Source organism: Mustela putorius, unplaced genomic scaffold (assembly GCF_011764305.1).
Source record: "Mustela putorius furo isolate JIRA1106 unplaced genomic scaffold, ASM1176430v1.1 tig00000281_pilon_pilon_pilon, whole genome shotgun sequence".
NCBI classification, from domain to species: domain Eukaryota; kingdom Metazoa; phylum Chordata; class Mammalia; order Carnivora; family Mustelidae; genus Mustela; species Mustela putorius.
This window is the reverse complement of record NW_025421343.1, coordinates 19,838,345-19,910,433: the sequence shown is the minus strand read 5'-3', so window position 1 is coordinate 19,910,433 and position 72,089 is coordinate 19,838,345. Positions and strand designations below refer to the sequence as shown.

Sequence of the window (72,089 nt, the reverse complement as noted above, 5' to 3'; positions counted from 1 at the left end):
ACAATGAGTATCATAAATGTGAGTCAGACAACATGACTTTTGACTCCGCTACTACCTAGCTGAACTGAGTTCTATTCACTTTTTTAAAAAAATTATGCATATTTCTGTCATTTTGTTATCCATTAATTTTTAATCTCTTTTTAATCCTCCATCCTCATAAATAATCACTTGGGGTCAAATCTCTCTCTCATGTTTGAACCTTCTAGCAGCAAATTTTTAATCACTTATATAAAAGCCAGACAACTTTACATTGTTTTCTATAAAGTCTATTAGAGTGCCATGAAAAGTTTCATAGTGTTTGGCTGAATGTGGGGCACATAATATTTTTCTTTTCTTTTTAAAATTTATTTATTTATTTATTTATTTGAGAGAGGGAGAGAGCCCATGAGCAGCAGGGAGGAGCAGAGAAAGGAGAGGGAACACAGACCCCTGCTGAGCATGGAGCTAGGAGCAGGCCTGGATCCCAGGACCCTGAGATCACGACCTGAGCTGAAACCAGGAGTCCGATGTTCAAAAGACTGAGCCACCCAGGTGCCCCATAATATTTTTCTTTTAAGAATATCAGCCGGGGCACCTGGGTGGCTCAGTGGGTTAAGCCTCTGCCTTCGGCTGGGGTCATGATCCAGGGTCCTGGGATGGAGTCCCACTCGGGCTCTCTGCTCTGTGGGGAGCCTGCTTTCTCCTCTCTCTCTCTGCCTGCCTCTCTGTCCACTAAATAAAATCTAAAAAAAAAAAAAAAAAAAAAAAAAAGAATATCAGCGGAGGACCACCTGGGTGATTCAGTCAGTTGGGCATCCGCCTTCAGCTCAGGTCATGATCCTGGGGTCCTGGGGTCAAGGCTCCCATCTGGTTCCCTGCTCCGTGGAAAGCCTGCTTCTCCCTCTCCCGCAACTGTTCCCCTGCTTGTGCACGTGAGCTCTCTCTCTCTCTCTCTCTCTCGCTCTCGCTCTCGCGCAGGCTGGCTCTCTCTGTCAAATAATAAATAAATAAAATATTTTTTAAAAAAGAATATCAACCGATATTCTGTATTGTCGTTTACTTGTTTTTGTTGACTACACTTAATTGTTTGCTGCTTATTCACCTTTTTCCCCTGTTAAACAATTGTGTGCTTTTTTGTGTGCATAAGTGACGTTCCTCTTATGGCCCCAAATAGCTTCTTTAGCTAAAGATGATCTTCAAGGTACAGAATTAACCTAATACTGTGTTAGAAACTAGGTTGTAAGAACCAGTTCCTACAATTGCTTTTTCCAACAGAAAGGATTTGGGTGTTAAATGAAGTATTACATTTTTCTGCCATGTTCATCCAGGATTTGCAATCATTCATTTGGTTGGAACATGAATTTTAAAGAAACATTCTCCTGCTGTGAGGGGGGGAGCATTTTCCAGACTCAGATTCCCACAAGCACAGCAAACCCCTCATGATGTCTGCTTTCCATATCATCATTCTCCTTCCATTGGAGAAATTTCTCAAATGTAATTTTCTTTGTGCCTCCTAGGCAGGCACAAGTTGCATCTCTAGCTTCTGAGTTGTAAATTTGATGTGAATCATTCCCTTTTACATTCTCATTGTTTAGATCACAAATTAAAATCTTCAGCAACTAAATAATTTGTAAGGTCCTGTGTAAAAGTGTAACATGAAATGGGCCAACCAAAACCTACTCACTTTTATCATTTCTGCAGTTTTTAAAGGCTTAAGCAAATCACTTCTTTGGCGATTCTTTTCAGCTTCTGACTTTTACCCTCCTATTTTATCACAACATTGACTGTATTTAGTCTCAATGATAAAAAGAAGAATATAAAATATAATTCCATGCCCACAGTAAACACTCCACAGCTTTTCATTTTTTGTTTAACATTTGGTTACATGCTTAGGGACAAACTTATTTTACATTAATAAAAGCATACCTCTTTCTTTACGCTTAAGATATGATATATATTGATAACAGGTAATTCCAATCCAAAAAAATTATTGAGGGAGCATATTAAAGCATTTTAAATTTGCATAATAAAGTCAATCATTTTTATCTAGCAAATGTATTGGGCCAACCTGCCTCAGAATTGTTACAATTGTAAACTTCAGCATTAAGCAGCTATACATGCTGGACTCAGGGTCAAAAAATACCATGCAAATAAAATGTCACATTTGCATGTATAAAAACCTAAATGCAGTATTGTGATTTATAATAAGAAATACATATTTGCTTTGTCCCAGTTCCTGGCACAGAGATCTTAAAACCTTTGGAACTTCCTAAGTGGTAAGTGCAATTAAAGTGTCTAGATATTCTTTTAACAAACCCCTTTTAATCACACCAGAGTTTATATTAATGACATGGCTTTTAAAAAGCACCTAAGGGGACCAACTATATGATTGGAGAGTTGGACCTTTCAGTCTCATCCCCCTGACTTCTGGGCGTGAGGAGAGAGGCTGAAGATTGAGTTCAATCACCAATGGCTAATGATAATCAATTTTACCTATGTAATGAAGCCACCATAAAAACCCAAAAGGACAGGATTTGGAGAGCTTCAGTTGGTGAACATGTGGAGATTCGGGCATAGTAGCATTCTTGAAGAAGATGTGGAAGCTCTGTCCCCTTTCCCACATACCTTACCCTATGCATCTCTTCCATGTAGCTGTTCCTGAATTAAAATTTGTTTTATTTGAGAGAGAGAGAATGACTGAGAGAGAGCAAGGACACAAGCAGGGCCAGAGGGAGAGGGAGAAGCAGGCTCCCGCTGAGCAGGGAGCCTGATGCTGGACTCAATCCCAGGACCCTAGGATCATGACCTGAATGGAAGGCAGACACTTCACCAACTGAACCACTCAGGTGCCCCCTGAATTATATCCTTTTCTAATAAGCCACAAATCTAGAAAGTAAAATGCTTCTTTGAGTTCTATGAGCCACTCCCACAAATTAATCAAACCCAAAGAGTGGGTCACTAGAATCTGTATCTATAGCTAGCAGGTCAGAAGCCCATAGGTTACTATCACCTTCACCATGCAGGTGACAACCTGTCACAACTGCAACTGGAGCCTGAAGTGGGGGAGAGTGACAGTCTGTGGGACTGAGCCCTTAATCTGTGGGATCTGATTGTGTCTCCAGGTAGATAGTGTCAGGAGTGAGTTGAATTGTAGAATACCCATCTGTCATCAGAGGAAAAAATCCACACATTAGAGTTGGGAATGGAATTAAACTGGGTAATGTGGCACCATATTTCTGATGTGGTACACCAATGTCCGGATGCCCTCTATAGACTGGCACTCAAACTGGCCCAGATGCCAGCCCCTCACCCCGCCCCTGCATCTGGTTTGTCTTATGGCTCCTATCGTCTGCATCCACAGTCCACCACCCTGTGCCGGGCCTGGAGCACATCAGCACCCTCCAACAGCCCATGCCCTTCTGGGACCCATCACGAAACCACTGTTTCTAGTGCCTCCCATCTGGGTGTGGCGTGGTGGGGTATTGGTCTTCCCAGACCTACTCTGAAACCACTGAGAACATAACCCTTCCAGCTCTGCCGTATCAAAATACCTCCAACTCACCTTCATGAAAAGCCAGACTTGTTCCCTCAGCAACCCACGTGTCGCAGAGCTGGGATCTGCCTCCACAAGACACCAAATAGATCAGTCTCATCCATTCAGCGAAAGGAAAACCAGTCAAACCAGTTGTTTGGCCTCATGTGGACCATGCACGAATACGCTAGGAAACAGATGGCAACCAAAAGCAAGGGAGTCAGCACGTTTGCACAAGCGGTCGGTCCTGCTCTGGGCCTGTCATCTGTGGAGGCCCAGGGCAGGTGAAAGTTCTGGGTAGTCTGACCAGTTTCCCCCATCAAAGTTATCATGGTTTTCAACCAAAGAAGCCCTTCAGAATTGTGAGGACACTCCTATGGTAATGAAAGTCTCTCTCTGTGTGATCACCTAAGAAACAAGGCTCAGTTCCTTCACTTTTGTCTAAGATTTAGTCTAGAAGCAGATTTTCATTTGGTATTTTATGACAAAAGGATACTAAATAAAAGCATGTTTTCTGATACACCAATATCTAAACCCAGAACAGCTGAAGCATTATCTTAGACAAACGGTTCCCCTACTTTCTAACTACTGAAAGGCAGTTTTAATTCCTGCAGTCACTTTTTCTTTTTAAAGATTTGTTTGTTAATTTATTTATTTGAGAGAGAGAGTATGGGCACGCATGCAAGCAAAGGGAGGGAGAGACAGAATCTGAAGCAGACGCCCCACTGAGCATGGAGCCCCAGGCAGGGCTCCAGTCCCACAACCTTGAGATCATGACCTGAACCAAAATCTAGTCAATGCTTAATCAACAGAGCCACCCAGGTGCCGCTAATTCTTATGGTCTTACTGTCCACTGGTGGCCTTAGTCCTTGTCCTTCTCTCTACTTCCCTGGCTTGGTACCAGATCACTCTTCCAAATAATAGATCTGGGTGATAAATTTTTATGTTGTTTCTTTGAAAAATAATTACATTTCCCCTTATTGTGTGTGTGTATATGTGTGTGTGTATACACACATACATACATACATATAAGATTTGAGTACAACTTGTCAATATTTCCTACTGAATTGTCATTCTTGCATATTGGGTTTTTTTTTTTTTGAATAGTTATATTCCAAGAGGAAATACTATCCTAAGCATAAATTTACCTTACACCTAATTTATTCCTCTCACTTTTATATTACAGTGTTTTGAATAAGTGACTGTTAATTTTCTTCTTTAAAAAAAACTGTATCTAGCTTGAGTATTGTCTTCTAAATCTCTATATTCTAACCACATCTAAATGTCTACAATATGTATATTTCCTCTCTGGTTTTTGAGTGTCTCTTTGATAAAGAAAACCTTACCAGAAATATAAAGTAATGCGACCACAATTTTTGAACCTGATGATTTGGAGCTAGCATGAAATGGTCACCCAAGCAGACTGTACAGATTGGGCCTTAATCGTCTCATAATTAAAGTGGTCAGATTCATTGTAATTTAGAGACAATCTCTAAGGTCCTCTCCTGATCAAGCTTCATTTATGCTTAGTCACTCTCACTGGGCAAAGGCAGCAGGAATGGGCCTGCAAAGTGGACACCAGACAGGTCCTTGAGCTGAGAACTAAGGTTCTTGCTTACAAATACAGCAAAGAGAAAGCTGTCCGGCCCAGGAGGGTGACCAGCCAGGGAAGGAACTGCCCCCCGCATCTATCCATTCCTCACAGCCACAAATGCTACCACATGTGCACAAATCACACACACACACACACACACACACACACACATAGTACACCCTACCCCTGAACACCACACTCCCCATGCACATGCAACCCCCTCACACACTCTATACAGACAACACACACACCCAATAAGCACACACACAAAGATCTGCCTGTGACCCCTCCTCCTTAGATTCCAATCTCAAGTCTGGATTTGGATTTTTTTTTTTAAATTTAAAGACGTCATAAACAGCATTTATTACGTTGGTATATCATACCGGGCTTGTTGTTGTTCCTTCACAGTTACGTGGCTTTTTGTCTTCCTTCCTTCCACCTCCCACGGTCTGGCTACACAGGGCATCCTCGAACCATTACCTTACAGCAGCACTATGTTTATTCCCCATCTTTTTTTTTTTTTTTTTTTTTTTTTTTTTTTTTTTTTAAAGATTTATTTATTTGACAGACAGAGACCACAAGCAGGCAGAGAGGCAGGCAGAGAGAGAGAGGAGGAAGCAGGCTCCCTGCCGAGCAGAGAGCCCGATGCGGGGCTCGATCCCAAGACCCTGGGATCATGACCCGAGCCGAGCCGAAAGCAGAGGCCTCAACCCACTGAGCCACCCAGGCGCCCTGTTTATTCCCCATCTTTAACATCATTCATTCACAGGGTCAAAGTTCTGGTCCACAAACCCTTCCCTCTAGGAAGTTCAGTGCTTGTGAAAGACTTCGTAGTACACCAGGCCACCTGAATGTATGTAAGGATGGCCAGCTCCAGTAAGATGACGAGGGAAAGTAGCAGCTTGTTGGTTGTCACTTTTCTGGACATTGAACGGAGAATCTTTCGACTTTTGCTCAAGTTTTCACTTGTGTTTACCAGCCTATTCTTAGTATGTTCCAACTGCTCACGTTGTTTCCTCCAGCTCTTCTATGATTTCTGAGCCAGTCTGGTCAGTCTCTGTAGCTTTGGATTTGTGGATTTGGAAATCGACAAATGAGTAAGAAAACAGAAATGGGCTTTGGATGGGGGTCCCTCGGGATCTCATAAGATGTCTTTTTAGGCCAGGGCTGGTTTTCTGCTGTGCAAGGGGAGGGAGGGCTGGATAGAACCTGGGGATGGAGGCCTCACAGAGGAAGGTTCTAGAAAGGAAAGAAACCAAGGAGCGGGAGTCAAGGTGGGGAGGACGGCAGAGGGTGAGAGCCGGAAAGTACACCCAGGACCCCAGGGGACAGAAGGGTCTTCTGTGTTTTGCTCTAGACTAGGATGCCCTTTACCCAAACTCAGAGAGCCCCCCTGAACCCAAAGAGATGTTGCTGTCTGGACTGGACAGAGCTGACCATGGTTGTGTGGGTGGGCACGGGCTCTGTGTGCAAGGATGGAAGGAGCTAGCTCAGCCCCAGCCCGGCGGCCATAGCCACAAACATCCCACAAATGACTGTTTCAATGAGAGCTTCTTAACACTTGGGCCCTCAAACCTTAAGAAATTCTCCACCCTGCAATTTCTAAAAGTAGATCTCATTCGGGCATTTTATAGAGGGTCGAGGAGTTCTGCCACCTCCATCAGAGACGTGAAGCTTTTTTTCTTTCCTCTTCCTTTTGAAATGATATCCAAACCCCAGTGGTTTCATTGCCTGGGAGAAGGCAATGCCACATGCAACATCTGTAAGCAGTTAATTTTCCAAATGGGAGACGGTCACTGCAGATGCAGACTTTTTCAAAATAAACACTAGAAAAATATGACACGGGCAAAAATGAAAGGCCAGAGTCCATGGGAGTGGGTGGGAGGGAGCTGGTGCCAGGACACGATCCAGTTTGCCTCGATCCAAACCGCTTCCTGGCCCGCCTGGCTGCACAAAGGCAAAAGAATTGGAAGGAGAGAACTGCAGGACAGAGAGGGGCCTTTTGGTGGGTGGGGGGGGGGGGATGTATTCCAGCCCTTGTAGGGATTGGGAAATTAAAGCCTGGGGCAGGAAGTGAGTGCTTATCTGTGTTGAGATTGGAACCCAGGCCAAGAGCTTTTTGCTCCCTGATAAGCCTCGTTTCTACTGGAATATTTCAGCTTTTTCTGTTTGGGGAAAATAAAAGACCTCTCACTTTGAATGGTTGCCTTTAACCCCTCCTTGGGGCCCATTTGGGATGTTGGGGGACTCTCATCCTGGCCTTCTAAGAAGGAGTGCTTCCTCCCCACCTCTCTCTCTCTCTCTCTCTCTCTCTCTCACACACACACACACACACACACACACACACTCACCACACATGCCTCACTGCGGTGAGAAGCAAGCACCCTGCAAAGACCAAGATGGAGGCCTAAGAACGGCACGGTGGGCAGCTACTTCTTACCCACCTGATGGAAGGAAGCAGCTAAGCTTGCGGACCAGGTGCCCTGAGAAACAAGAGCCAGGTGACTGTGACCAGCAGCTAGTCAGGAGGAATCTGACGCAGGGCAGTCTGGAGATCCAACTCCACACACATCCCATCAAAGCCGCCCCTCTCTTCCCCCAACAAGAAGACCGTATCCCCGACTGAGAGTAAAAGGAGGCACAGAGGAGATCCCCTGCGTGGAGACTGGCACAAACTAGACATCACAGTTGTTTAGGATTAGAGTTAAATGTAGGAAATTTGAGAGGCCAATCGCACATGGAAGGAAATGTCCTGTTCTAGCCCAGGTGACCACCTGCATTGTGCTAACTTGTCACGCTCTATCAGTGGTTAAACCCTCATTGCTAGTTTATCCATTTTGCCCCTACAGGATGGTTTTTGGCAGTGAGGTTTCAGAAGACAAAAGTTGAGTTCAAAAGAAATAGCGTAGAGAATACAGAAAAAGAAAAGGATAGAAGGAAAGAATTGTGGACAGTGGGGGCTGGGGGAGTAGCGTTCCAAGACCTGGGGGGGGAAAGGGAAGCCGGGAAAGTGGAAACTGGGGAGGAGATCCCGGACACGCTGGCCACCAGGGGGCGCTGCTGTCCCATCAAAGGCCCCGGGGCAGGCTAGAGACTCCGGGACTTTTTTCTGAAACTCAAGCGGCTTTTGCTCCCTCTGGGATTCCACTCTAACACGGAGACTCTTCCTTAAGGCTTTGAGGTCTCCCTTCTTCGTCCCCTGGAAGTTGTCTCAGAGGACTCGAGGGACCTGACCCTGTGAACCTTCTGGAGTGAGCAACAATAGCCTGGCCAGTCTGCCATGGGACTGATGGAGACACGGTGGTGGGGGAGGGGCGGTTGAAGTGAATCCCAGATTTGCACCCCAGTTTTGTTCCTCATATTTAAGGCCAGGCTCCCGTGGGGTGGGAGTAGGAAGACTCCTCTGCCCACAGTCTCTGAGGGGGTTAGCACAGGCGGAAGACCTGGCTGGCAGCGGAGGTCCAACTTGAACACGCTGGAGCTCTGCTTTCCCAGCATTTCCAGGAAGGAGGTGGGCATCCTGGTTCTCCCAATCAAACAGCAAATTCAGAGGGGACAGAAAGGGTTACCTAGAATGTCAGGAGTCCACCTACAGGAAACCCTGGAGGAGAGGCTGAGGGACAGCCTGGGCCAAGGAGCACAGAATCAAGTCCGGGCGTGGCGTGTTCCTAGGGCCATTTGCAGCAACCCCTGTTCCCCTCTGTCTGAGGCCCAGCACCTGTCGTCTAGAATCAGCCTTTACTCGCCTGTGGGCAGACACCCTGACAAATTCTATACCCCCCTTGGCTTCTCCATTTCAGTTCTGCTCCTCAAACACCAAAAGCTTCCATCACTACAACCTTCCTCATCTTACCTCTTCCAAGATTACGGCTTAGCACGTATTAGTTACAGCTCAAGCCCAATGATGTCTCTCAAGACGGTTTTAGGGAGACCTGTGTCTTCCAAGACTAAATCGCCTCTCAGGATGATTTCTCCAAAAACTCAGACATTCTTTCAAAAGGCATGTATTGGTCTGCTCTTGATTTTCCAGGGACCTGAGAGAGGCAGGCTTAAGGAACCAAGTGTGCTGGGACTCTGGGCTGCTTGTTCAGCCTCGGGAGACACTCTGAGGGGGCACTAAGCCAGGCCAGGCCAGCTCAGTCAGGTATGATTCTTGCAGGTGACAATGATGGGCCTGATGAGAGGAGATACTGGCAGAGTCCAGGCACCAGTGGGATCCCAGGCTGTCCATCCCCAGCAGGACCCCACCCAGCGTGCTGCTGAGCCCTGGGAAGGCCCCAAACCTTAAGGAAGAGGGAGCAGGGTCTGGAATACGAGACAAGACTTCAGTCAGATTGTGGATTTGGGAAGCTGCTGCTGACGCCTGGGGGATGGGGGTGCAGAGGAAATTCTGAAAGTTGTGTGTGTGGGCTGCCCGGGTTCCCGGCTGACTCTGACACACCCAGTCCTCATTTGGATTTGAGCAAAGGAGACTGAGAGCAGGAGGAAGGCACCCAGGAGCCTGCAAGTCGTGCCTAAGCCTCTGGATCCCACATCTGAAGAACACTACTTACTATCAGCTTTGAGCGGTGGTAGCACCGTCGCCTCTGAGGTTTAACCAAGGCACGATTGTTACTGATTGAAACCATGAGACCAAATTCCAGCCCCCTCATCCCTCCAGTGGCAGGCTGAGGCTCCACATCCATTTCCTGCCTTGGTCAGAATTGGCTGCAGAATGGGACATGCCCAACGGTGGCTCCTGCCAGGAGTGGCTAAGGAGGAGAAAAGCAGAGACAGAGGGGGAGGCCAAGGGGAATGAAGCATGGACCTGGGGGGCTGGTGCCCCTCCTGCCCCATCCAGGCACATGGCAAGGGAGGGCTGGGAGCTCACCGACATGAGCCCGTCTTGTGGTGGGGATGCTCTGCAGACACCCCAGCTGCCATTCCTCCCAGGTAGAGGGGCTGCTCGTTCACAGCCATTCCCCTGACTCCTGAAGATGGCTGGCTCCGAAACTCACACAAAATCGAAGATACACAGGGTATAATTAGAGGGATCCTAGCAAATGTCAGGTTTCGCCAAAGCCGTCATATTTTGCCATAAGGGCTCAGAGAGGTTAAGCAATGTCACAGAGCTGGATCGAGACAGCGATTCTTGACACCTCACTTCTTTTCTGATGCCAGAATCTTGTAGAAGGTCTCTAAAAGAGGTCAAGAAATAAATGGCTCTGATCAAAGTATTAAAACATCAGCTTCAAAATGATGACAGGTGAATAGTCAATGTGGCCATTTGCAAATACACACACACCACCTTACCGGTTCGCTTAGTGCAGTCCTGAGGGCCAGGCCTCCCAGACAGCCATTGCGCACACCTTTCCCATTTCCTCCTCAGTCCCCTCCTCTGGGAAATACAGCCAAGTCCCCGCCGCAGAAGGATGCCACGTGGTTGCCATGCAGTAATGTCGCACCAGTCCTGAAACCGCTTCTTCGACTTAGGGTCCAGAACAAGGAAGCAGACGAGACCCCCCTGAACAGCCGGTGTAGACACCGCAAAATCCAGGTTCCAAAGCTGATGCCCTGGGCTCACTGACAGCCCCCTCAAACTCATTCAGATCTTTTTCACTCTTGCTTTTTAAATTGTTCTGACAAGCTTGCCTGCCAGGATTTTGTTTGTTTGGGTTTGGTTTTGTCATTATTATTATTACTTTTTTTTTTTTTTTAATCCATGGACTCTTAGAAACAGCCAACAAATTAGAAGGAAGGCGCTAGCAAGACTGCTAGCAAGAAGCACACTGAGAATCGCAGAAGTGATTATTATCTGTGAGACGGAGGGTAGCCAGAACACATGCGCAGGAGGCCCCAAAGCATAAGTCATTTTAGCATGGGACTAAATTGCCACATAAATTTCAGAAGATTTGAAGGTATTACTGTCTGCCTGGGTCATTAAAAAAGCAGCTTTTCCACCCATCTTTCGATTCTAAGAATAATGGCCCAGCCTCACCAGTTCAAAGGATTTTTGCTCCTGGAAGTCCATACATCGTGTGACGCCAGGAATGAGACCCCATTTCTTGGGAACCAAGCCTCTGTGTTAGCATTTCCCCTCCAGACGCACTCCCACACACCCGACAGATGTAGTCAGCATTCCCCCCCCCCCCCCCCCCTGCAACACATAAGAATAGGACAGAAAATTAGCACAAGGACTCTTCAGAGACGGTGCACAGAAACAGCGCATGCAGGATATTGGAGCAAAGTCTAAAACACTTGAGAACAAACCGTTTCCAAGCTCCCATAAGCAGTTTGGAAGCTTCTATTTATCTGCAAATAACTGACATGCTCCAGATAATCTTTCTTCTCTGTTTATGAAAAGAGGCTCTAAGAGCCCCTTGAGGCCACTGTTGAATGATTGAATGAACGGATGGATGGGGGGTAAGTAAATAAACCTGGTCACATAGCTAGAGTTACTTGAAAATAACAAATCCTCTGTCTTTAAATACAGCCCAATGTGGACAGATTCCCACTGTTTCACACATTTCTCCCCAAGATCTGCTTCAGTAAGACCTGACTGTGTTCTTATTTTAGATCATTTTTGCTGCTTATATTCTAGAATAACCTCCAACATGCAGAGGAAAAGTCAAGAATCCATCCATTTAGGTTCCTAACATCCAGATGGCTGGCATCAGCAGAGGTAAAGATTATTGTGTATGCATTCATTCAACAAATATTTATTAAGTGTCTGCTCCATGCCTGGCTTTTCGCTAGGCCCTGAAAACCTCAAACTGAGCAAGATTGATCATTCAGTCAGCTTCACAAAACCACATCGTCTTGAAGCAGATGGAAGAAAGCAACCGTGCGTAGAACCTGCTCTGTGCCTAGCGCTGTCTGGGGCACCTTCAGATGATACCACCTTCTCTTCCATGACCACCCTTGAAAGGAGGTATAACCATCAACAGGTGAAGAAACCGAAACTCAGAGAGGTCACGTCACTTGTTCAAGCCACACAGCTCCCAAGCACAAGAACGGCAGCCCATTGCTCTGCACAGTCCAATGAAGGGGTCTGTAGTGGGAGGCAGAGACCAGAGTAGACCGATTCTGCCTCCCTTGGCTGTATCCCTTCAGGAAAGTGACAAGCTCTTCTAAGTCTTAGTTTTCTCATCTGTCTAATGGGACCACAATGCCTCTCTCAGAACTCAGCTGTGGGAAGCAAAGGACTTAATAGATGTGGGATCTCCTGGCTTAGGATTCGACACACATAGGTACTCAGCAAATGCTTATTACATGGGTGGGTCCCGTCTCCAAACCCTCGATCACTCTCACCTCCCGCCCTCCACATCAGTGTCCACTGCGAGCAAGCTCCCCACTCACTCCCAGAAGTGGGCAGCTCATGACTTCCTGAAGCACCCCGTTCTGGGGTCAGAGGGCCTCCCTCCTCCACATCCCCATGTGCGTAGACCACAGCAAGTGTGGAGAAGACAGAAGAAATGGGCCTCCCCCAGGAGGAGACAAGGTCTGTCTATAGGAAGCATTAGAGAAGGCTCAAGGGGCATCATCTTCGAGAACAGGAACGGGAGATGGTGGGGACGAGGCAGACTTTCTCTTCCTTCTTCATCTTTACTCTGTCCATCCCCAGGAGGAGCTGATCTGACTCCCAGGCCAGGCTTCCTGGATGAGGGTGGCCAGGCCTCCCCCTTTACCCTGATGCTCCTAAAACTGACACTTCCTTTTCTCCATTCCCTTCCCCTCCTGCCCAGTCCCAGTCCCCTTTTGAGCTATTTTCTCATGTGACTCCTAACCCCGCCAGGTATCTCCTGGCCTTGTGAGAGACCGGTCTTACTTTAATGTTTTAAATCTAAACCACCATGGGAAAAAAATAATAATAATAATTTAAAAAGACGATTTTGTAACTATGTTAAATCAGAGTCAGAGAGAGCAACATCCCACACCCTACACAGCCCACCACTCTATTTATCCTGGAAGTGTGAGGTGTTAAAAGTTCAACCTCTTGAATCTGGCCTTTCAGATTCTATTCCAGCTCCACTGCTTGTAACTGCTGAACTTGGGTAAGTGAGCTAACCCTTTTCAGGCTTGATTTTCTCATCTGTACACTAATCTCCCCTTAAGGGGTTGTAGTACAGAATAGAGGTCAGTAAACCATGGCCCGTAGGCCAAATCTGGCTCACTACCTGTTTTTATGAAGCCTTATGAGCTAAGAATGGTTTTTACATTTTAAATGGTTGGAAAAAATCAAAAAAAGATTTTGTGATACATGAAGATTATATGAAATTCAAATTTCAGGGTCCATAAAGTTTTATTGGAACATAGCCACAAACAGTTGTTTACATATCGTCTATGGGTGCTTTTCTGCTAAACAACAAAGCTGAATAATTGCAACAGAGACATGATAACCCATGAGCCCAAAATATTTACTCTCTGGCTCGTACAGAAAATGTTTGCCCATCCCTGGTCAAAAGAAAACAAAGAAATGCCTGAACGTGCCTGTAATAGTAAATGCCAAAAAAAAAAAAAAAAGCTATCACTTTCTCACATTACCATCTAGCCCCCACTTGCCTTTGGAGATACATTCCCAAGTGATTCCAAAGGTTTTCTGCATTATTTTTTAAATAGCTGCATAATATACATTGCCTGGTAGAACATATACGGTAGCATCTAGTTCTGACTGGCATTATGAACACGGAAGGCATTGTCCTGACCTCACAGAAAGACAATGGGAGAGAGGTCCCATGCTCTCAAATGTCATCCTCTGGACTTATCCTTATTGGAATACACAGTGGAAGGCTTAAAATAGAAGCAAACAATAACAGTCTCCAGATTTCTTTGTATCAGAGAACATTGAAGGGAGAAAGCACCTTAGAAACTCTCAGATGCAATTGCCGCTGCTTATAAATGAGGACTCTGAGTCTGGACAAAGTTAAGGGTCTTAGCCTAGAGCAATCACCTCTCTAGGGCCACCCCCACCCCCATCTTGGTGCCCTTCCTGAGTCATGCTGTCCTCTGCCCTTCTTTCTGTTGTGTGGGCTTTCTTTCCCTTTGACCTTATATTCTTGGCTCAGATGACAGGTCCTGACTATTACATGATATGACCTTGAAAAACAATTTATGTGCAGGTCCTAGTTTATTAGATGTTAATAATCTAAAAAGGAGGGCACCTGGGTGGCTCAATCAGTTAAGCGTCAGACTCTTGATTTCAGCTCGGGTCATCATCTCAGGGTCCTGAGATCAAGCCCCAGGTCAGGCTCCGTGCTCAGTGTGGTGTCTGCTTGTCCCTCTCCCTCTGCTCCTTCCCACACTCTGTCTCATTCCTCTGTCAAGTAAAGAAATAAAATCTTAAAAAGAAAAAAAATCCTAAAAGCAAATCCAATCCATTTAAATAATTTTTTTTAATTGAGGTAGGTAAAATTGCTATATAACATTATATTAGTTTCAGGTGTACAACAGAATGATTTAATGTTTGTATGATTTATGAAATGAGCATCACAAGTCTTGTTAATATCCATCATCATACATGGTTATACATTTTTTTTTCTTGAGCATTATAATTAATTCTCTTATCAATTCTCAAACATGAAATATAGTTTTATTAACTAAAGTCACCATGCTGTACATTATGTCCCCAGGACTTATTTATTTTATAACAGGAAGTTTGTATCTTTTGACCCTCTTCACCCATTTTACCCACCCCCCCCAACCCTCCCCCAAATCCATTTTTAAAACAGAGGGGCATCTACCCAGCCCAGGCTTGATATCCATTCCCGAGCAAATACAGGCTCCTTAATGCCCCTAATCAAGATCTGTCTGTGTTTAACCAACCTTCTCACAGGGTCCTGGCATCAGCTTTACTCCACCAACCTGCCAAGACTCCAGAACAGGTGAGAAAAATGAGAAGGCCCCTCCCAGGACGGTGGGATTTGGCCCTCACAGCCTGCCATTCACCCAGCAGGACAGAAAAGGCATTCACTTTCCTCCTCCGTGTCATGATACCAACCGAAATTACCTTTAAATGAGGAAGAAAGTCATTATTTAATCAATAGGATTGCGTCAATTGAGGAAAATTTGTCTCCAATGTAAACAAGCGGAACGTCTTTGCGCTCTATAAAAACAAGGTTAAATTACTTGCAGATCCGGCGACGAGAGACATGTAGGAAGTGAACCTGAAGCCTGACACATTCAAGGTCTGGGAACCGAAAATAATAGGAATTGTTCTGATTTTTCCAGTGGAATCAAGCAAGAGATGGGCCCGCCTCTTTGCAGAACCAAGGATTCCTATGCCTTACCCTTTCTTTTGAGGAGGAGGAGAGGAAAGATCATGACCAAAAGAGATGAGAACAAACCAAGGTTAAATGAAAGGTGTGCAGCCTCTCCTTCGGGAGCTGGCCACTGTCACCGGCCTAGAAGGGGTAGGTGCTGGGGAGAGAGTGGCATTAAAATGAGTCATGATCGCGTCCGTCCAGTGCTTTCCTGCTCCCAAGCCCTTTCTTTGTTCCATGGATTCCATTCAGCAGAGCCCATCGAGAACAAATTATTATAATGGTGGCTACTGTGTACTGAGGGTCTGTGCCAAGCATGCTGAGCCCTACATGTGCTTTGTGCTCCTCAATATTCGCAAAGCCTTAGAAGGTAGCTGCTGTGGTCATACCCATTTCACAGATGAGGAAGAGAGTAGGAACGGTTGGAGAATGGCGGGGGCAGTTCTGCTTGGTTCTGGGGCCTGCTGTCCTAACTGCCCAGTCTCCAGACTCTGTCCCCTTGCTGGGTGCTCATCCCTGTGCTGTCACGGCGATCCCTGCAAACCAGACCTGTTCTCTGGTAGTCCCCACAGCCACTGAGAAAGGGAGACAGAGCATTTACCCTTGCTCAGGGAGGGCCTCAGCTTGTTCTCCATCTCTGGCTGGGCAGCCTCCTGCCGGCTTCTCCTCCAGTCCTCCTTCCTCCGTCTGTGTTGCCTCCTTTGACCACCTCAGAAGGAGTCTCTTAGTGGCCAGAGTGATTTCTGTCAAGGTTAAAGGCAGATGGTGAGGGCTAAGTTCCTTGGTCCCCGATAGAACTTCTTAGTGAGAATATGACCTTCAGGGATCTCACACAGACTCAGGAAATTATGCTAGCAGCTAAGAGAAAGTCACTGATGTGCTCTCTTCAGACCACAGGGAGCCGTAACCAAATAAACCTTAGCTCTGGACTTCTGTAAAGCCAGATTCCATCATTTTTGTGGTAAATTCTGGCTAATGGTTATTCCTCCTGCGTCTCCTTGTATCCTCCTACCCACCCCTCGGTCCGCTCCAATTCTGAAGAGTCTCAACGTGTGCTTCATAACCGACCTTCCTCCCATGACTGTATCCCGTACGTGTCCATCAGGAACATACAGTCACCCCATGCCTAGGCCCTGGATCAACCTGACAGGGATCTGATGTGGCCTAGGCTAAAGGGCCTCTTGGCCTCCTCTGGTGAGACTGTGTTGTGCTGGCTCCCTCGCCAAGAGAGCTAGAGGCTGGCTTGTTGAGAAGAGTTTCACATAAGAAAAAAAGAAAGAGAAAGAGAGAAAGAGAAAGAACGAAAGAAAGAAAGGAAAGAAAAGAAGGAAGAAAAAAAAAGGAAGAACAGAAAAGTGAAATGAAGTGAAATGAAACGTATTTGACCTGGGAAGAATTCGAAGGCCTCTCAAGCTGCCAAAGTGACGAATTAGACAGGGAGGCAGAGCAAATGTGAACTCCTGGGGAGTCGGTCAGGAGGGGCCCAAAGGGATGAGGTGAGGCCGAGGTGGTGGGAGGAATGGAGACAGGATGATTTATCCGGGCTGGGCTGGGAGACCCGTCCGAGCGCTCGGCAGAGTGAGACACAGTCCCCCCTTTGTGCCCCATTTATCGAACTCATCAATTTTATGGCCACATTACCTTCCGAGTGGGCAGGAAAGCAGATATGGGTGCCATCACAGGCCTGCCTGTGGTTTGCACAGCATAATGACAGATGCCAGAAACACAGGGGAGGGGAGAGGGCCCTTCGGAGACCACAAAAGAGCCTTTATAATTATGCCTCTTCCTCTCTCGGGAGCCTGCCTCTCGCTCTCCCTCTCCCTCCCTGCCAAGGTGCCAGGCTGGCTGCAGGGGTGCCGTCCTCCCGGATGCGTGGGGCAGCTGCCTCGCACGCGTCTATTAATAACCGTGCATGGACTTGAAGGCAGCTATTCCAGCCCGCCTCTCTTCTCCGGGCTAAATAGCGGCAATCCCTTTAACCTTTCTTCATGGGCCCGATTTTCCATCCCTTTAATCATCCCTGTCACTTTCTGCTGCATGGCCTCCACTCTCACCACATCCCTCCCCCAGGGTGGAGGCTCAAGCCAGCTGGGATAACGGGCCTCCTGCCTCACGAGCTACCCCTTCCCCTCCACGCACTCCAGCCCCCCAGGCCGAGTTACTGCCATTCGGGACACAACCGGAGAGCTTCCCTCCCCACGTGGATGTTCCCCCTTGACCAGAACGTCACTAACGTCCAAGGGTCTCCTCTGAGGGGTCCCCACAGGTCCCTTCCCCTCCGTTCCACTGCCCCATCTCCACCCTGTCTAGACCCCCGCCTATCCTGTGGACCCTGAGAACAGTCCCCCAACCCCCCCCAACACCCCCACCAGCTTCCCTGCCTCCATTTGGCCCCCCTCCCTGCCAAGACCATTAAATGCCCACTTTAGAAGTAATTTTTTTAAATCACATGTCATTTTTATCATGTCCCTCCCCTAATCTAGAGCCCTTGGTAGTTAGCTCCCTGTTGCTTTTTAATAGAGCAAATGCAGACATTTGCCAGATTCTGGGTCCAGAGTTCTCTCCCCACCCCCTTTTGGCCTCTGTAGAGATCCTCATTCAGAAAGCTTTCCCTAGTCAGTCTTCTCACTCTGCCTACACCTTTGCCAGCCAGCCATCCCCACAACATCTTGTTAGATGCTGTTTTGAGTGTATTGATAAATATATATATATATATATATGGCCTAGGGCTCTTTGACAGAAAACAACAGAAGCCAACTCTCACTGGTTTAAGGAACAGAAAAGGCTAGTTTGAAAATGATGGCAAAGTTGACAGAGTTAAAGACAAGGCTGGACCACAGGCCTAGGAAACGACAGAACCGGGGAGCTCTGAGGTCTTTTCAGAACACTGTCGTCAGGTAATCAGCTCCAACTATCTTTTGTCCTTATTTATCTTTGCTTCACATTCAGAGTTTCAGGACTTAGGATCTAGACAAGCTTTGTGGCCAGGGGTGGGGGGTCCAATGATTGGCTACCCCCAAGATCCACACAGGATGGGGAGAGTTGTCAGATTTCTCAAATAAAAATATAAAATGCCCGGCTAGGTTTGCATTTCAGATGAACAATGCATAATTGTTGTTATAAATGCAGTATTCCCTGAATTTGTCTTCCCATTCTTGCCCCCCACCAGTCCCGCTCTGCAGCTCCCAGGAAGATAGGCATCCCCTCCGACCTGTGCCCACCTCCCCTCTAACCGCCACAGTACCCGCTTGTACGTCACCCCTAACACATTTCTTCAGCCCATCCTCGGGGTGGCTGTGGATTTTACTTCTTTTCCTTTAGTCTTTGTAACCCAGCTGACATCACCTCCAAACTATACATTAACTGAGACAAATAAAAAGGCTAATGTACCCTTTGGCAATCATTATTATTTATTTCCTCTTTACCTCTATTGAGGAAAAAAACAACTTTCTTGGCTGTCTCTCTTTTGTCAAATGCTTTGAAAACAGTCCAAATGATATTGAGCATTCTTCATAACTTTTTACAGCTTCCCACGCATTTCCACACTCATGATTTTAGTCAGTGTCATAATCGTAATTAGTGAGCTAAGTGGCCAGTTGGCCCCAGGAATACGGTCTCCCATTTCTCAGATGAGAAATTAAAACTCTGAAATGTACATTATAAAAACAAGTATGGATTCCAAGTTGTGTGATCCGAGGCTTAGAACGACATGTTCCTTCCTTGACATCAGGGGTTAGCAAACTTTTTCCTGTAAAGGAGCAGATAGTAAATATGTCAGGCTTGTACACCATACGATCTCTCTCACAACCACTCAGCTCTGCCACTGTAACACGAAAGCAGTCACAGTCGATACATAAATGAGTAATGAATGTTCCAGTAAACTGTATTTACAGAAAAGGTCACCCACCATATTTAGCCCACAAGCTGCAGTTGGCTAACGGATGTTTCCTCTACACAACACAGTAAGCACTCTTTAGTCTTTATGAGTCTATCAAAGTTTGCCTCCAATTGGGATGCCATGACTTTGACCTGTATTAGTATTAGATCATTCTACTAATTTTCCCTCTCTTTACCTCTTACATGTCTGTATTGTTTGGATGATAACTGACTTGGCACCCCACTAGCCCTCTGATCCCTCCTACACTGTGGCAAAGTTTTGGATCTTTGTGCTGTGAATATGCCCAGCTAAGCCCATCCTTCCTCTCCTGGATCCTTCTTTACCTGCATGTGAGATCAGTTCTGACAGGCCTTGTGAGAAGGCACCTTTCTGGGACAGAGCTTTCCCTGAGGCCCCCAGGATTAACCAAGATAAACTATCCTTCCAGCTTCCCCTCACTGTGGGTTTCATGTGCCTCCTCCTTTGGTCCTTTTCCAAGTTTGTCCCTAGGAAACTCATGACAGGTCTTACCACAGCCCTCTTCAGCTCTGGTCCATGGAAGACAGAGACTATTTAGTCCATCTTCTGCCTTCAGAGTGGGAAGACTGGTTTAAATGCTCCTCCCAGAGAGAACAGGAACTCCCTAGAGCAAACCAGCTAGTTTGGTTTGTACCCTTCGCAGTTGAAGATCTGGGACCGTGAAAAGTGGTCACACATTTACTGTGTGTAAATAGCATTCTCCCAGGCTTAGATGAGTGGGGTTGCAAATCCTCAGGTGTGGTATTGCCCACCTGGAACCAGATTCTGCATTGTAGGAGCCAGTGGGAAGTGACTGATTCCTCACTAAACAATTCGAGGTCTTTAAGTGGGCCTCTAGGTGCATGTGTGCATGCTATAATGTCAGAAAAGATTCTAGAGATCATGTTACCTAAACCCCTCATTTACAAATAAGAAAATTAAGCCCTGAGACATCACCTTATCATGATGCCAGGGTATAAGGATCCACATTATCTTTATAAACCATAGCCATAAAAATGATGATGAACTTGATCAGTGAAACCGAAATTTATAACTACAAAGATTTCCTTGAATATCTATCTATCTATCTATCTATATATATATATATTTTTTAATTTAAATAGGAAGCAGAGAATGTGCTCAGCCCAACATAGACCAAAGCCATGATGAGATCAACTTTTTCAGAAATAGTTGAGATTTGGCTTTCTCAAAGCTTCTGTGTGTCCCAAAGGTGGGGTTTCCCTGAGAGCATCAACAATCCCCTCCAACTTTCTTCATAATGTCTTCAAAAGAGTCAAGAGAAGCAACAAAGGGTAGAGAGTACAAGTAACACTTGGGGTCTGAATGTCCTAGCTCCACCATTTAGAGGTTGTGTGACCTTGAGCAAATAATTTATTTTTGTAAGCCCTGTTTCTCATCTGTAAAAGAGATATAGCAATAGCACTTACCTCAAGGAGATGAGGTAATAATTACATGAGATAATGGATACAGAGTGTCTGGCATAGGTTGACTTAATAGTAACTATTCAAGAAATAGTCACTATTATTGCAATGTTGACACCTCAGGTTTTTTTGCCTAAAGCCCAACTCCGATTTTGAGTTGACCACTCTGCCTACTTTTCCAACTATGAAGTAGGCATAATAATTTAGCAGGAGAGATGGATAACTGGAAGTTAGTTATGACCGGGGGAAACATATCTGCCTCCTTGCCCAGACCATAGTCTGGCCCAAATGACCTCAAGGCTAAGAGACAAGGTGCCTTTCTGAGCTGAGTCTCCTCTGAGGGGGTGGCCTCCAAGCCAGGACTCAGAATCCCTGGAAGAAGAAATAAGGCAGAGAAGTTCAGAGAGACAGGGAAATGTGAACAAAGCTAATGCACAGTTTTCTTTGTGGATGATCTTTCTGGCATGATTTTTGAGTCAAACTATCATCCTCATCCTTCGGAAGTCCCACAGGATGAGGGCAAGGAAAACTAGGGGATTCCTACAGCAAAAAGATGAAGGGTCAGGATAGATCTTGGGTAAAAGTCATGCTTCAGGAATACTTCAATAAACCAGACTGTAGTATTTGCAGTATCTCCAAAATTATTAAAAAAAAAAAAAAAAAGAGAGAGAGAGAAAAGAAAAGAAAAGAAAAGAAAAAAGCAGACCACTTAGAACTTCATTTTTCTGATGATAGAAGAAAGGTGCTAGACAAAACAACACTTTCTCCTTTTCCCTGGATTATTTGGCAGGAGCAGAAAACTCTTGACAAGAAGTTCCAGAACAGCTCGATATTGGGTTTGAAAAGTACAAATTCCCACAACAATCAGGGACTAAAGTAGCAATATTTTAGCCTTTCACGGGAATCTGGTTATTATTACCATTAATGCCAAGTATCTTGTTTCTATTCTTTTTGATTTAAGGTAATTTTCTTTGTAAAAGGCCTGCTTTGTTAAGCCCTACACAGTTACATAGGCTTTGGGAGAAAGAGAAGTGGGCATGGTGGGAAAGTATCATGTTACACTGAAACTTGAGAGGCCTGGTTGTGAAGACTCCTTTTGTTTCTGCTCTGAACCTGATGCAGTTCTCCAGTCTTCGTGTTCTAGTCCAGGGCACGAATTTCAACATTGCCCACTCTGATGATGGTATCTCTACTTGAACATGATCATTTCCAAGGAAGGTCTCCAAAAGGCTGTACCTACCTTATCAGGCCTGGCTATGACCTGGCCAAAGGAGACCCAGGTCAATGTTCATGTCTAGAAAGTGACCCTATGACTCAGGGTCCCTCTTGTAGATAATGAAGAAGGACAGATATCAGAAAGTAAAATGTCTAGCTCAGTGCTAATTTTGCCCTCCTGGGGATATTCAACAATGTCTGGAGACAATAACAACTTTGGGGGATGAGGAGGTCCTCCTGGCATCTAGGGGATGGGGGCCAGAGATGCTACTAAACATCCCACAAAACACAAGACAAGACCACAAAGACTTATCCAGGTCCAAATGTCAATAGTGCTGATACTGAGAAATGCTGAGACAGAAGCCACACAGAACCCTGCATGGGCTGGGCCCTGCCTACCTCCCTCCCCATATTTTGCCCCATTCCCACTCACTCCCTGAACACCAAGCACACAATTTCCAGTCCCTGGCTGCACTGTGTTCCCTCAACATACTCTGTTCCCTCTGCCTGCCAGGCTGTACCCTCTCATTTTACCTAGTTAATGCCTTCTCACCCCCTAGATCTTGTCCAATAGATACTTTCTTGGGAAGTCTTTTGAGCAAGACTAAGTCAAGTCCCCCATTACATGCTGTCTCTCTCCCCTTTATTCTTTCTTTTTCCAAGGGTTTTCAAAGTGTCCTTGTGGTTTTTTTAGAACTCCCTAAGCTCCTTACCTCTTAGTGCTCAAATGTCTGGGCTACCAGTACTAATTGCAGCCAAATGGCTAGTGACTGAGTCCCCACTATGGCATGTTCTAGTTGTAGGACCTTCGACAAGTCACCTACCATGTACTTAAGTCATGCTTACCTCCAACATGAAGCCAGTAACTACACCTCGCTTGTGGGGATTCTAGGAGGATTAAATGAGAGATTAGAACAGTGAGTTCCATATGGAAGTTTGTTCAGTTATTACTTTAAGAATTGAAAACTGCTTTTCTGAGACTTTGAGCTCTATTAGAGAGAGATGTAGTATTTTCTCTTCCTGGCAGCATGACCCTCACACTATCTTTTCTCTACCAGAGGAATCAGAGCTCAAATCATTTAAGGCGGGGGAGCGGGGGTGTCAAAGTCAATGCTTTGTGTTTACAGATAAAGAAACTGAGACCCAGAGGGGTCAAGGGATTTGGAAAAATCACATGGCAGGTTTCTTTCCACCTGATCAATCTTTCAGTCTCTCTCTCTCTCTCCCTCTCTCGACCCCTCCTTCCCTCCCACCCCTACCAGTCATCTGTCTACCCCGGCCCCCATCCCCATGTGAAGTGATAACTTGTATGATTCCTGATCTACATGAAATGAATATCCCATAGCAACTATCTCCATCAGACTACAGGTCCCCGCTCCCCAGCCTTTCTACAAAAGACCTAGGGGTTATAAAATTCAAGGTTATCAGAGCAAAGCACACCAAACAGAACCCTGCACGGTTTCTAATCAGAGATTTAAGGTGCTTACCCAACAGCCTAAAAAAGAAAATCTAGGCCTGACAAAAAAGAAAAGAGGGGAAAAAAAAAAAAGAGTGAGCAAGAGAGAGAGAGACCAAGGGCAAATAATAACCTAAATAAATTAAGAAAACACTGAGGCAGTCTCCTGAAGTTTTCAGCCATTACATCATTGATCCTGAGAAGGGGCTGGGGAATGTCTCCCCAGGGCTTCACACACAGGGCCATATCTCATTCGTTTTAACTCCCTCAAATCCTACTGGACTCTTCGACACCCTCCCAGCCTCTCACGGCTGTTCTTATTCTTGTTCTAGCCCCTACACATTTTTGTAAGTTCGCTCTTTGCCAACCCTGCAGGGCTTTTTAGCCCTAACTGTTGCTGGAGCCTTAGACCTCAGGGATAGCAATGTGACGTCTGGACCGTGGAGTGACAATGACCTCTAACCTTCTGGTCTGGCCACACCTGGGGAACCCAGCTCTGTCAGAGATCCTACTCTTTAGGAAAGACATGAACAAACTGGAACAGCATGAGAGAAAAATAAGAGGGCAGAGAAGACCTAGGAGGGGGCACAAGAGTTTAAGCAAACTGAAGGGCCTTTCAGAATGACCTAATGTGAACTTCCACTTCCCTACAAACCCACACTGGTAAAACATAGCAAATAAATATACATATATATATATATATATATATATATAGCTAAGTTCAGAAATATAAAGCAAAATCTCCAGGTACCAGGAAAGAAGAAAGAAAGAAGGAGGGAAGGAAAGAAAGAAAGAAGAAAGAAAGGGGGGAGGAAGGGGGAGGGAGGAGGGAGGGAATGGGACGAAAGGAGGAAGCAGAGGAAGGGAGGAAGGGAAGAAAAAAGAAAAAAGAAAAAAGAAAAAAAAAAAGAAAAGAACAGAACAGAACTTGCAACCAGAGTGGCAAGCTTCAGTTGACACCATGGTCCAGGGAGATACTGATCCAAAAATGGGCCCTGATGACAAGAGGCTGAGGTTTAAATGCACACAAAGGAGCAAAAGATGGAACCTGAAGGCCCTGAAATGGAGAATCCAGAAGAATGAAGTAGAGTCCCCAGGAGGCTAGCTGCTTCCGTTAAGCCTTACTCCCAGACCCAGGGAAACCCCAGCGATGTGTGCTTCTTTCCAGAGTTGCAGGTAGAGAAACAAAACAGAACTACCCTGAGAAACAAATCCTCAGATCAGCACTGAAGACAGATGTGTTCTCCAAATTTATACTCCTTACCTGGTAGATTAGTCAGGGTTCTCCAGAGAAACAAAAATAATAAGGTGTGTATAGACAGAGAGAGATCCATTTGTTTTAAGGAATTGGTTCGGGTAATTGTAAGGATGGGATGTCTACAATTTGCAGGGCAGGCCAACAGGCTGGAGGCCCAGGGAAATATTTATGTGGCAGCTTGAGTCAAAGGCAGTCTGGAAGCTGAATTTCTTCTTCCTCAGAGGACATCAGGTTTTTTTCCTCTTAAGACCTTCAACTGATTGGGCAAGGCCCACTCCCATTATGGAGAGTAAGTGGCTTTCTTCAAAGTCTGCTGATTTAAAGGTTAATCTCATCTAAAACTCACAGCAACATCTACACTTCTGTTTGAGGAAAGACTGGGTACCATAGCCTAACCAAATTGGCACATAAAATTTGGTTTGTGAATTGCCAACCAAAAAATTAATAAAAGAATTGGTCCTGGGCTGCCCCCTGGAGTGGAACAAATGGATAACTTTTCAGAGAACCCTCCCTATCCCAAAGAAAAAGAAACAGCTGAAGATGTGCTTACAAACAAAAATTACAAACCACCATAAGGAAGACTGGAAGACAAGTAGGAGGATTATCACCTCAAGAATTTAAAATAAAAGAACAATTGGAAAGAAACCATAACATGTTTAAAATGTTAAATAAAAGCATGACTAGAAACCATAGGGAATAATATAATACGGTTTTAAAAAAGGTATTTGAAAAAAACCTTCTAGAACTTCTAGAAATAAAAGATACAAAGGATAGAGGAAACAGCAAATTAGACAAAACTGAAGAGAAACTCTTTCAAGAATCAAATCTTAGAAATTATCCAAATCACCTCATAACATAACACAAGACCTTTCTCCATCCTCATTACTTAAGAAATTCCAGGGTTTTAAAAGCTCTGTGACATGGGATAAAAACCAAATATATGTTTCTTTTTTTTTTTTTTAAGATTTTATTTATTTATTTGACAGACAGAGATCACAAGTAGGCAGAGAAGCAGGCAGAGAGAGAGAAGGAAGCAGACTCCCTGCCCAGCAGAGAGCCCAATGTAGGGCTCAATCCCAGGACGCCAGGATAGTGACCTGAGCCGAAGGCAGAGGCTTTAACCCATTGAGCCACCCAGGTGCCCCCAAATATATATTTCTTATTATAAATTGCAATATCATAGCTGCCAAATGCAAACCTCAATCCCACATTATGTTAAAAGTTGAATGATAAAAACTAAAATAAGAGAATCTGAATATATATAACTTTTAATACAGTGAAAGAATAAGAATACTCAGGTAATATAATCAAAGGCAGGAAAGAAGTGGTTAAGAAAACAGCACAAAAGGCCCAAAATGCAAATGCTTATGCTAAGCCCCACATCACCAAACCAAGACTCAGTTACCGCTTCGGCTGTCCCAGAAACAGAATCTTAAACTGGTCAGTGAGGAATCATCTGATCAGCACTAATTAAGTAATCTGCCTGATAGATCCCTGCCAACCCCTACAGGAGGGTAACCTGGCAATAACCAACCACTTTCTTGCCTGGGTATAACTTCTTTTTCCCCCTCTCCCTTCTGACTATAAGAGTCTCTCATTTTGGGGCACCTGGGTGGCTGAAGCCGCTGCCTTCAGCTCGGGTCATGATCTCAGGGTCCTGGGATCGAGTCCCACATCGGGCTCTCTGCTCAGCAGGGGGCCTGCTTCCCTTCCTCTCTATCTGCCTGCCTCTGTCTACTCGTGTTCTCTGTCAAATAAATAAATAAAATCTTTAAAAAAAAAAAAAGAGTCTCATTTTGTACAGCTCCTCGGAGCTCCTTTGTGGGTTAGATGCTGCCTAATTCGAATAGATTTTTGTTCAAATAAATTCTTAAAATACTGGGGACATCTGAGTGGCTCAGTTGATTAAGCATCTGATTTCAGCTCAGGTCATGATCTCAGGATCCTGGGATCAATCCCAGGTGGGGTGTTCCATATGGAGTCTTGGGTTGTGTCCAGGCCCTCACTGACCTCTGTGATCAGCAGAGAGTCTGCTTGTTCCTCTGCCCCTCCCCCGTGCTTGTGTACCCAATCTCTCTCTCTCAAATAAATAAAAAAAATCTTTTTAAAAAAATCCTCAGATGCCTCAGTTTATCTCTTAACTTAATGAGGCAAAGAAGCTAAGAGGTTAAAACAAAAACATTAATATATTGATATATAACAGTAATAACTCAATTCCAATAATAAATATAAATGAAAAGGATTAAAAACACTCATTAAAATATAGAAATGGTAAGATTAAGTAAGAAATTCAGTTTTTTGCTTTATCTGGTAGATACACAGTTTTTTTTTAAAGATTTTATTTATTTATTTGACAGACAGATCACAAGTAGGCAGAGAGGCAGGCAGAGAGAGAGGAGGAAGCAGGCTCCCCACTGAGCAGAGAGCCTGATGCAGGACTTGATCCCAGGACCCTGAGATCATGACCCGAGCCGAAGGCAGAGGCTTAACCCACTGAGCCACCCAGGTGGGCGCCCCTTAAAAAGATTTTATTTATTTCTTTGAGAGAGAGAGCACAGAGGGAGAGGGAGAAGCAGGCTCCATGCTGAGCAGAGCCCGATGTGGGGCTCAATCCCAGGACCCTGGCATCATGACTTGAGCCAAAGGCTGACACTTAACTGAGTGAGCTACACAGGTGCCCCTAGACACACAGCTTTTTGCTTTTTCTGTGTTTCTTCTAGAACACAGAAAGATTGGAAACAATGAGATTAGAAAGAAACCACCAAGGAAACACTATCCAAAAGAACAATTGGTGAAGCAATATTAAAGTCAGAAATAATAAAGGAAATGTTTACAAAATAAGAAAAAGAATTCTCCAGGAAAATACAACTTTAAAACTTGGATATACCTAACAACATAGTCTAAAAGTGAAAGAGAGAGAGAGAGAAAGAAAGAAAGCGAGGAAGGAAGGAAAGAAGGAAAGAATGAATTGCCAAATTCACCATCAGAGGGAGAAATTTTATCTGAAAGCAGTCTGAGGCAAGAGTGGAAATTACAGAAAGGAAAGACATGGACTCAACCTACAGAGGAAGTTTTTTTTATTTTTAGAGATGTCCAAAATTGAAATGGGCTGCCTGCGGAGGGAGAGCTCCAAAAACATGGAGGTTTTGCAGAATCTGTATGGCACTGCATGAGACTATTGCTGGAATTTGCCAGCATCAGACACATTGCTTATGAGGGCAGAGACTCTGTTCAAAGCTGTATACCCAATGTCTAGAGCAGAGTCTGGCATAGAACTGGTATCAGTAGGGGGTCTATTGAGGGAATGAATGAATGGCCCAGATAAGACAATGGATAAAATAACCTCTAGAGTGATTTCCAGTTCTAATATTCAGTGATTCTTACAAACCCATGGCTCTGTTCTTTGTCCTTCCTTCATTCTGAGGCCCAGGGTCACCCCAAACCAGGAGGCTTGAGGCTGGCACTGAGAAGCAAGGGCAGGGTTAGGAATGGACAGAAGAGTAACACAGGAGCCCAGAGGGTGGAAGCCAGCTCTGCAAAGAGCTTCCAAGAGTCTTCCTGCCACAGAAATTCCACTTGGCCACAGCAATTACCCTGGCCCTGGGCCTGGAGGAAGGCGGCGGCTGGCCTGCCCAGGGCCGGGCCTTCCGTTAACACATCTTGTTTGTGCTGCTTACAAGGGTGGAGGAGCAAGAGTAGGAGTAGGTCACTGGGTCGTTCAGGTCCATGAAGCAAGTTTCTCCCACCTACTAGGTTCTGGGACACACAGAAGAAAGGGAATAGGGTCCCAGGTCTAGGGATTTCTTAGATCAAAGAGGGAAAAGATCCCTGTACTTGAGAAAGCTCCAGTCTGATGAGACACGGCCCGGCCCTCTTGGAACCTGTGGGCTGAATGTTTTGTGTCCCTCCAAATTTCAAGTGTTAAAATTTCAAGCCCAAATGGGATGGTATTCAGAAGTGGGGCCTTTGCAGGTGATTAGATCATTGATGGGTCAGAGAACTCCCTTGCCGCTTCCACGGAAGACAACCATCTGTGAGACAGGAAGAGGGCCCTCACCAGACACCAGATCTTCCCGCACCTTGACCTTGGGCTTCCAGCTCCAAAACCGTGAGAAACACCTATGTGTTGTTTATAAGCCCTCTCTTGCTGGTACTTTGTTAGAGCGGCCCAAACAGGGGAAGACAGAGCCACTAGAGTGAATGCTAGCGGGAGTCTCTCTCTTCCAGAAGAAAATCAGACCTGATAGAGGATACCTGGCTTCAGCCCTTGTCAGAGCCTGCTGGGGCTCCGGTCCCCCGCCCTCCATCCCCATTCCTGCAAGACAGCAAGGGAGGGAAGTGGCAGGCTCAGGGATGAGCCCATTTCTCTGATGAATAGAGACTGTGAGCAGGGTGCCACCAGGTTTGGGGGGCGGGTAGCGCGGGGGGGCATTTCCACAGCCTTGCTGGCAGGGCACCCTTCCCTCCCTCCTCCCCGCCATGATTTCTGACCCATCGGAATAAATCCTGAGCCCTGGACCTGTTTCTAGGACAGGAATTTTGGCCCCTTTGTCACAGCCTGCTTTTGCTCTTCTCTGTTTTTGTTCCGTTTCCCACCCTATCTCCCCCTCCCCAACCCCCATTTCCCAAACTTGCTCCTGAGAGACCAGACCCAACAGCGCACTGGTGATCTTGTTTTACATGAGACATTTCCAAAAAAGACCAAAAAATCCTTCCCAGGAAAATGCCATTTTTAAAATTCAGCTCCAGACACAGCGGCAACATTAGGAAAACAAAGGACTTGGCAGAAAGGATTTCTGAATCAGGACTTTCTCTCTAAAATACCTTTTCCAAATTGCCTCCAGTGGGAACCACTCTGAGGGTCAGCCCTGGAGCACCCAGTCGATTCCAGATAGACCGAGACTCCTAGTTTTGACCCCAGCTCAGCCGTTTTTTTTTTTTACCTGGGATCACCTTGGGACCTTCTCCCAGGCTCAAGCAGGGAGCCCCTCTCCAGGGTCGCCAAAGGAGGCAGCGGTCTCTGCAACTTCAGGAAATGCTGCTGCTTCCTCCCTTCCAAGGACACTCCTCAACCCCTCTCTTGCCCCCATCACCAAGCTGGGGGGGTCAGGCAGCAGATCTGAGAGACAAACTGAGCTCAGTAGGAGCTGTCTTCTCTCATCACCGAAGTGAGGGAGAGAGATGATTTCCGATGGGGCAGGCACGGGGTATGTACGCTCCTGTTGTACAAATGAAGTATAATCATATTGATGTTCTAGGTATATAACAGTACTGGCCATTATTTATTAAGTGCTTGCTATGTGTCCATCACTAACCTATTTTTTTATATTTGCCTACCTCATTTAACCCTCCTAACAACTATTATGTGCTGAATTATATCCCCTTCCCCCCAACAAAAAAAAGAAAATTCCTAACTCAAAGTCCTAACTCCCAGTGCATCTGAATGTGACTATATTTGGAAATAGGGTCTTTAAGGGAGTAATTAAGCTAAAATGAAGTCTGTTGGGTGGGCCCCAATCCAATATGGCTGGTGTCCTCATAAGAAGAAGAAACACAGACCCAGAGAGGCGCGCTCACAGAGGAAAGACCACGTGCAGACACAGCGCAGAGGCAGCCATCTACGGAAGAAGGAGGCCTCAGAAGAAAACAAACCTACTGACGTGCTCATCTTGGACTTCTAGCCTCCAGAACTGTGAGAAAATTAACTTCTGGGTTTTTTTTAAGCCCCCCACTCTCTGGTATTTTGTTATGGCAGTTCTAAAAAACTAATGAAATCACCCATAAGATTAATATGGTTATTATCACCATCTTACAGGGGGCAAACAAGTCTCAAGATGTTATGAAACTTGCCCAGCAAGCACATAACAGAGCTAAACAACAAGAGTCAGCTGTCTGATTCCAGAACACATTCCCACCCACTATGTATGTGCATGTTCCACTTGCTTCTTGCTGCGTAACAAGCAACCTCACAATGTGATGGCTTGAAACAGCAACACTTACTTTTTTTTTTTTCCATCCATCAGTAATTTGGGGCAGGGCTTGGTGGAGACAGGTCATCCCTGCTTTACTTGGGGTCAGCTGGAGTGGCTCCAAGGCTAGACCAAATCACCTGAAGTCTCGCTCACTCACTTGTCTGGTGACTAATAATGGCTGAGAGTTGAGAGCTTACCTGGGCCAGTTGGACCAAACACTTCCCGTGGCTTCTCCATGTGCCCTGAGCTTCCTCTTAACACAGCAGCTGCTTCCAAGAATGTGCATCCCAAGAGACAAAGCTGGACAGAAAGCTGTATCACCTCTTCTAACCCAGCCTGGGAAGACTCACAGCACCACTTTCACCCACATTCTCTTCCTTGGAAGCCAGTCCCGAAGTCCAGCCCATGTTCAAGGAAAGAAAAATTTGGTGCTAATTTCTGATAGGAGGCGTGCCGAAGAATTTCCAGATTTGGCTTAAAACCACTACAGTGAATGCAGCATGGACACGGTTGTCCATAGTTTATGTCAGGTGTTTATTTGCCAGCAGCACTGTATATTGAAAGAGCATTGAACTAGGAGTCCAAAGCCCTGAGCAAGAGCCATTCAGCTGTAAGGGACCCGGATTCCAAAACCTATGTATGGAAAGAGAAAGACGTGCTTCCAGTTCAGTCACTCTCCTCTGTAGGGGACAGAAGTTATCTAACTCCACTGCAGTCTCTGACCCGCTGATCTCCATCAGAAGGAACTTGAGGATGCTGTTCCTCTGACGCTTCCCATGATTCTCAGTTGTGACAGCCTGAGTCTTGCCCTGTCCCCGTGCCTGAGTCACTGTCTTTGGAACACAGCAATCCACGTATTGAACATCTCCTCAGGGCAGGACACCACCATTGGTGCTTCATGTTTCTTATTTCATCTAATCATCATCTCAACCCTATGAAGGACGTAATGTTATCTAGCTCCATTTTCCAGATGAAGAGACTGAATCTCAAGGGAGGTAAGTGACTAGCCTAAAAGTTAGCAAAGGTCAGAGCCATAACTATAGGCTGTGTTCTGGCCAGCCCCATCTCCTCCAGGGCCTGGCATCCTAGCCTTGGATCCTGTCCAGCATCCAGGGCCTGCATCACCCAACTGCCTGTTAGGACATCTGACATTCTGGATTGCCCATCTCTCTGCTCTGTTCCCCTTTTGGAGCCTTGTCCTGCTACCTGTTGGACCTTGGCCAACCTCTCACGAGACTCCTACCTGGGGATGGCCACCACCCTGTGTTCACCCTCCTAAACTATGACCCAGCCCTTCACATCTGCCCCAGCCCATCTTGGTGATTGCATGGCACCCTGGCATGGCTAGACAGCAAAATCAAGCAGGACAGCCTCATGAATTTTTTAAAAAAAGCAAAGGCCCTAGAGTCAGACCAACCTAGATCCAAGTCCTGACTTCACTGTGTATTACTCATGTGTAAAAATAAGGAGGCCCACGTTGCCTCATTGTGAAGATTCTCGTTGAGTTAATACATGTACAGAGCTTGGCACAGTCTCTAGTACATAGAAAATGCTTAATAAATATTATCTATCTTCACTGTTATTATTGTCAATAATATTTGTAAAAGATCCACTAGAGAGCCTAGCATATGGTAGGCATTCAAAAACGATAGCTGTTAATCTCATTGTTTAAGTCCTGGAAAAGCTACAGGAATTCAGAGAAGGGCCAGATAACAAGGTAGTGAAGACAGAAAACAGGCTGCCTGAGCAACTGTGCAGATCTGCAGATCTCTGCCTAATCCTAGAGCTTGGGTATGACTGGCCTTGATTAAGTGGAAACACCTCCCTACAGAACTGCCACCTTCATCTACCTCGATTAGGAGATGACAAGAGCTTCCTGAGCTTGGAAAAGGAATTCCAAGAAAGAAAACCAGGAACTCCCTCTGTCTTTGCTCCTGCCCCACATGCCCTGCTGGCAATAAAAGCCACCGGCCACAGATTCCTGCCCTGCTTGTCCAGTTGTCCTACAGCTCTGTGGTGCGGTGAGCTGAGGCTGTAAGTTCCCAGAGAGCTAGTGAACATGGACAGAATATGTAATAGCTTCCCAGCCTCAAGCCCACCCCAGGTTGAGCCGTTAACAAGAATAACAAACAGGTGGACCAAAGATAACTATCAGCTTTATAACAGATGAACCATCTCATGCCACACACACACACACACACACACACACACACAACCCTCTGAGGATTTGGGAGCGAGCCGCAGTATTGCTATTGCCTTCTCCCATCCTATTTTTCCTGCTGCTACTTTCCCAGAATCCTCACAGCCAGATCCACCAGGAGCTCACAGCTCCCGAGCCCGTCTAACCAAGCTTTAGCAGGGGGGTGGGGGAGGGGGCTGCTGGTAATCAAGTTTGAGGAGACCTGATGGCTTAGAATAATGTCACCGGCTCAGTTATAACTCCTTGGCTGCTGTGTTCCTCCTGATTTTCCTTCAAGCCAGATGATCAATGAGGTGACAGCTACTTCCCCCAGACCACTCTCATTTCCCTCTTCCAATCAGACAAGGATCTGGTGCCCTCTTGAATGACCTCTAAGAGCTGACATTACTGCTCATGTTGCCTCTGAGTCTGAGCTCTTCCTTCCCTGCTCCAGGCTTGGTCCACTCTGATACAGCCAGACTTCTGCCTTGGTTCATTGCCCCTAATTGTGCTAGAATCCAGTTCTCCTCTCTATTAGATAGTGTGGTGAAAATACTATGTAATAAACAACACCCCAATTTTAGTGTCTTATAAAAAGTTGGTTGTTTTTTTTTTCACCCATAGTCTGTGGATTGGGTGGAGTGGCTCTGATTCAGTCTCTAGGTCAGGTACAGGTCAGTTCCTTATGTCATTCACTCTGGGACCAGCAGCTAACTCGGACAGGCTCTTCTCATTCTAGATGGGGGAAACACGAGATAAGGCTAATGAAAATATCCTGACTCTTAAGGCCTCAACCCAGAACCAGCCATTGTCAAGTCTACTCCATTCCATTTGCCAAGCCAAGTCAACTAGCCAAGCCTCAAATCAGAGGGACGGGAACATATGTTCCACCTATCCCAGTAGAGTGTGTCCAAAGTCATACGGCACAGGGCATGTGGATAGTTCTATTACAGCTAGGGAGTGAAGAACTGGGAGTGATAATCCAATCTCCAACATCTCTTAAATATTTATGCCACCTGCATCTCTTGGTGTGATTTACCCACCTGATGGTTTCTCCTGAATTCCTGGAGAAGTCTACAGGCCTACTTAGCTTCTCAGTTCATACTATATCCTGGCTTTGGACAGGCTAGAACCAAGAGCTGGAAAGCTAGAAAGCTATTGGGGAATCAAGGCAGCTTCTCCCTTCTTTCACTCCCTCTTGCTGTATGCTTTCTCTCTGTTCTCTCTGCACATGGGCTTCGTTTTTCTCTCTGGACACCAGCTCTCTCAGCTGCTCCACTGACAGAGGGGAATAGGGTCTGTTCCAGCCCTGGGGCTTCAGAAGGTCCCATTTCTAGCACCACTCCCCAGCTGAAGAGTATTCCAGAATCCTACTTCCAAAGTCCCAGAGAAAGACCACAGTCAATCATAGCTGAAGTCATGCAGCACATAGTTACTCACGCTTCTACATGGAAGAAAAGAGTGGTGTGGGCTGCCAGACACACACACACACACACACAAAACCCCAAGACTCCAAACTGGAGTCCTCTGGTCTGACTCTGGTGAGACTATGTGTTTAGTTTGGCCACGGGGTATTTGAATGTTTTGAATTACTTGACAAAATGTGGAAGTTAAGAGTCCATATGTGAATTCAGAGGTTTTTTCCTTAAAAAAGTAAAAGATCTCAACTGGAAGGGAGTGTGAGGGTGCCCTGTGGGGCCTGATCGTGTTCTGTTTCTTGAGCTAGCTGCAGGTTATGCCTCATATTCCATTTGTGAAAAGTTCATCAAGCTATACACTCTAAATACATACACCTTCCAAAATATATAAAACATCTTATCTAAATTTTAAAACTTTAGAAGATTGGCAACACTGGAGGCACATTCCAGTGTAAATATGCCGGAAAGCAGGATGAGTCCACTGGAACTGGGCAGTTTTCCATTTCGCCACACTCCCTGCCACTCCTTGTTCTCTGCCTGTCACTGAGACTGAGGGTCAGTAGTCATTTAACATCTTGAACTGTTTTCTCACAAGAGGGTTAAGAAGAAAGTAACCTTATTTCTTTCACATCCATAACTCTATTAAAAGCAGGGAAATACAAGAGGCCAGAGAGGGCCATGTGTTTGCAGAAAAAAAGGGAAAGGCTTTTGTTTGTTTGTTTGTTTGCTGAAGTTAAAAATATTCTTCAAATTTTGTCGAGCAAATAAAGTGGATTGGTATCCAAAGAATCCAACCAAAAAGGCTGTGACTACTATATGGAAACTTAAGGATCTGAAAACAAAGGACTGAGGTTTCAACACAGTTCATTTTTCAATGCAAATAAAATAAGTGGTCCAACTGTGAAATGAAGTTATGGAGTAAAACAGGTGAGAATACTGCTCGGGCACCAAAAACATGAATGGTGGGTTTGTGAAAGAGTATCTACTGAGGACAAAGAAAATTCATGCCTCAAACAAAAAAACAAGTATTTTCAAATGGAAGACTAAAAAGAAATGCTGTTGCTCAGCAAGATGACGACATGGCTGAGAACTTACAGGACAGGTTGTGTGAAAAAGTTCAATCATTTGTGGCATTTCCTAGAGAGGCTTATAAGAGCCCAGTTAAAATAATACCACCCAGTCAGCCTTATTTATTTATGGTTCCAAAGAGACTTCAGTGTGATTGGAGAACTTTTGGGCATGGTGTCCATCACAGGCACAACTTCAGGAAATGGCTTGGCTTTGTTTGTTGAGAAGTCTTGAAAATTTTAAAACAGACAGGTCAAAATTAATGTGACCGGCTGTGAAACAGAGCTCCTGAAATGGTCAGCACTGACACTGACCTTGTTATCAAGCTTAGATCTAGAATGGCAAAATTTATGCAATGGAGTAGCTAAATAATTCACCAGGAATTGTGCTGATAAAATAAACAAGATGGAACATATCTTGGGCCTAGTGAATTGGATTCACACCAATGGCTAAAAGCATAGAATTCAATGCTTTGCTTGATGCATTAGACACATAATAGTCAAAACATTCATCCTTTCTGATAAATTAAGGGTAGTTGGTGTATAATGTTAGAAACTTTTATTTGCAGATGGGAGGAACGGTTGTAAAATAATGAACTGTTCATATCATCTGAAAAACAATACTTACCCCAACTCACCAGCAAAGATTGAATCAAAGAAAATATAAGCAGGGAGCCCGAGTGGCTCAGTCAGTTAAGCATTTGACTCTTGATTTTGGCTCAGGTCATGATCTCATGGTCGTGAGATGGAGTCCTGTACCAGGCTCCCTGCTCAGTGCAGAGTCTGCTTGAGATTCTCTCTCTCCCTCTGCCTTTCCCCCTGCTCCCGCATTCTATATCTCTCTATAATAAATAATCTTAGAACATAATAATAATCTTTAAAGAAAAATATTTTATAAAGAATCTTATAAAGAAAATCTTATGAAGAAAAAAATAATAATCTTATAAAAGAAAATATCATAAGCCAGCTCACCCAAGAACCCTCACAATTATGCAAATACGCTATCAAATTTGTTCATTCGTCGTGAAATTATATCTTCAGGAAACTCATTTGGCAAAGAGTAATCTGGCTCACTTTTCCATGCTGAAATCAATTTTCAGAAATGAAAGTGATCATTTAAATGGTTCTCCCAAAATTGTGGAGTTGAAGACAGGATTCCAAAAATGTTTCTAATTTTATGAAAGTAAACTTTTGTTATTCAACTCACCTTTCCTTTTTTTATAAGTTTATTTTTTTTAGTGATCACTATACCCGATGTGGAGCTTGAACTCAAGACCTGAGATCAAGAGTTGCATGCCCCACAGACCAAGCCAGCCAGATGCCCCTCAACTCACCTTTCTTAATTAACACTGTGGCAAATGGAATTTTTGAACCACAATTGAGTCCTCAAAACTAAATTTTGCAACATTAGAATGCCAAAATTCTACAAATATCTTAGGAGTAGTTACCCTAAATATAAAAACCATCATACAAAGATTCTATCCATGTTCAGCTGTGAACAGCTGTTTTCCATTATGAAACTAAATAAAACTATTGCTCTCAGTTAAAGGATTCAAGGCTGAATTCTATACAACACATAGCAACATGAAATGCAAGACCCGACATTGACATGTTGGGGTAAAAGAAAAAGTGTCACATTTCTGGTTATAAAGCAAAGAAGTAATGAGTTATGAAAGAAAAATAATAATAATTAAATATTTCTACTTTTTTAAATGTTATGTTTTTCCATTTTGAACTTAATATATAATCTCCAATACCATACATGTTTGTATTATGTTATGTTACTTATACAAGGATCAAGTAAAAATTAAAGAAAGTTTGATTACATTTCTACTAGTTGATTTTTCTTATACCTAGCCCACCTTTACTCACTTTTGTTGCATTTCTAAATTCAGTAGAAATCTAAGTTTGCAAGCTTTAGGGTGTACTATATATTATGTATTGTTTTTTTAATATGTGCTCACTTGCTCAATGGTGAAAATAAAGAAAATCCAAAACAGGAAAACAAGCCCACTTACCACCTTGAGAATGCTTATTAAAAACAAAAACAAAAACAAAAACATGCATTATACAAATTAAATATTTTAATTACAAATGAAATCATACCACACATAAAATTTTTATCAGTTTTCCATATTTTAAGTGTTCTCCAAGTAAGATTTTAATGGCTGCATATTATTCTATATTTGTAGTATGATTATCTTAACATACTTGCTATTATTGCATATTTAAGTCATTTCCCAGTTAAAAAGTATTGGTCTTTTAATACCAATTTTGGTTCCTTCTTTTTCTTAAACATAGCCATGTTTTTACTCATATGTCTTAAACCCAGCACCTCAGTTTCCATTTGTAGTTTCCAATGAAGGCTAGAATTGGATCAAATTAGAATTTTGCAATCTTCTGACTAAGCTAAAAGTATATTTTAAACTGTGAACTCTTCTTGAGCCTGAAAACCCCTGACATTTCCATTGATATATAGGAAATTGATATATATTGAGATATAGGAAGCTGCATTTTTCTGAACACTTAGTTGGAGTCTTTTATTTAGAAGTGAGGAACAGTTGTAAAATTACTGACTTGTTCACATCATCCCCCAAAATAATTTATTATTATTATTATTATTATTTGCTGAGAGGATGATAGTTTTTTTCTCTTTTTTACTTTATTTATTTATTTGACAGACGGAGATCACAAGTAGGTAGAGAAGCAGGCAGAGAAAGAGGACAAAGCAGAGAGCCTGATGTGGGACCCAATCCCAGGACCCTGGGATCATGACCTGAGCCAAAGGCAGAGGCCTTAACCCACTGAGCCACCCAGGTGCCCCGAGGATAATAGTTTTATATGATGAGGGGTCTTGGCTTGGTTCATTTGCTTATAGAGACTCCCTTGAAGAGAGCCAGAGCTATTCCAGAAGGATAAAAGCCAAGCTCTCCAAGTCAGGATGCCTAAATATGGTGAGAGACAGCCTCTCTCTGAGGTTAGAACCAACAACCAGCTGCCAGCCAGCCAGCCCAGATACCACTGCTATTTTTACCTTCTTAGGCTTGTGTCACCTGACTGCCCTTGCCTCCAACCCCACTCCCACCAATCTTTGTATTCATTACTAATGTCCAAAAATCTCACACCTCTTAGTCCTAGAAGAGATATAGGAAGCCTCCAATCTAATCGGGGAGGCAGTCCTGTCAATAAGGAAGTCCTGCTTAATTATGAAATCATCATCACATCCCTGGGAATCCCTAGTTTGACAAGGTAACCACCATCAGGAAGCCACTGGTTTGATGAAAGAAACCCAGTTTGCTGCCATGATCAAAGGTTTCCTAGGACACCTACCTGACTCAGTCTGGTGGGGCATCTGAATCTTGACCTTGGGGTCATGAGTTCAAGACCCATGTTGGGTGTAAAGCTTACTTTAAAAAAAAAAAAATGGTTTCCCAGAGAATGTACATTGAGTGAGCAGTAAAAATAAGCAAGAACTTGCAAAGTTCTTGGGAAAAGACCTTCAGATCACTTGCGTGGGCTGACGCTTCAAGACAGCAGAGTGAGACAAGCAAAAAAGAGTGTACCTTTTGCAGACAGACAAAGACATCATGAGCTGACCAGAGAAACAGTCTATAGAGTAACTATCTTTGAAAGAAAGATAAAGATATAAATTGAACAGCTTAAGAGTATTTTTTAAGTAAGAGTCAAAATTTTCTGGCAAAACAATCACACACATTCACTTTTTCTCCTCTGTGAGACCCCATGAAACCAAATTTTTTAAAGATATAAATGCTTAATAAAGAAAAAAACAGGAGGGGTCCTTCAGTGGTTGAAGAATTTCAGCCCATCCCTGGAAATGTTAACAACAACAGAAAAGAATTCACTGATGAAGCAAAGCAGATGGCAGTGTAGGAGTTCTGACCTCTAGAGCCTTCCTGGCCACATTCTGGGAAGGGTCAAGACTTGGAAACATCAGAGAAGGTGGGTGATTAAAATAAAAAGTGAGAAATTAACTTATATCCGTCTACAGAATGGTGACTGACACGCGGCTGACAGAATGGCCTGCAACCAAGGCCAGAGAGAGGAGAAAGGGGGAGGGGCCGGGGGTTGCGGGTGAAGAACAGAGGAGAGAAGAGTTGAGGAGAGCTCTTCTCTAGGGAAATTTCACTGTCTAGGAGAATAAGAGTAGCAAGGGTTGTTGGTGATACCTCAGAGTAAAGAAAGTTCCACTGTCCTAGGATTTCAGAAACCCACAGCATAATGGCCGGCGCCCATCCCCAGCCTCTATTCTCACTCTGACTAAAGCCTTCCAGTGGCCTCAGGCATACTGCTTAGTCCCTCATTCTGTGATTAAGTGACAACCAAGGATCCCCAGATACTGAGGAAAGCCTGCAACATGAAAGAAAATTAATAGACAGCTAGATCCTCATCCACCATAACCAGAAGTCAAAAGATAATGTCTGAAGTTGATAAATCAAGGAAGAACGGTATAAGCATATTATTTAGAACTAAAAGCAGAAACAGATAAAAGTAGTTTTCTCAGTAGCAGGAAAGAGATAGGGCAGTGAAGTGGGAAGGTTAGGCATCTGTTGCTTTTTATCATAAGCCCTTTGATACTATTTGGCTTGGTTTTTTGTTTTTTTTTTTTTAACTTTTAAAATATTTTTAAGAAAGGGTCAGATTGTGAAGCTATTACCATAAAAGGAACCATCAAAATAATTCATTGCTATGTAACTTAACTTTTTGCTCCTAAAGTTTTCATTTTTGCTCGTGAATTTATTTTAAGCAACCAATGCAAATGGAGATTCTCCAGCAGTTATTTCATACACTGTCCATATCAGGTAGTAAGTACTTTAGGTTTCAGGGAATTGTTACAGAGAAGGAACCAGATTATATTACCCCTAAGTAATTTAATGGAGGGATTTTGTTTGCTGGTTTGTTTGCCAATTAAATCAAGAAGAAAGAAGAAATAAAGATTTAAAGAATCAGGTCAGAGTCTTCAACCACCCCCAATATTTCTTGAGCACATACTATGTGCCAGGCAATGCTCTAGATGATAGATATGGCATAATGACTGGACAGACAAGGTACTGTCCTAAAACTAACATCCTAGTAGGAGATGGGAGACAAACCACAAAGAAACAAATAAATAAATGGAGATCTCATTAGATACTGTGTAGAACTATGAAGAGGATTCAAATGGTTTGATGATAAAAAGTGGTTCAGTAGCTACCTTACTGTGGATGATCAGAATGTCATTACCCATATTTGAGGGATGACATTTAAGCTGAAATCTAAATTAAAAGCCTTGTAAAGACTGGGGTTGGAGATGGAGGAAAGGAGAACAACATTCCAAGTAGAAAAGCTCTAAGTGGGAAAGGGACAGAGCTTTAAGATGGCATATGTATACATTCTAAGAACAGAGAGAAGGCCATTCTAGCTGAACTTCGTAGACAAGAAGGATGAGAAGAAAATAACAGGATGATGTAGGAAATGCAGGAACCAGATCATGTTGGCTTTCTAAGCCATAGTAAGGAGTTAGGATGTTACTATAGTGATAACATTGCATAAGGAGAGCCTTAAGCAAAGAGAGACTTGATCTGATCCCGGTTTTCAAACCACTTCTGGACCCTAACTGCCCAGCCTACCCACAGAATAGTGAGAAAGAATACTTTGTTATTTTTAAATAAGTCAGGAGGCTTTGGGAGTGGTTTGTTATACAGCAAAAGCTAGCTGATACAAGAATACAGGAAAATCAGTCTACCTCTCACAAGGAAAATATTCTCAAATCACATACTTCAAGGCTCAGGGCTGTCTCCCTCACTGATAACTTCTGAAAAGTTTCCATCTTTTTCTGCCTAACACATCATACATCTGTTGATTCTCCCTTTGGACCCTCACCTATCCCAGGAGACAAAATATTAATGGCCCTGTTCAAGGTAAGAGCTGATCCTGTCAGAGGTGTGTAAAAGGGATCTGAGCAGGCGACAACGGAACCCAAGTTAAGCACGGGATGACAAGAAGTAGATGCATTGCAAATGCTGGGTGAGACGGACAGGAGTATTAGCTCAGAAGACACCAGGGAGGAAATCTTGAGCAGCTCTGCTCTGAACCCTGCCCTATCCAAGAACTCTTCACCCAGCCAAGAGATCCACCACCCAGTGGAGAGTCCATGGGCTTGGTAAGAAAGAGTTTACAGCTTCCTTCCTCAAAAGTCTCCAAGATAAACAGAACAAACACCAGTTGGTCTCAGCTGGTCGCACGTTGGCCTGCCTGGAGGAGGGGGATGCCAGAGATAGCTTCTTGAGGTTGCTTCCAGCCCTGCGTTTCTAGGAAATAGACAATTATGAACAACATGGATTTTATTATCGTGACATCTCTAAGGTCTCTGCATAAAGCCTATATTTAAAAATATAAACATGTAAGTGAAAAAAAAATGTCAGGGGAATAAATATTTGTCTTAAAAGAGACCATCTGTTTCAAATTTTTATTTAAAAAAAAAAGCAACATGTGTTTTATTTTAAATTTGTATGTGTGTTGTTATCCTTGGGTTAAGTATTAGGTAAATAGACAGAAGCATTGAGAATCCATTTTCCAGCAAATTTTGGTTAGAAATCCTTGCACACGTGATGCAGGAGATAATTTGGGGGCTAATTGGAGCTTTGTGGGCAGCCAACCCTTTGCAGCCCTCTATCCCACTCAGTCCCTGTATGATGGGGACGAGGGTTTCTCTGGCATGGCTGTTTGTTTTGGACAAAATGACATTTTACACCTCAGCTGACACAACACATTGCTGGCTGCTCCGGGGACAGCCGGGAGCTTCCAAATGTGGGTGCGGCCGGCATGGCAGAACCGCACAGCTCACTTTTGTTTGGACCTCAGATGCAGCCTCAAATCTCAGTCAATTTGGACGCAAATCCTTTTTGGTTGCTGTAACCAGGCTGGCTTGGTGGGAGAGTGGAGTGTCAAAATGACTGAAAGCCAGTCCTGCCAGGCAGATGGGCGGAAACACGAGAGAGGTCATTTCAGAAAGGGGGTACAGCATAGACCTGTGATGGAGTCTGGTATGGCATCCATTTGGGGGTGGGGGGTGCTGCAGGGTAAGGAGTACAGGGAGATGAAACTGGAGTGGTGGCTGGCAACCGTGAATGTTCACTTTTTGTCCGTGCCTCGTTAGGAGCTTCCCCTTCCCCCGTTCATTCCGGGTGGTTCTGGGGATGCTGCCGAGGTCTCCATTCAGAAGATACCATCACCACCACCATTCCCGGACACAGCCATTTGCTGTAGAGTGCTCATGGGACCCAGTGAGGGCCAAACAAGGTCCTTTTCGGGGGAAATCATATAGGTCCATGAGAAAAAGCTCTTTCCTCCTAAGATGCTGGGCCGAAAGGAAGCAAGGCATCTTTCTCGTTTCCCTTGTACAGAGACCTCCTGCTCCTGAATTAAGACCAGCAGAGTGAAAAGGAAAGAGGAGAGAGAGGAAGTTGATTGATGTTATTTCAGCTCCTGGATTGTTTCCATTTTTACTAAGAGTGGTCAGTGTTGTGTTTCTGTCTCCTGAAACTAAGAAATTATTGGCTAATCCAGTTGGAATCAGAAGCAAAAATTAAACTGGCAACAAGAAGCAGACAACCCCACCTGATAAAGTCAGGAGTCCAGTGGTTCCCTATGGTAGAGAAAGCCAGCTGCCTACCAAAACATTCACTCCCACTCCACCATAGAGGGCTGTTCCTAGGAACGGAATGCCCAGCTAAGGATTACATTTCCCAGCTCTTGCTCCGGCCTTGTATCTAGACATGGTGTAAGAGGCCCCGGGGGGCTGAAGGCACCACAGCACAGAGGGAGTGTGTACCTCTGACACATCACCCTGAGAACAGTCACCACCAAAAAGGAGCATCCACTCTGGACAGCTAAAGTCAGTGAGAAATAAATTTCCGAATTTGAGCCACTAAGTCGATTGGGATCCTGTTGTTACAGCAGCTCACGTTCCCCTAATTAACATGTCTCCTTCAACATTCTGGAAGTTGCTTGCAGTCCTCAAAGTCTGTGCCCCATTGCTTTACTCAGTGCTACCCAGATCAGCGACTACTGCTGGTGGAATCTGTCACCACCACATCTGTTAGTTTCACAGATTTGCAGAGCACCTACTATGTGCCAGGCCACATACCAGCTGTTCAGAGTTACAAAGGTAAATTAGGCCACATTTCATTGACTCCGAGTCTCCCTTGATTGTGAGACTCATCATTTTTCTAGATACCGCTAAAAGAAAGTCTCCACCACAGAGAAAATACATTGCCAATAAAAATATGACATGTCATCAAAAACTACTCTAATTTCAGAAATGTGATTGATGGAATCACAATCACAGAAATGCGATTGAGTTTTAATGTGCATCTTTAAACTGAAGAAATGCAGTATTTCTCACCTTCGCAAATGGAAGTTTTTGTGGGGGTGGGGGGCAGATAAGCAAATAAACAGGTACCACGTGATACAAATGCATGAACTGGTATGTAGACCAGTCAAGTGGAACTCGGAGAAGCAGGTGACGGTAGCCACAGAAATGGGGAAATCTTCACAGAGATGACATTTGAGCTGCATCTTGAAAGAAGAGGAAGGGAAGAGAGTGCCAGGAAAGAGTGTCCCCTGGGCCAGCCGGGCCAGCAGGTCTTCCTTATCCAAGCCTTTGGAGAGGTTTTCATGATTCTTCAGAGACTACAATGGTTTAGCAGAACCTCAAAATACTGTAGCAGTAAATTCCAATCTGACAGCTTTATTTTCTGGATAAATGGAGGCTAATCCTTGAGGTGCCACGGCATAATTTTAAATGGATATTTTTTAGTGGAAATCCTTCCAAAATGTACCATAGTAAACCCCTGGAGTCTGCAAGGGGTACCACAAGGGGTCTTGGTGAATCTCCAAATTCACAAATGCAGCTAAGTCTGGACAGACTCCTGGCTGCTCGAGACTCACATTTATATGAAAAGCCCCAGGCTGTCGTGCAGCCTGGCACAGCACATCACCCACGGGCTCAACCAGGTTTCCTCTTGCTTGATGAGCAATTATATGTAACCAGTACATGGGGCACGCATGACTTAAGATGTAATCAAAACACAATCTTATTCTCGTTTCCCATTATCCCTTTAAACCTGATTCCATGTGGGTAATCTTCCTCTACAGCCAAATAAAAACTCCTGTGGGTCCATGACTTTTTAGTTCAGCCTTGGGTGGTTGACACACGAAGTCACTTGAAATGACAGACAAGGTCCTAATTCAATAACTCCAGTTCCCATTTCTATATAATAATTAAAGTTAAGAATGTGCCTTCCTCCTTCCCCCCTTGTTCTACTTTGCTTTAGGCCAGAAGCTGTCTTTGGAAGGAAGGAAGTAGATGGTGTCTCCATCTGCTTTGTGTGTCTTTTACAGACACACACACACACACACACACTCTGTGGGGAAAGAGTCCGAGCACTGTAACTACTCTCTCCAGAGAAATCTGCTTCCTGATCCATTCTTCTCTTCACTGCCTCAACCATTTTACATTCTCAAGATGGACAAGATGGTGGCAGCAGTCCTATTCGCTTTGCACATTCTGCCAGTGATGAGCTAAATAGGTCATTGTGCATCTATTGTTCCTTGATGTCTCTCATTTTTATTTTTAACACCCTATGGGATATATTATTGTTATGGACTGAATGTTTGTGTTTGCCCTCCAAAATTCATGGTTTGAAGCATTACGCTCCAACATAATGGTATTTGGAGATGTGGACTTGGAGAGATAATTAAGGTTTGATGAGGTCATGAAGGCCCTCCCTTCATGGGATTAGTGGCTTTATAAAAAGAGGAAGACCTTTCTCTCTCGTTCTCACTCTCTCGTTGTCCCTCCTCCTCCTCTCTCACTCTTTCCTTCCCCACCCCCCAACAACCACACTCTGCTAGGAGAGGACACAGCAAGATGGTAGCTGTCTACAAACCTGGAAGAGGGTTCTCACCAGAACCCAACCCTGTCAGCACCCTGATCTCAGGTTCCAGCCTCCGGTGAGAAAATAGGTTCCTGTTGTTGAAGCTGCTAGTCTGTGATATTTTGTGACGGTGGCCCAAGATGACCAAAACAGTTACTAATCAGAGGGCTCACTGAAATCATTTTACAGACTGCTTTCTCTAGTTTCTGTGTCAGACACTTAATAGAGCTCAAAAATATTTATAAATGAATGAGTGACAGTCCAGAAGAATAACAGAATCCCTCACTCCAGATGTCCAAGCCACTGTGTCATGTCACATTCCATTCTACAGGTGTGTGATTTTTTTTGTCTTTTAAATACACAAATAATACAGGAACACATTCTTGTGTGTGTGTGTATGTGTGTGTGTGTGTGTGTGTGTGTGCACGCGCTAAACAACATACAAATAAGTAGAGGAGAAAGTAGACACTGCTCCTCACCAGTCTCAGCCCCTGCCCAGCGCTCTTCCCCACTAAGGCAGCGCGTGCACACCGTCAGCGTGACCGGTCTCTTACGGACCTGCCTCTGTGTCCACCTGCCAGGAAACCTGTATGGCGTGTGGCGTAGTATCACGCACGCAGTGGTGCTGCAACTTTCTTGTGTATCCAGCAGGCCTCCCTCTGCCAGCATATTCCTCACCCTTTTAAATGGTGCATCATGTTCCATAGACATATCCATGAAAGGTCATTTCAGGTGATTCTAAGTCTTTCCTCTTACAATGTTGCCAAATCCATCCTCTGACATGCTCTTTAGGCTCATGTACAAGTGCTTATGTGGGTTAGAGGATTTATGCACTGAAAGTCTGGATTGCCTCTGCCACAATGCTCTCCTCTGCACAGAGTTGACACCCTGGGCCACCAAAAATTTCCCCCACTCCCCCAATGCAGAATATTTTAAGCCCGCCCAAGTTTTTATCAATCTGATGTTAGAAAAAACATCTCGTTGTTAACCTTTTAATGCAAATTGCCTATTCTTATTCTATGCCCATTTCTCTATAGGGTGGTTTGCCTTTCAATTGTTATTTTGTGGTTATTAACCCTTTGTTATATATTTATATATACAAACCCTCTTTCCTAGGCTGTCATTTGCCCTTTAATTTTGTTCATGGTGTCTTTTTTTTTTTTTTTGACAAAATCTTTTATTTTTAGGGAGTCAAATATAAAAATATCCCTTTTGGCTTTCTTTGCTACTTCCAAGATAAGCAAAATGTTCACTGATATTTTCCTCAAATATTTTGAAAGTTTTTGTTGTTGTTCTTCGGGTTTTTATTTTGCTTAGCTCCTTATTCCATCTAGAATAGATTTTTATATATGATGGGAAAAGGGGGAGCTAATTTTTTCCTAAATTTGCAATGGTCCCAATCTCATTCATTAAGCAATCTGGCCATTCTCCCCATATTGGTAATGTCACATTCCACTGTTCACTAAATTACTACCCAGGGACATGCACACGTGTGTATGACTGATACTCCACACTAACTTTTCCCAAATATCTCTTTTCCTAAACTTCTTCAGTTCCTTCGCTAGCATCAGGAGTGGGCTTTGGGAAACAGCTCCTTGGCTTTTTCTCATGAATACACATACATCAAAGATTTTTTTCATGTCCATGATGAAAAACACAATACAAATGTGTGAGACCATTAGGAAGAGGCTCCTTCCCCAGACCAGGTGTGCACGGTCAGCACACCAAATGCATATTTTGGCAAATACTAAATTCTAACATGTCAGGGAGCATGCAAGCTATGCAAGCCTCAGACACAGTTATTCTGTCCCTGCCCACTGTCACACTGCATCCCTAGGGCAGATCAGATTATGTTCCACTGTTGTTGACCTGGAGTGTACCTGGTCTAGGCTGCTACTTAGGATTTGGACTGTTGATACCAATCTAGAACACCTATGAACAATGAGAATGACCATCCATAGCAGTGGGATTCTATTTCTGGCTGTAGAAAGTACGCAGACATGTCACAGAAGGATGTGCTCTGGAATTGTCTCTTTCTTACTTGTTTCCTAGGGATCTCCTAGATATCCAAGATGCCAATCCCAAACTCCCCTGCTTCCATGCCGAGCAATAAGAGGCATTCTTGTAACTTAAATGACGTTTCACTGTCCCAAATTAGAGGCAACCTGAAAATAAATTTGCCATGCCAGGCAATGATTTCCAGAAAACCCTCAGATCAGCTGTCCTAAAAATTAAACATGTTATCTCTATGAAGCATTCCACATTGTAACCAATTCCCAAATAACAACCCAGTACAAGTTACCTCATTTAGTTACCTTGGCACTAACATAGCATTTGTCTTGGATAGGGTCCTGACAGTAGCGTTGCCCAAAGCCAGGCATGCTCTGGTGTTTTGCCAAGATTCTATTTGGCTGTGGCAAGAGTCTGGTTATACCGGTCTTAAACATTCTTAGCTATGGGCACTACTTCAGCCATGTTCAATGAGGTAGGTTTTGGGGGCCCAGTTTGGCCATTTATTTATGCCCAGGAATGGGCTTAAGGCAACTCCAGAACAGAGTCCTGGTCTTGCTGGTGGCCAGTAATAGGAGGGCTCGGTTTTCCCAACGGATGCCAACCTCCCCCGACCCATACTCAACTATCAGTTAGGACATGTGGCTAGGTACTCAGAGGATGGCAGAAAGTGCTGTCCTTTAGGTCCAGCTGGGAAGTACAGTGAGGACACCTCACCACTGAATATTTATTTAAAAGCCCTGCTGAGAAAAAAACACTATCCAGAGAGGATTGCTGGGAGGGTAAGCAGCTCATCCATGCTTCCAGATTTAATAAACCAATCCCAGGATCCCTCCAGAGCAACCGCAAGGCAGAGACCTGGAGCCCATCACACTGGCCCCAGCAGAATTGCCTCTACTGACCTTTCTTGGTGTAATGCCATCTGCATTTCTTAATGTAATTACAAGAGCTGGTCCCATGAAAAGCACCATTATATCTGGGGTAACAAGGCTGCTGAAGACATTGTTCATTACCTCACATGGGTGTTTTCCTTATTAAGTATCCTCAGGGGTAATTCCATCTGAATCTAGTACTCAGAATAGTGTTTCTCCCAAGCAACTGGTTCACTTGTATGTGGCATGATTTTCTAGAGGGTGCTGTCAGGGATACTAGGGCAAGGGGCAGTTAACTAGTATTCCAGGAAAAGAGGGCTCCATAGTTGAAAAAAAAAAAAAAAGTACAAATTTCTAGGACAAAATTAGTTGTTTTGTCTTTACCACAGAACTCCTCTGAGTCCCTAATAAGCTAATGTGCTTTATATAATGTTACAAAGCATAACATTCACTTGGTGACTGGAGATGATCATAATAACAGGCCAGTCTTGGGTTGGGCTTTGACCATAGAAGCCAATATAGATGTTTAGACGCCACAATTACCTTCCCTCACCCACCCCAAGACTTTTGACTCACACTGCCCAGCGTCCTTTCAGCCTGGTAAGTGGTTCTGAAGTGTGACATGATGATTCTTGGGGCCTATCTCTTGCTCTCTCTCCCTCCACCCCTCCCCACACCTGACTCCACCCCAACACAGGCACACACACTGGAGAAACTTCTGGGTCCTTGGACATTCCACTGCTGACCTGCAGGGTGGCTGTTTCTCTGCATTCTCACAGATGGTCTCGGTTCCCATGTCACAGGGTGTCTGCTCCTCTCTCCAGTCTCCCCTGCTCTGGCTTGTCAGGGTCTCTCTGTTTCTTTCTTTTCTCTGGTGTCACCCAGCTATTTCTGGCAAATTTAGCAAGACTTTGAGGGGAAATGCTGACATGTTATAGACATCACTAGGTAGTTAAGATTCTGCTGTCCTTCTGTGCAAGCAATAGACTCATCAGAGGACGTAGTTTCCTCTTGGGATACTTTGTCAGTAATTTGTGCTCATGTTTGTTGGAGCTCCAAGGCTACCACTTTGCAAAGAGGTTGTCTGTTCCTCTCTCCACCACTGCCCATGACCTACCCGCTTTCTGGATTCAAGATTAAGGAAATGCCTCAAGATTCTAGAAAATTACATTCTGATTATGGCAAACAGTCACTTATCAATTCCCCTCTCCCTTAGCAATAGAACCCCCAATTTTTAGGTAGCACCTGGCCACCTAGAATAAATAACACATTTCCCAGCCACTTTTGCAACTAGAAGTGAGCATGTGACTAAGTTCTAGGCAGTGAGATCTAAGTAGAAGTGACATTTGTAACTTTTAGGACATCTTAAAGGTTTGCCTTTCCTAATCTATCTCTTCTTTCTGGTAGTTTGAATGTGAATGTGATGGCTGGAACTTTTGCAGCCATCTTAAACTTTGAGGTGACCCACCAAGGAAAACAGAGCAGCAAAATGTAAGAAGACTAGGTCCCTGACAATTATGGACCCACCATACAGCCCTACATTCCCTAATTCTAGATTCTTTATGTGGGTGACAAATATTCACTGAGTTTAAGCTTCAGTTATTTGGGGTTTTTCTCTGTCTTAAGCCATACTCTGTCCTAATTAAAACACTGGGTAAGTGCAGTTTTACCAGAATAGGAAAGAGCCTGGGATTCATAGCCAAAACTTAAAAGGACTCTCAAGAAGGAACTTTCCAGTTTTAAAAAACAGAGAGCATGTGAACAAAGAGTGAGAGGTAAAGCCACTTTGTCCAGAGAGGTAACTGACCAGAGTTGTGCTGGGGGCCTCTGTTACTTCAAGCACAGTTCCTGAATCAGCACCATCAGTATTTTCCAGGAATTTATTACAAATGTAGACTCTCAGGCCCACCCCAGACCTATTAAATCCAAATCTGGAGAAGTTCTCCAGGTGGATTCATCTGCACACAGAAGCATGCAGGGGGGACTTTGATTTCACATAGAGACAAAAATCAAGACCACAGTTCCTATTCATCACAAGGAGCTGAAATTGGAGACACTAGCTGGCCACCCCAGGGTGTGCCCAAGGGGAAAGAAAAAAGAGTTTATGAATGAAATTGGAGCACTTAGTCTGTAAATGCTAGGATAAAACCTAAAGTCTTACACTTCTTAGTAAGAATAACCAAAGTCAACAAAATAAAGTTAGACTGGTCTAGAAAAGAGAATTCTATCATGCAGAAACTACCCCAGAGGGATATCTCCAAGTCCCAGAGAATACATAGAAGCGGTAGAAGATATTTCCTGCTGAGGATGAGTCAAAAGTTACAAAGCCACAGGGAGATGCAAATGTTAAAAGTGAGAAAAATCAATCCAAATGAATTCCTAAATATAGAGCATTGTGAAAAGGAATTTAAAATAAGTTTGCCTAAAACATTCTAAAGCTAGAAGAAGAATGTAATCTATAGAACAAGCAAAGAGCAGTATGGTTGGAAAAAGAACTGAAATGAAGTTCTAAAAATGAAAAACATAATCATTCAAATTAGAAAACAACAATTTCTAGAGGCAGGTTACATTGTCCATGGACACAGCTGTGGAGAAAATCAGTGACTTGAAACACAGATCCGAGAAAATCATCCAGAATACAACACAAACATAATAAGGACATTTTTAACATTTGAAAAAGAAAAAATATATGGAAAAGAAATTGAGAAACATAGAGAATGTGTGGCTCAGTCTGTTAGAAGTCTGCCTTCGGCTTAGGTCATGATCCCAGGATCCTGGGATTGAGTTCCATGTCTAGCTCCCTGCTCAGCATGGAGTCTGCTTTTCTGCCCCTCCCCAGGCTCATGCACTCTCTCTCTCTCTCTCTCTCTCTCACTCTCTCACTCACTCCCACTCACTCCCTCAAATAAATAAAGAAAATCTTAAAAAATAATAATAATATTCTGTAACTGTCAATTGGTGCCATAGACAAAGAGACAACACAGAATAGAGTGAAAGGTAAAAGATTTTAAGACATGATGGTGAAGAATCTTCCAGATTTGCAAAAGAGGTTCTTAGCCTTGAGTCGGAAAAGCACACAGAGTAAGTAAAAACAAATACACGCTTAAACACGTGCTTATGAAACCGCAGAACATCAAGGGAAAAAATAAGACTTTTATAGATACCAGAGAGTAGAACAAGATTATCTTCAAAGAAATGTCTATCAGATTGATATCATTCTTCCTATTGCCAACAATAGCTGCCAGAGACAGGGGAATAATATCTTAAAAGTGCTAAGGGGAGAAAAGGTCCATCTGCAGCTCTACATTCAGTTAACCCACATCTGAGACGAGGGACAAAGGGAAGATACTTTCAGAAAAAGATTAAGAGTTAACTAAACGCAGATCTTCACAGAAGGACTACTAAAGGAGGACTTCTAAAAATGAAAAGTGAGATGGCATCATAAGAAACAATTGTGTACAAAAGAAATAATAAGCACATAGGTAAATCTAAATAGGGACAGATTCTAAAAATAGTAATAAAGACTAATGGTGAGTAAAAATATGGTGAAACAAAATACTAGACCAGGAAATTTGGGGGCAAATTTAAAGAATCTTAAGTTCTATGTCTTACTAAGGAAGAGAATAGAGATATCAATTAACCTAAAATTTGTTCACAAAATATGAAGTAAGTATGGGTGTTAATAATATTAGGGAAACAACAAAAATAATAGAAATACAATGTGTAGTTCCCACAGTGAAAGAAATACACAGACTTGACTTGGATACATACTCATAAAGTGAGTGCAAGATCATGGATTGAGGAATGCACATTGATTTCATGATAAAGCTTGTCTCCAGATGAGATTGAAAGGCAATTCAAAGAAGATTTTTTTATCATCAGTACCATTTTTTTTCCTTGAAAAACAAAATCTGAGCAAATATCCAAGGCAAAATGTTAACATCCACTTAAACTTAGCAGTGAAATGGTGTCATCTTGTTCTCTATACCTCTCTGGAATTTAAAATTATTTTTCTCAATTTAAAAAAAAAAGTGTTTAAAAGAAGGACATACAAATCCAAAGGGTTTCTTGTATTTGCTTAAGGATGATGAAGGAGGGACTATAGAGAGCCCACCTCTGCACTCGAAGAATGATATCCTCTGGGGAGCATCCAGGTGTTACAGGGGTGGGAGAGGTTCCTGGGCCCTGTCCCTACTATGCCTTGGTCTTTGCATCTGCTTGGTTTTATATAACTTCCCACAACAGCCTGTGCACACCCTGCATGAAACCAACAGACCTATAGGGCTTACTTCTGGCCCCTATAAATGGTGTTCAGGGACCTCATGAGATGCAGCAAACTCAGTAGGGGGCAAGAGTTTGTTGGTGTCATTGGAAGGTGGGGTCAGAGAAAGAGGCCTATGCTATGTGCCACAAACACCTTTGTATCAATTATCTCATTTCATTAGAACTCATAAACAGCTCTTTAAGACAAGTATTATTATCTTCACAGAATTAGTATTCTCTTGTGGCCTCTCTTCCCCATGAACTGTAGAATTGGATCTGCAAATAATAACAACAGCAACAACACCAATAATAATAACAAAACAGCAATAATAACGAACCATGTGCTCTCACTAAAGCCTCCAACTCTGCTGTCAAAGCTTGCTCATGTTCCCTCTGCCTCCCCAATACCCCTGTCCTCTACTTCTAATTCTGAAGGACTTCCTGTCCCCTGCACCCATGTGGCTTGCCGGCCTGAGTCTTCACAGTTGAGCTGTATAACTCAGCCCTGGCTGGGCCACTGACCCTTCACCAGCTCAATTTACCTACAACCACCAAGTTGCTTATGTCACCTTGCAATTTACCCAGGCTAGGAGTGGAGCAAGAGAGGTGAAGCCAGGAGGTCCCACATTTATCACTTCAGTGTGAGAGCAAGTATCTGTAGGACAGAGATGGGACCTAATATCTGCAGCATGTCTGCTCCATGCACTGCACTGGCTGCTTGGCACATATTTGCTCATATGACCTTCCCAACAAGCCCACAGAGTATCATTAGCCCCATTTTAGATGTGGAAAGAGAGGCTCATAGAGGAAGGCAACTTCCCAGAATTTAGGAGTTGTTTCCCTGCTGGGAAGAGATGAAGAGACATGGGCTCCAGGATCCTAAATACATGACTCGTAACCTTCCATGGCCACCCTTGGGAAGTCCTCCAAGGGTTACAGATGTCCCAGGATGATGATGACAATGATGAAGACAATGATGATGACGATGACAACAACATAACAGAAACATTTACTGAGTACTGAACACATATTATGCACATTATATACATTATATCGTGTTAATATCTATAACAGAGTTACCACGTAAGTACCATAATGACCCTCATTTCACAGTCAAGAAAACTGGAGACTGTAACCTTAAGGGTTAAGTCATTTGCCTACACTGAAGCCTATACAATTATGGGGTGGGATTTCAACCCAGGTTATCTGACTCTAAAAACCAAATGTGTGACCACTGAAATAGTTTGGGTTAGGTCCCGTATGTGAGAGAAAATTCCCAACATAACAGTGACTTAAACAAAACAGCTTATTTCTTTCTAAATTAAAAGAATGCTAGAAACTAATGCTCCAAGGCTACTTGGCATTTCCTATCCTCTGGACCCAACTTATCACTCTGCAATGCTATAGTATGTACCCCCCCCCCGCCCCATCCTCATGTTCTAAGGAGGCTGCTAGAGCCCCAGCCATCACATCTGCATTAGCAAGATAGAGGGGGGAAAACAAAAATCAAATACCATCTGTCTTTTAAGGATGTTTCCTAAAACTCAACCATAGTAGGCTTAGGACAACTTTATTCTAGCTAGGCCTCTAGCCCAACACTTATTTTGGTGAGCTGGGTGGGACCTAATATAAGCCCCTTTACCAATAGGCTTAATGCCTAGGTTAGGATACAACAGTCCAGTGGCCTCCGCTCATCCTTCTTACATGCCTTATCTTGCCACAGCTGCCACATACAAAACAGTGACAGAAAATACACCAGTAAACATCCTTGGTTTTATCCTGCCTTGGGGGAAGAGTGAGGAAGAACAGGGTTTAAATGTATCTTCTAGCAAAGGTGGCATCACTTTTGGATTTGAGCAAGGATTGAGTGATTCCAACTGCCATGTTCCTTCCACTGTATACCACTTCTTAAAAAAAAAAAAAAAAATACTATCCTACAGTAATTATTCAAACAAATAAGTGGGGCCCATAAGGTTAAGTGGCACAGATGTTTCAAAAGCTAGGGAATCATTCTGAGGGTCTCTGACACTGGAGCCAGGAGCTCCCTGGTACTGCAGGGAGAGCAAGTATCCTCAGTCACGTGATGATGGAAGGAACTCTACAGGATGTGACAGACAAAGATGATTCTATGATATGTCCTACCAAGGTCTCACTAGGGTGATGGAACGAAGGAGCCTGCTCACAGGGATCTTTCAAATTCACTGATGTCTACATTTTCCTACTGACTGTGTCCTTCCTGGTAAAGAAATCCCTGACCATGGGATGGTGGCAAATTCTTTTCACTCTTTAGGGGTCTTGTTGCCTCCTGCTCCTGGACCTCGCAGAGACACTGAAATAGGATATTTTGACCCCGCTGCTTGACTCCATTTGTCCAAGGACATTTGCAGTCAAATGTTCTACCTCTGAGCTATATCCCTGTCCAAGGACATTTGAACTCACTCTCATAAAGATGCCTTTCAGGTTTTGTCCCTCTTTACCCTCTATCTGTCACTCTGTGTTCTCTTTATATCATAGACACCAGAGAAAATCCCCTATGGCAGGAACAGTAACTGATTGTTCCATAGTGATAAAAAAGAAACTGATTAATGAACTCCCTCTTCTGTACCTCTGTAGGTACAGAGAGCTGACTTGATCCAGGTAGGAATCATTTCAATAAAATGAAAATGGAATAAATTAGAAACGCATTAATGGTGGCAGGTATAGAAAAACAATTACAGGAGGCAAGAACGTATCAGCTCCTTCAGAGCAAGCAAAACTTGTCCCAGCACTTAGCTCTAAGATAAATTTTTCACATGGAAGTGTCACATTCACCTCTGGGGCCCCTTAAACCATTTGAAGTCACTGACACTGAATCTGATCACATTTATGAACCCACTCCCCAGGAAAAAAGCACACGCAACAATATGATCACATTTTTCTTTCAATTTCTGGAAGGTCACTGTCTGCAGATGCTCATCCATGGACTCGTTCAGGAACCCCGGCCTAGGTTCAGGGCATGACAGGGACACCTGCCTCAAGCACTTTCCAGGTGAGGAGGAGGCAAAGAAGGGAAGGAGGGGAAGGATTTCCTGTAGCCGGAAGGGAGCCACGCTGGAAGATTCTCAAGATGTGGCCACGTTGAAATATGGCACTGTGTGCCTTTAAGTCTTACCAAACGTTGAGAATTCAAAATTTATAAATTCTTCCAGTGGTTTCTTTTTGTACTTCTCTCCCTTCCTCTACCTTTTTTAAATTAAAGGCTCATTTTAATATAGTTCCCAAAAACCCAGCGGTGAGGACAAAGAGAATTTTGCTTTGATTTAGTTCATAGCAAGAGCATTCCCGCTGGCTTTGAGCTGGGGAATGAGGTGAGACCAGAAGGATGAGGCTGGGGGCAGGGCGATAACCCCACAACCAACGCACTCTGCTCCCTGCTTTTCCTGAGCTCACAAACCCCTTGTGCAGAGGAATGAGGAAGGGCTTTGACATTAGACAGACAAGGATTTAAATGTCTCTTTGTCACTGTGTCACTTATGGCTTATATAGCTTGGGCAAGTCTATAATACATAATTATATCCAGACCACAAAGTCAGTGCCTGGCACACTGTAGATCCCAAATAAGCAAGGGTTCCTTGAGAGAACTTAGGCTTTAGAGATAGGTCTTAGTCCATTTGGGCTGCTGTAACAAAAATAATGCAGTCTATGTGTTTTAAAAACAAACACATTTCTGACAATTCTGAAGGCTAGAATTCCAGTATCATAGCTACATAGATTCAGTATCTGGTGAGAGCTCCCTTCCTGGTTCATACATGGCTATCTTCTTGACCTAATCACCTCCTGAAGGCCCCACCACCTAGTACCATCATAGTGGGGGGGTTTGGGGTAGGCAGGGGCATAAACAAACATTCAGTCCATAGCAGAGTCCCACACACAGGAAGGCCTCAGAGTCCCAGGGTAATAAGGAGGCAGAATGCCTATCTCCTGCCTGGGGCTGCTAGCTGCCCCTTTCCCACGTCTTGCCCACATCTTGACCGACCATCCAGGAGCAGTATCGTCTGGTCTGCATACACAGCAATGACAACAACTGCCACCCAAGGTGAAAAGAGACCAGCCCAGACTTTTTCCCAGATGAGATTACTTCCAGAAAGGAAATCTGCCAAAAGACGAGAGCTACCGAGAATGGGGAGGGGGCATGGCATATTGGGGCCATGTGGGGAAAGCTGATTTCTGGCACTGCCCACACCCAAAAATAGCAGAGAACTCAAATGTACCAGGAAGGGGCATCTTCCTTCATAGCTTCCATCCCCAAGCATTTATTTAGAGAGAGAATATCCGTGTCCTCTGGAACCCCGAGGTACTGTACTCAGCTGCACGAGTCTCCCTGTGAGGACCCCTAGGAGACAAGGCTAGCCCCAGGCCCACCCTACCTCCTTTGCGCACACCTCTCTCCACACATCGAATCAGCCTGAGTGTCCAATCCAAAAAAAAAAGGAAAGACCATGCAAGCAAGGATTCCCAGAGACTCTCCATACTGATTCCCAGCCACCCCAGTACTCTTCCCAGGCTGGCCCTCTCCTTGGCAAGGCTCAAGGCAAGCTTATTTCCCCCAAGGTTGTCACAGAGCAATTTTCTAAACTGCATGAAAATAGAAAACAAACAGAAAACCAAATCCACCAAAGCCTGCATCTCGAGAACAGCTTGGCAGGCAGGAGCAACGTGCTAACAATTTCATGCTGTTTTAAGAGTTTCTAACGAAGCAACATGCACCAACAACCAGATGTGCCCTGATACCAGAAGGGAACACGGGCTTCTAGACACAGACAAAGATTCATAAAACAGGAAAACACTCATCAAGAAATGTAGCTTCCAAGCGTGCTAGGCCTGGGGTGGCTGGTGGGGAGGCTGTCTCGGTCCGTCTGCCCCTCAGACTCATTCACACAACCATTCATTCAGTCCTGCCAAAGAATTGTGGTCAGCACCTTTGCACCAGTGGACATGCTGGGTACCTGGGATCCCGAGCAAGGGCTTGTAGCCTGCACAGAACAAAATCAAGGAAACAAATATAATGACAGCATAGCATGCTATGTCTGAAATGGACAACAGAAGCCCAGAAAAAAAGGTCCTCTTCAGTCTGGGTGGGAATCAGGACACTTCTTAGAAGGGCGCTTGGGTGGCTCAGTGGGTTAAGCATCTGCCTTTGGCTCAGGTCATGATCTCAGGGTCCCAGGATCAAGTTCTGCATTGGGCTCTCTGCTCAGCAAGGAGCCTGCTTTCCCCTCTCTCTGCCTACCTCTCTGCCTACTTATGATCTCTCTATCAAATAAATAGGTAAAATATTTTTTTTAAATAAAGGACAATTTTTAGAGATTTTGATTCAGTATATTTCAATATAATCCATGGAGCCCTTATACATGGAGGACACAGGAGGGGTAAAAATCATGCAGTTTCTGTTTTCTTGGTACTTGCCCTCCAATGGGGAAAGCAGCGGTTGTCCAAGAAGTGAGAGGAAGCACGTTGACTGTGCTTGCAGCAGGTGATCTGAGAGTATTTATTTGGTGCCCACTGTATGCAGCATGGACACACACGGTCCACCAGCCCCACAGGGAAGGAAGCTGGCCTGGCCTCTTATTTACAGGGTCTGTGGCTTGTGAATGGGTCTCAGTTTCCCAGGGGAATGAGGTCATCTCTGAGTCTCTGTCACCAGAGCTCCACCAACTCCAAGATGACCACAGAGCCTACCATTGTCCAGGACCCTGGGCTCCAGGCTGCCCCATGGGACCAGAGCCTTGGAAGTATGGTGGGGGCTGACCTGGAGACAGACAAATGTCCATCAGGCGACTTTCAGTTTCTATCCCATTAGCTTATCTTATCACCTGCCTGCTTGTAGTACACAATGATTAATATTTTTGTTACTGAAATTATTGTGAAATGACCATCATATTGCATTTGGGGTTTAAACTTGCTCATCAGATGAATGGAAACATGTAAGTTATAACATGATTTTTGTAATATTGCATTTTGACATTTCTTCTTCATTAAAAAAAAAAAATCTTCCTTTTTCTCAAAAAGTAGCTGCTGGCCCTGGCCTCTCCTGGCCTGAGAGGTCACCCCAGGTCAGAAGTCCTCCTGCGCCCTGGGAAGTCCTTGCTCCCTGGCAAAGTCCATTAGCTCAGGCTGAATCCGCCCTAAAGTCAGTGGCCCTCTTTATTAGGGCTGCGTGTCACCTGGTAACTTGTTTATTGCAGCAGCTGGGGGGGGGGGGGGTTAGGGAGGGGAGGGTGGGCGTGAAGGTCACAAGTAGGTGGGAATTGCACACCTCAGGCCGGAGCCTCCCCTTGGTCATTATTCTCCCAGAATGACCTGTGGGGGGGGGGGGGTAGGGGTACCCAGCCCTCCTTGAGCTAACACAGGACAAGCCAGCACAAAAGAACTGCAAACAGGCCCCTAATTAATGGGTTTGCTTAGAGCTATTTCCCCATTTAGGGACTTCATCCCGATAATTGCAGGCTCCATAATCATTAATCAGTCACTACTACTTTTCTGGGTGCCGACCACAAGCCCAGCTCTGTTCCAACAACCGTGGGGAGAGAAGAGTGAAGAACAAAACCTTGGGCCTGTGCCAGCTGCTTCATTTGCATGAGCCCTCAGAGTCTCACAAGGAGCCGGAGAGAAGTACGTTTCGCCCTCTTTTCAGATAAGGAGACTGAGTCACAAAGAAATCAACTCGCTGGAGCTTAGCAGCTTGGCAGCAAGTGAGACAGAATTTGAACCTGGAGCTGGCTGATTCCAAAGCCTGGGCTCTGGGAGGAGGGAACAGATTAACTGCTCAAAACCAGACCAGCGCAGAAGAGCTCACGGCTGAGTGGGGCCAGGCACACTCTGGGTCCTAGGCGCCCAAAGAAGGGGAGAGACACAGGGCCTAGGTCCTGGGAGAAGGCCTTCCAAAGAGCGGCATCAGAGGCTGGGTCTGAAGGATGTTTATAATAAACTGTGCTCAGGCACCTTCTCCAACCACTAAGTCCAGGGTTGGAAAGGACTGTGGAATCTGTGCCTCACTTGGGGCCAATAAATGATCAGTCAAATGTCCAAGGAGGCCATGTACACATACACACACATAACACCACCTCAGCAGTGCCAAACAGTGCCCAGAACAGTCATGAGAAAAGAGGACCTCACTGGGCAGCCAGACGCTGGCATCAGGCACCGATGGGGATTAGGACAAGGGCCAAGCCGAGAGGAGATGAGGAGCCAGTAAGTCCTGGGATCACCCTGGACCTGGAAGGTTGGCAGCTCCAGAATGTCTCAATTTAGACCTTGCCCCAGAACATGAGAAGGACTAGGGACAGAGGAGAGGCACCAGGAGCTGAGGAAGAGCAGGGGCTAACCAGGAGTTGGGCACTTTCTCCTTTATCAGTCATCCCAGCCGTGCCCCCACTTCTGAACACTCCCTACTTGAGCCTGGAAATACACACATGAGCCAGGTGTTCAGACCCCTGGCTCCATGGGAAGTGCACACCACAGTCCCAGTCGCATTCTCCCATGAGTCTCTCCTGGGCCCTGGCTCTTTGCACACTGATGTCTCCACCAGGCAGAAAGAGCCCTCGGGCCAAGCCCGTGTCTGCCAGAGATGGACAAATGGGAGCCAGCTGGCTTTTGACCAGCGAGGCCTGTACCAGCCCATCCCCTGAATGCCAGCCCCATAGGAATCCCATGGGACAAACCATTCTTCCATTCAGCTGAGATGAGAATGTGAGCCTGGCCTCAGTGGTCATCCAGGCCCAATTTCCATGGCTCCACATGGCGCCACAGTCCACAGTGTGTCCAACAGTCCACAACACACAGGATTTTGCCAACAGTCTGTTTCTGAATTAGATGCAGAGTGAGATGGCCCATAGGAGCAAGCCAACGCTTCCTCCAGTGGCCAGGCCTCTCAGTCTCCAAGGAAAGTACACTCTGGTCCTAGAAAACAGGCTTGGAGCTAGGAGCCAGACCCTGGCCAAGATCTGATAAGCCAAACCCCAAGTAGTTAGCAAGAACCCAGGCCCAGCTCCACTTACCAGTCAGCACAGTTTATCTGGAAAACTACTTCTTGCTCAGATGCCCAGCTCTCAGCAAAACTGGAACTAGGACCAAACCTACATGAGGAGTGGTCCCCACAAATGTGAGCTAAGGAGACCTGTCCAATTCTGAAGCAGCTCCTTCCTCTTTCCCTCCCTTCCTTTGGCTTCTCTCTTGATCTTCCACAGACCCTCTGGCTGTTCTGCCCTCAACTAAGTGCCAGGGAGGGGAATTTAAAAAAAAAAAAATTATCATCTTAATTTGCCGTTAGCCACTGAGGTTTCCCTGGATAGTCTTCCCCATGCCATGTCCCAGGTGCCTATGGGAGATGTGCTAGAAAGCCCAGCTCTCCACACCGGAGCCCATCCAGTAGGAGACAAAAGAACAGCCCAGACTTCCCATGACTTGAATCCCAGAAGAAACACAAAACCAAGTCTGTGACCTTCATTTATACTACAGTTATTTATTATTCTAGGAAGAAGGTGGCGTCGGCAGGGAGATAGAGAGGATTTCCAACAGAAGTTATTTTATGGGAGCCCTCCTGGGGGGGCGTACCAGCTCTCCAGCCTCAGCAACATCTGCAGAGTCTCATCGGGGGGTGAGCCTCACCAAGGGGCACCCGCCTTCTGAAGCCCCCAGAGAAAGTGAGCCACGGCCTCCAAACTCGGCCCAGCTTGTTCTGAAGCACGCAGGAGCCCTCCTGGGCTTCTCTTGGGGGCTAACTGATGGAGAGTCTCAGCTTCAGGGAAGAGACCAGCACCAGCTTAGGTCTGCAGTGGAGCAGGAAAGAGGAGCAAACAGAGGGCACCCTTCCTGATCATCCTGCATCTGGCTGAACGTCCCCAGCGACCTGACCGGTTCTGTCCTTCCATCCCACCCTCCCTCTCCTCTCTCTCTGGCTCCTCATCCTCCCCCCCAGGCCCTCCCCTTCTCCCTCCGCACCCCCCATCTCTAGCTCTCATACTGGACATCTCTTGCATGTGTGTGTCTCTTGCTGGCAGCTGGCTCTTTTCCACTCTGTCTCCCTTAGCCCCCAGTCAAGCCTCAAAGGCCTGGAAGCCAGCAGGGGAGAGGCTGTTTCACAGCTGAATGGAACAGAAAACTCTACTGTTGGCTCTGAATGTGTTTCAGCGGAGCTGCTTCTGCTGAAGCAGACGTGGAAGGGCTCAGACGTGGAAGGGCAGCTTCAGGGACGAGAGCTCTGGCTGGACCCGGAAATGTACTGCTTTCACCCTGCATGTGTCTGAGGCACCTACGTACCACGCTGTCACCTCCAGCCCAAGATGTCTTCCAACTCCCTTCTCTTGGCGTGGGTAGCCTCACTTGGGGAGGTCAAGTGACTGGGAGAAGAGGGGTACCTCTGAGGGCTTCCCAGGAACCACCTCAACAGCAAAAATTGCAGAGAAGCGGTCTGGAGAAGTGAAGTCCGAGGGTACTATCCCCAGAACAGGTCATCCCCACATATCCTCGCCAGTGCTAGCTTTGGGGCATCAAGCCCTGTAGATCCCGGGAGGGTGGACCTCCTAGGGACAGGGCTCAAACACACAAACGTGGACCTCATCTCAGAAGGCAAGACCCCTCCAGGCCTAGAGGAAAACCTGCCATTCACGAGGGCAGATTTTCCAACATGAGAATTTAGGGTTGCCGATCAAGTAGGATTGTCAGACAAAATTCACAATACCCAATTAAAATTGGTTTTCAGGTAAGCAACAGATCATTTTTGAGTATAAGTCTTTTTCAAAGTGCCAGGGACATACTTATGTTCAAAAATAATTCATTGCTAATCTGAAATTCAAGTTTAGCTGGGCACCCCTTTTTTATTTGCTAACTCTGGCAAGCCTACTCTAGAACTGTCTGACTCCATAGTCATGGTGGAAGTGGAGAGGGGGTACCATAGGGCCAAAGGGACAAGAAGCCCCAATTATCTCAACTCTTTCTTGTCCCCAGTGGCATTCCCTCACTCTTCAGCTGGGCCCTGGCCGTCCTGAGGTCTCCATCTCAACCTCTCTTGCCACCATCCCACCTGATTCCTCAGCTCCTTGCTGAGCTCCTAGCTCCTGCGGCCCAGATGCAGACCAATGCTTTGGCCCCTTCGTTTGGCTGAATGCAAGTTGAATTTTTCAAAACTTTATTAGAAAACTTTCTAAAACTTTCTAAACTTTATTAGAAAAGTAAAGGTAAAAAAATAGAAGTAAAACATACAAATATTTGAACTCATAAAAAAGCATAGTCATTGTCACACGTAAGGAGATCGAATATCAAAGCCCTGAGATCAGGTAAGTCCAGACATGGTCTGGTCGCTCTTTCCCTTCAACTCTTCTTGAATCCACTGACTTGCAGCAAAGGTTTTTTGACCTGACTGGCCCTTCGGTGAAGATGGCAGAACATTCTGGAACAGAGGCTCTGGTTGGCTGCATATTAAAATCACCTAGGAAGTTTTTTACAGCCTCCCCCAGACCAATTAAATCAAAATTTCTGAAAATAGGGCTCAAGTATCTGGAGCTTTAAAAGCTCCCCAGATGATTCTAATATGCAGCCAGGGTTGAGAACCCATGCACATCAGAAATCACCTGAGAACCAATAAAAAGCTACCGATGCTTGCAACCCACCCTCAGAAATTCTGATTTAATTGGTACGAGTTGGGGTGGGAGGGCAGCCTGGGCACTGGGGTTTTTTAAAAGCTCCCTAGGTGATTTTAACGTGCAGCAAAGTTTGAGAATCACAGCTCCTCATACTTTAATAGACTTCAGATCTCCCAAAGACCATGCTAAAACGCAGATGCTGACTCAGTAGGTCTGGGGTGGGACCTGAGACTCTGCATGTCTAACAAGTCCCAGGGTGACACCACCATGCTGGTCCCCAGGTGGTACTTTGATTCACAAAGTCCTAGATGTATGATCATTGAGGCTAGATGTCCCTTGGAATCATCTGGGCCACCTTGTCAATTACCTCGGCCCGAGTCCCACCCCTGTGATTCTGATGTAATTGCTATATGAGCTGGGCCCCCGACACTGGGATTGTAAAACCCTCGCAGGTGATTCTGATGTACAGCCAAGGTTGAGAACCTTGGATGGGGACCAACATCTAGACATCATTTTACAAGTGGCCCTGTGACCCACAGAGGGGAATACCACGCTCTGCAAGCTGTTCTGACTCACCTCTGTTCCCTGCCCTAGCTGGCAGAAGATCCTTTCTTCCTTTGCCTCAGAAGGCCATACCCTCTAGTAAAAATTCCCTTTCTCCCACTTAAGCCTAAGAAAACCTTGAATTCCCAGCTCCATGGCAAAAGAGAAATGATTGACACAGGACCTTGAAACCAATGACTGGCCAGAACCCGCCCACCCGCCTTGCTCTGTCACCAATCCTTCCCTTTGCTCAGGGAGGGGGTCTTCTATCATGATGCCTCTGCCAGAAGAACCCTGGGCCGCCCGCCGAAGAGTACACTTCAGCCTTCCAGTAACACACGAAGAAGAGCAGCTCTGCTTTGACCGGACATAATCAATCATGGGTGCTGAGCGGTTTTCATTACGTGGTAGTTCCCAGGCCAGGTTAACACACGGCCTCTACCCCTGTCCCACTTCATGCTTTTGAAGTGAAGCCGTGGTGACTTGTGGGACTGGAAGTGGCCCACAGAGAACCAAAGGACAACGTGGACTTGAGAAAATTATTACTCTCTTTTTGGTGTGACTTCCACGAAATTATTCATGAATCATTTTTGTTTTCCTAGGGGGCTAACCATAAATAGCATCTGTAATGCATCTTCATTAGGAGCTTTCGTCCTCTGACAGGGTCTATGTCTTCTGCTGGGAGCTGGATGCTGCTGGGAGGAATGCAAGCCCATGGCTTGGGGATCCGGCGTTTGTGTAAAATATGAACTCTAATGTGTAGAATTTGCAGGTCGCCGAAGTGTCACAGTCTACTGAAATGGGTCTGGAATCAATAAGGTACACATCAAACTCAATTGTGTTTAATTTTCATTGCTACCTAGAGGAAAGCCTCGCATAGCCCTACACAAGTGAAATTAAACATGAAAGCCCGTCTGAAGTGTAGAAGCAGTACTTAAAATGACCTGTAAATAGGGTAAAACATGGCAGCCCAACCCATCACAACATTATCGTTCATTTTTCTTTCCATAGTGGAGGTGACAGCCGCCACAAGAAAATCAAAAGAGACATGAGCACATTGGCGATCTAAAGGAGAACAAAGTGTTTTCAGTTACACACCAGCAGGACTTCCCTCTTTGCACACCCTTGGAGTCTCTTCCAAATGGAAAATCACACTCTGTCCTTCAGGGGAGAGCAAAGGAGGAAGGCAAGTAAAACAAGGCCCTCCTGCACTTGGCCAGCTCCCAGCCCCCCATGCCGCCCCATCCTTGGCCAGTGAGATAATGCAAGTTTCAGCTCTCCCAGTGGACATGGGTGGGGGGCAGACACCCACACTGGGCACTTTCAGCTGACACTGACCTTTCAGTCATGGAAACATTCCCTAGACCGACACTAATCAGGGGCACATCTGGCGCTTGGACGGCGTCCAGATAGGGGTTATGTTAGTCGAGTCAGCATGATAACCCGCTGGGGAGGCGGGGGAGGGGGAGCAGAGCCCTGCAGAGAGCAATCAACATCGCTGGCCGGGTGTGTAAGACACGGTCATGCTGCGGGCCCAGTGAGTCATAGAATAGAAACCCCCTCATCCCTGTCCACCCACTTTCCCAACCCCCATCAACAGGGGAGAAAACTGGGGAGACCCCAAGAGCCAAAACAACTTCCCCAGGCTCCCACCACTGGTCAGGAGCAGTCTAAAACGCCAAGGTCCTGACTCCCACTATCATGCACTTCCCATATTTCTACACTCTCTCAAAGTGTAGTGTAGCGCACGCTATCTCAAGATAATATGCGGGCCAAAGTGATGAAAAGAACCCAGCTGTTTTTCCTCTACTAACTTCCCGTGACTTGCAAATGTCTAGGACAATTTTCAAAGGCAAGGACAAATCCCCTTGGTCTCCATCTCCTTTGCACATCATATCACCCCAATTCTTCCACTGTAGCTTCTTTTGGGGATATGGAAGGAGAGGCTGTTCTTCCAGACTGGTTGCTGGACTTCTACCAGAAAGAAACACAATACCCTCTCTCTCATCCCCAGGACAAGGGACTACAATGGTGACTAAGACCTCATGGTATTGAAGGTTCAGCCGTACAGGTCAGAAATGACCGAAGATATTGGCCAGTTCTCAACATCTGCCTTACACAGCCTGACACCTGTCGCAGCCATGAACAGCACTGCTAAAGAGGTAATTAAGCAAACCAAAGCCAGGATAAAAGGGATTATGTCCCCACCCACCCACACAGAAGGCTGTCTCCAGCTGTCAGAAGGAAGTTCTTTCCATGGCCACTGGAGTAAAATCTCCACTCATGTGTACCACGTTTCAAGTCTACCCTGAATGATCCTTCCCTGTATAAACCTCCAGGCACAGATAATTATGGAAATCGGGAATCTCTCATCCACCTGCTTAAATCACAAAGAGATTAACACGATTTTCCAGTATAAAAACTGCAGAGATCTGTTTATCCTTCTCCTCCTCTTTGTTATAAATGCCTAAAGACAGGGAAATAACTCAGGTAAAAACAAGACCCATATCAATGATCAGCTTCCCAAAGTAAATTTCTTACCCAGTAACGAATCAGCTTGCAGAACTCCCAAGCACGGGTCTCCTCCTTCAACAGCCAGCCTCCGTTACAAGGGCAGCTATCATCCACCAACCAGCCAGCTTTGTCCTCTTCTAGAATAATCAGAAAAGAAAATTTTCTTCACCCCAATTAATTATGTACCCCTCCCCCACCAACCTGAAAATCACCTCTCACTCTCAGACCCCTCACTTCTATTGTCCTGAGAAATAGACTTTATCCACAGGTCACTGAGACAGAAAAATGAGCCTCCTCCTTCTGTATGGGACAGCTTCTGAGTTGCTCCCTCCTCGGGAGGATTTTGTAAGACTCTGCAGGCTCTCCAGGTCTCTGAGAAGAAGCTCACAGACACTGTCACTCTACCTAAGCCAGTGGGGGTCTCTGCCCGTATCAGCCCTTTTCTCCTTGCCAACGGTTTGGTACAAAGCCATTTCGTGTTTCACGCCAAACCAGTAATTCACAACACTCATCAAAATCTGCCTCCATCAACTGACTCAGCATTCCTGCTTTGCAAGCATAGCCAACCTCCCTAACACCCTGACATCCTAGCCTCCAGCTTCACTATTTACATCCCATGAGAGCTTTGGGCTTAGAAAGCCCAGTTCCCTTGGGTAAAGTATGCAGATGATTCATCCTCTCATTCTGAGCCTTGATATCCATGCCAAAAAGCTTCTGAGGTGGGGTTCAGAGAAGACAGAGTGGGGGAGTCCTGCTGCTATGGAAACCAGTGTGCCAGTTTCTAGAGGAGGAAGACTAGCTGTTCTTGGGACACTGCTTTGCCAGGCTGCCCTGGAGAAACTGAGGAAGCTTCTGGCCTGAAGTGGCTGTGGACACAGCCTGGGATCACCATGGAGCCTCAGGCCAACACTGACACTTGCCTGTCCCTTCCTTCTCACCTCCTCTCACACCGAGGGGTCCAACCCACCACAGACACCCCATCTGGCCTCCTGGGCAGTAGCACAGCTCCAAGTGAAAAGTCCACTCTATGTCTGTGGACAAAAGGGTTTTGACTAAATTCTGTGTTTCAGGGAGTGAGTTAAATTCCGTTAACGGGGGGCGGAGGGGGGGGTTGGGGAGGAGGATGAGAGGGATGACAAATAACAACTTGTCTGAACGTTTTACATTTCTCCTCAGCGCCTCAGTGAGGTTCACAACACAGTCATCAATGATAGGGAGGGAGACCTCCCAGCTGGGCTGTCCCTCAGTGCCTCAGACAAGCTGACGGGACTCAGAGACTGATTCACACGCTAGGAGGAGCATGGAGTGGGGATGTGGGGAGAAGGGGTCAACATGCCAGAGACAGAATATCCAGGAGGGAGATTGATGGAAGGGTCATCAGATGCCCCCAATGCAAGGGAGGTAGGCAGACAGAGACAGTCTCTATCAGTATAACAGGCATGATAACTTCCAAAAATGGAGGCTTCAACCATTGGAAGGTCCTGGACCAAGATAATAAAACTAAAAAAAGGCTTTGAGAGCTCACTATGTGGGCCACCTGGGTGGCTTAGTTGGTTAGTGTGTGTCTTTGGCTCAGGTCACAATCCCAGAACTCTGGACGGAGCCCTTCCTCAGGCTCCCTACTCAGCAGGGAGTCTGCTTCTCCCTCTCCCTCTTCCCTCCACCCCCCCCTCGTTCATTCTCTCTTTCTCCCAAATAAATAAAATCTTAAAAGAAAAAAAGAGGAGGGGGGTGCCTGGGTGGCTCATTCGTTAAGCGTCTGATTTTGGCTCAGGTCATGATCCCAGGGTCCTGGGATCGAGCCCCACATCAGGCTCCCTGCTCCATGGGAAGCCTGCTTCTCCCTCTCCCACTCCCCCTGCTTGTGTTCCCTCTCTCGCTGTCTTTCTCTGACAAATAAACAAATCTTAAAAAGAAAGAAAGAAGGAAGGAAAAGAAAAAGAGAAAAGAGCTTACTATACACCAGGCACTCTGTTACATATATTATTATATTTATTACTTTGTATAATTTTCATTATCAGCCCTATGAGAATGAAACCATCACATGCCCATTTTACAGGGGTCAAAACTGAGACTTAGAGAAGCTAGCTAAGGTTACAGAGCTAATAAGTGAAGGAACTAAGATTCAAACCAAGGCCCATCTGGGCAGAGTGCATACCCTTGACCACTACACTAGGGCAAGAGGTCCTAGAAATGTCAACCATGTCTATTAACCAATTAGAGACTAGTGTGTGAATAGTGCTGGAAGGATTTTTTAAGATCCCAGAAGACAGCTGTTGGCCTCATTTTGACTAGGATATTAGCCATCTCCTCCACACAGCACCATTTTCAGACAGGGCATATTATGACACTTGTCATAAGTGTTTATAATATTCTATGGCCAGAGAGCCCAATGTATACCACTGCCTTGCCAACACTCCTTCCAACAAAAATACAGCAGAACATGGTAGGAGGCTGAGCTGAGGCTCCTGAACAGAAGCCCTTCATGTCCCATCTGTCAAGTAGAATACCAGTCCTTGATTTCGCCACCTTCTAGAGGTCTCCAGGGAGACTGCAGGCTCTCTGAGACAGTTGGGGATACAAAGCCAGGAGGGAATGAAGAGGCTCCACCCACCTCTTTCTAGCTCAGGAATTTCCTCTACCTTCCCATATTCTGCCCTGCCCAAATTATCCACCAGAATTAAGCTAAAGGCCTCAGGAGTCAGTCAAGGGACAGGATTGGGGTAAGGGTCAGATTCTCTCTTTCACTTGATTGTTCTCTGATAACTCTTGGCCAGATTTAGTCGAGCTGAATCCATCACTCTCAGGGGGCCGTGGATGTGGAGAGAGGTACACCTTAGAAGTGTATCTAGGATGTTTAAAACCTTGGTACAAAAAGAAAGGCACAAGAAGCTAAACCAAAGAAGGAGACACGGTTGCACAAAGTTAGGGGATCTAAAGAGCTCCCTAGGGGACCAGAAGGACCAACACAGTAAGATTTTTAAGAGGTGATAAAGGTAACTTGTGTCAAAGGAGGCAGATACGGCTCAAGAGACAAGTGAAATTAATTCCTTTCTCAAGCCATCATAAAGGTGAATGGCTACCAGATGGTCAGATCAAAATACCTGTCCACAAGCTGCCAGAGGGGAAAAAATAAACACAAGAAGAAATCAGATCCTCACGGAGCAGGTGAGCAGGAAATTAAAATATCTGTACACTGACCACAATGCAAGACCACACACGGTCACAAAGAGGCTGGTAGAAGACAGTGTGCGTGTGAGAAAGCATCTATCCTCTGTCTGCCAGCTCACACCCAGAGACAGAGTCACAAACCTCACAGCACCTCAGAGGAAAAGTCCTCTGAGAAAACCCAATCATTCCAAGAGGGATGAAGATGAGAGAACAGAGGTTGGGCCACTAAAAGGAAAGTAACACACCTCACAGGAGAGTGTCACTGGACCCAGTACCAACATCTTTTCCTGAGCACTTACTATGTACCAGGCCCTGGGTCCCAGGCAGCTTCTGAAATGACTCTCACTGATTTCTTGCCTCCTGTGTGATCCCTTCCCTTCAGTGTGGCCTGGACCTGGTGACTTGCTTCTAACGAACAGAATACAGCAAAAGTGATGGGATGTCACTTATTTCAAAAAAAAATCTCCCTGAATGGGTGCTGCCCAGACTCTACTCCAACTGTCAGTGACTTCATCCCCATTCTCTCGTTCAATTATCCTTTCTGTGTCCCTGTTGCTACATTCCTTCTAGAAGATAGACACGCACGCACGCACGCACGCACGCACGCACACCAAGACTCCAGAAGTTGGAGGGAGCTCAGCCTCCTCCTGCCATTGTTCAGCTTCTTCCCAATCAATCTCCTGCCAACCACAAATTAGCATTACACAGGCATTTACAGTGCAACCCCCAGGGACAGATAGAAGCTAATCCTTAAGAAGGGGCACTGGTGCAATAGCAGGAGGCCGAAAGCTTCACCCCCACCCATGGGGTGCTCCTTTGCAGCCCTTCCAGCTCTTTTGTGAGCTGTCCAAGTCAACCACAGATGACGAAGTTATGGGGTCCTTGAACAAAGAGAAGACAGTTGGGGTCCCAGGAGCAACATGTTTGGAAACAGCTGCATGACACATTCCTGAGACTCCATCCCCAGCAGAGGACTACCTCTCAGAGCCTCTAGCTTGATCCTTGTGGATGCACTCTTCCATTTTCCATTTTTATTGATTAATATTAATGAATGGCTCCAGGTGGGACCAACCCAGAGCAGGAGATGTCCTGGGGCCAGGAGTTAGACCTGCTCTGCCCTCTGGGCAACTTGCGTTTAAAAAGCCCTGGGCATTTTTCTTTTCTTTCTCTTAAGGGATTTATTTGGCCTTAAGAAGTATGATTGAACTTCCTAATCCCAAAAGAAGGCAGCCCTGGCTGGGTTCCCAGGATCATTTTTATCTCCCAGTGCTGCCTTTTGGGGGGCCCTGAAGGCCCCCAGCAAATGTAGCCCCTTCCTCCAGCAGTCCCAAAGGCTGGATCTTGCAGCCGCCGGGTCTGACAGCTCCCTGCCCTTATCCCACAGCTGGGTCTGGATTTAAGGGGAACATGCAAGAGGGGAAGCCTCTTATCACAAACATTTCCTGCCTATTCGCTTCCGACCATGCATACCACAGTCCTTCGCTGTCTGGTTGGGCCACCAAGGATGGCCACAGCAACCTCTTCACAAAAGACCTGCAACGCAGGGTCCCCAGACCTGTTTCTGGTCCAGATCCTTCCCCGTCCACACCTGTCTCCCTTCTGTGGGGAGCTCATAGGTTCTGACAAGCCACCCAAAACGGCCCGGGCACTGAAAAAATGGAAGGAATTCAGGTGGAACCAGAAAGAAAGAAAGAGGACAAAAGCAGATAAGGTTTTTTAGTTCAAATAGAAAATGTCACTCACAGCTGGAGTTCTGCCCACCTTCTATGGGCCGGCTGCCTGTCTCCCAAAAGGAGAAAAACAGAAACGCAAGTACCCTCGAGTCCGGCCTGCGCCATTCTCGTCCCTACGTTGACTGCGCGTGCGCGTGCGTGTGACGTTGAGGCCTTAGGGACGATCGCGGGTTTAGATACTGAAGGATTCAGAGCTGGGGGTCAGGGGGTCTAGGTCCAGCCCAGCCCAGCCGGGCTCAGCAGAGCGCTGAGTTCCTAGGTCCCTCTCCCCGCCCAACACCTGAGCCACCCTAGTCCCACCCCTCTCCGTGGCCTCCCCTGCCTCCTGTCCCCAGCTTGCTGTGTGGTCTGAGCCCTCTGCCATGAGAAGCGGGAGGGAGGGAGGGGTGGGCCAGCATGTTTACAGTCAAGCATAACAATCTTTATTTTAAATAAATAAAAGTTTTAGCCAGTTTTCACTTCCCTTTTCTTCCAAAATGTTTTCTCCCTCCTCCTCGTCCTTCTCCTCCTCCTCCTTCTCATCATGCCTGAGCCTTTATCTGTGGGGCCACCCAGGGAGGGGCTGTGGGAGTGGGGAGGAGCAGAGGCCAGACCGACCCCAGTGCTTAGAGTCTTCTCAGGTCATGTGACACGCCCCTGTCGAATGCCCACGGAGCCCCTGGGGTTCTTGTGAATTCAGGGATGTCTAGGCCTGGGGAATAGAGACTAAACAGGAAGCCTGGGGCCCATTGGCTGCATGTGTCCATCTGTTCTCCCCAGTCACAGGGTTGCCCACCCCATCCCCCACTCCACTATGAAATTGCCATCCATCTGTCTTCCACTGTGGCCTGTCATCTCTGTCTCCCCCATTGGACTCTCATCCATCTGTCCTTCCCACAGGACAACCGTCTCTCAGTGTCTCCTTTGGGTTGCCATAAATCTGCTTCTCCCATGAGATGGTCCATCTGTCCATCACCCTATCGACCTGTCATTCCATCCCACACCCTTGATCATCCCTTTTTGTCCATCTGTCTCCCCTCATTGGATATATTTTTGCCCATCTGTCTCCCTGAATGGGACCAGCAATGGTGGCTCTCTGAGATATGGGAACCATCAGGATTCTGCCCTGATTTTTATTCAGGCAACAATAATAGTAGCAACCATTAATCAAGCATCTACTGTGTGCCATATATTCTGTGTCT

At 45.3% G+C, this 72,089-nt stretch overlaps 1 long non-coding RNA gene across 2 annotated transcripts; it reads right to left on the bottom strand.

The window, feature by feature from the left end:
• Window positions 1-14,741: 14,741 nt before the first annotated feature.
• Window positions 14,742-71,018, bottom strand: LOC101670885. Of its 2 annotated transcripts, none has more exons than XR_001176238.1 (3): window positions 70,919-71,018; window positions 66,032-66,141; window positions 14,742-16,086 (listed from the first exon to the last, which is right to left on the bottom strand). It is a non-coding gene; the product is annotated as an uncharacterized LOC101670885 (long non-coding RNA). The 2 variants fall into 2 exon arrangements; XR_006606478.1 differs by lacking the exon at window positions 14,742-16,086 and adding an exon at window positions 18,087-19,091.
• Window positions 71,019-72,089: the final 1,071 nt, after the last annotated feature.